Source organism: Lissotriton helveticus, chromosome 12 (assembly GCF_964261635.1).
Source record: "Lissotriton helveticus chromosome 12, aLisHel1.1, whole genome shotgun sequence".
Taxonomy (NCBI): Eukaryota; Metazoa; Chordata; class Amphibia; order Caudata; family Salamandridae; genus Lissotriton; species Lissotriton helveticus.
In genome coordinates this window covers 902,281,014-902,353,102 of record NC_136073.1, presented here as the reverse complement: position 1 = coordinate 902,353,102, position 72,089 = coordinate 902,281,014, and the positions used below count along the sequence as shown (strand labels likewise).

Here is a 72,089-nt window from a genome sequence, read left to right as displayed (position 1 = left end):
ATGGTGACAGTGGGAAATCTATTTTCAAAGCCTCACGTCATTCTTATTTTGTATGTGGTCAGACCGCATATGTTCGTCTGCCCCTAGATTGGGATGGAACATGTTACATTGCCTTCCTACTGCCACCAGTTTTCCTAGCCCCATCCGATTATCACAGAAACACACATCTAGTACACGTTAGACATAGAAGGGAGACTGAGTCCCCAATTGTCGATCAAACTGAAACTGCATTAGAACAGTATCAAGACTTCAATAAAGGTTTCTTTTTCTTCATAGGTCCTGTCCAGAATAGTAAGTTAATACGTAGGCTAACCAGAACTCTTGAAGCAGTAGTGAATGAGACTACTTCCGCTCTAGGTAACTTAACTGAAGAACAATCTGCTATGAGATTTGTCGTGCTCCAAAATCGTCTCGTCCTTGACGTCATACTGGCCGATAGGGGAGGAGCTTGTAGAGTCATCGGATCTAGTTGCTGCATTTTCATTCCTAATAACGCACCGTCTGTTTATTCAGCTATAACCAGACTTCATAAAATAGCCCATCAGTTACACCAGAATCCAGGCACCTGGACATGGTCCGGTTGGCTCTGGAGTATAATATCTGCCTGGGGATGGAAAGTATTGTCATTCCTGGGTATAGTAGTAATGGTCATATTCAGTTGTTGCCTATGTTTACAATGTGGCCCTGCGATTTGCGGCTTGTGCGCTACCTCTTGTATTCCAAGTCCAAAGTCCCGTTCCAAGACAATTCGAGACGAGCAAATGATGCTCTATGAACAGATAGATGGTATCATGAATATTGATGTTTCCTGATGGAAACGTAGGGCACAAGGAGGGAATGAGGAAAATTGAATTTTGCCTTGTCATATGTGCCTACGTGTTCCCCATTCTATGTTATATGTGCATGATCGATATGCATATATCCCCCTATGACCGATTAAAGACGCAATTATAGTTGTGTCCAACGTTAGTATGCCAGTTTCCAGTTCTCGTGAAAGCAACGAGTATAAGGCCTATGTTGCCAACGTTCTACATTGTGCACGTTAATTCATCGCATTGTCCCCGTTTCTAGGCCTCAAAAGGGCCTGAACACCAGATTCAAGCTCCAGTCTCCTGAATTCACTCCGAGGAGCAATGCAGCCCCCACCTGCATCCCTGACCCTTCACTTACTTCCTGCCGCGCAGCGCGGTGCCCGGCCTGGCTCTGCCTGCCTGTCTGCCAAGAATATGTTATGCCTCTAGTTATCAGTTCAGCTCTCCGTCTTCACATTCCTAAGCTAACGAACCGCATAAACAGCTTCAGCTATAGTCTAGTCTTCCTGTCTCCATGCAAGAGAATTACTGAATTAATATCCATAGAAGATTCATAGCACACGCAATACATGTAGAATATATGCATGCACTAGCCTTAGTGTCAAGTAGCCTTTGCCCTGATAACTTTTAGATTCTATCAACATGTACTCCAAACACCAGATACCAGATATGCTATAGGTACATGTCGTCCTGACATCGCAGACTTTCGTCTCCTCTTCTAGTGCAGAAGTCAGAGCCCCAGCTCTCCTAGTTACACGTCATGGTCCGTTTGCGCGCACCACTAGGTTAAAGGTTCCAGCTGCCCAGGTAGCCCCCTCCATGTATCCCCCCATTTATGACACTTCTGTGACGTTCTCATCACATGTCTTTGTACACACCTTCTTTTTACGCCCATGTATTCTTATCTTATGTTTGTCACTTGTTACGCCTACTGTATTCAATGCAATTATAATGTTTTCCTATATATACTATGTACTGTTAATGAGACGTTGCAGCTGCCACTCCGTGCCATCCAGGCCATTCTATTTCAGGCTGTCCCGATCCTGTCCCTTCCCTTATGCCTGATTAAAGCCTGTTAAACTCAGATATCCCGGATCCTGCCTCTTATTTATTGAGCTATCTGTTTTATTGAATGCATAGAAAAATAGTACCGGTAATTAATTATTTATTTACCACAGGTCAGTCCCTGTAAACCGTGACAAGTGTAATGTAGGGAGAGAATATAGGTGCAGGGTAATGAGATTACAAGGGTCTATATTATGATACCTATATGGAATATAATACCCAATCCTTTTCCGAATGGACGACATAGTTAATTTTCTAAACGTACTACTAGGCTGACTAGATATTGGTACGCAAATCGTTAAAAGGATTAGTTTTTTGTCTTAAACAATGTTTAAAAAGTTAAAAGATTTAAAAATATATATTTATATTCCAAAAAGAAAAAATGTAAATTGACGCTCAAGCTATAGCTCTAATGAGTCTGCAGGTATAGTTCGACCGAACTACTATAAACATTTGAAAGCCATTTATGCTCGAAAAGAATTTCAATTTTGATATGGAGTTCCAATTACCTATTTGTTTTCCAAAAAGTCAAATTTTTTCCCAGGACCCAACGGGCCAAATGAGTCAAATGTTTATGTGTCCTGGATGGTAGACACAACATTCTCGTTGCATGCCTCCGCAGTTGGCTGTCGCTGTAACACCTCGCATATTATGTCAATTGAGCACGAATTATCTTCCGTACTGTCCACAACTGGTGCTGGGTCGGCCTGTGCACCATCCAAGGCCTGGGTGTCAGAGGAGGAGCCGGTGTCCTTACCAACAGGAGCAGATACTACCTATGGTGGCTCTAGGAATGCCGCCATCAACATAGGAATACGCTGGGGACACTGCAGAACATGGGTCGTTATCGGGTTCAGTAAAGTATCAAGTCCAGTTGCGCACATGATGGGAGTGTCAGACAGAGATCCAACACACTTTCTTCTCCACAAAACAGGCACCAGAGGACAGGTAAGATGCAGTCCATCCAGACTGTTCTAAATGACAGCAACCACGGCGCACTTAGTTCTCTTAGGCAAGGTGTGCCTAGAAGTTGTATCATGCGATCACTGTATTTTCTCTCCAGGAGTACTGTTTCCATCTCCTTGGTGACTGGGATGTCCATTGCGTAGCAGAAAGACGACAATCAAACATACCTGCTATTAGAACAATCATTTGCAATGCAATAGGTCTCGCAGCATTCAAGTTTGAGTTACTGGCATTGTAAATGACAATGCTTTGCATTAAAAAAAAAATTAATTTGCAATTGGTATATAAACATTGTTTGTAAGTGTATATGTTCAAAAACCTATCACACCAACATAAACTAATCAACATTAAAGTTTGATACGATATATCATTTCACAACAAAATAAACATAGAGGTCCGGTGGAAATTGTATTTCATTTAATCTTTAAGGCTTTCCCCAAGTCCAGCCAACACGTGTTTCGTCGATTGGGCAGGAACCCACGACTTCATCAGGGCTGGGAAAAGATACAATACAGAATATTGGAGTTGCGTGATAACTTATCTCTTCTTTATCAAGCATACATCTAGTCCTAATATTTACATAACGGCAAGTGAGAGATAACATTTTACATGTGTATCCCTGAACATTAGATTTATACATTCAAAAGCGAATAACCAAGGAGGCGGGAGATTAGTAGTATACTCCCATAGGAAAAAAGGGTGAAATCTCTCAGTTGAAGAGAAGATAGAATGCCCCACAGTTCGTGATGTAGGTCAATTTATGGTAGCTTAACGCAAAATTATGGTGATCTTGTGCTCACCCCATAGACATTATCCCGTAATGTGCATCATTCAGTGATTATCCGTGCCGGGTATATAGAAAAATATATAATAAAAAAATAAAGTAAAAAAATCGAGATTGGTGTTTGTGAAAAAGTGATAGACCATTATTTATTATAGTGCTGAGTACGTATACTCAGGCTTACCTGATATTCAATGCTTATTAACTTTTGTGCCTGTAATGACCAAGTTATGACATATCATAACTTGGTCATTACAGGCACAAAAGTTAATAAGCATTGAATATCAGGTAAGCCTGAGTATACGTACTCAGCACTATAATAAATAATGGTCTATCACTTTTTCACAAACACCAATCTCGATTTTTTTACTTTATTTTTTTATTATATATTTTTCTATATACCCGGCACGGATAATCACTGAATGATGCACATTACGGGATAATGTCTATGGGGTGAGCACAAGATCACCATAATTTTGCGTTAAGCTACCATAAATTGACCTACATCACGAACTGTGGGGCATTCTATCTTCTCTTCAACTGAGAGATTTCACCCTTTTTTCCTATGGGAGTATACTACTAATCTCCCGCCTCCTTGGTTATTCGCTTTTGAATGTATAAATCTAATGTTCAGGGATACACATGTAAAATGTTATCTCTCACTTGCCGTTATGTAAATATTAGGACTAGATGTATGCTTGATAAAGAAGAGATAAGTTATCACGCAACTCCAATATTCTGTATTGTATCTTTTCCCAGCCCTGATGAAGTCGTGGGTTCCTGCCCAATCGACGAAACACGTGTTGGCTGGACTTGGGGAAAGCCTTAAAGATTAAATGAAATACAATTTCCACCGGACCTCTATGTTTATTTTGTTGTGAAATGATATATCGTATCAAACTTTAATGTTGATTAGTTTATGTTGGTGTGATAGGTTTTTGAACATATATACTGCAATCTTTTGATTACTGGTGGACCATGATGACAACCCATACCTAGGCACCCAACAACACAAATTATTACCAACGCAGGGGATTTAATCAGCCTATATACTGTTAAGCGCCATAACCACCGAGATTAGTCATCCCTCCTATCTTTAGAAATTGTTTGTAAGTGGTTAGCTGTTGCTTATGCTAAGCTAAGTTGGCAGTCATATAGAGTGCTAGTCTTGCTTGTTATAAGCATGCTGATTTAAAGCGCTCTGATACCTGCGGGTAAAGTTTGTGCTATTAAAAGTGAAAACTAATAAATAAATAAATAACAGCCTACCTGTACCACGTCCCTTCTTATGACAGAAGCATGCACAAAGAGAGAAGGGATAGAGGTGTGCACACACAAGGAAGCAGGGACGTGCACACATGAAACAATGGAAGCGCAGAGGTACGCATAAATGCGGGGCACGGGGAGGCAGAGCGATGCACACAAGAGAAGCTGAGAGGTGCAAGCGGGGATGGGGAGGCACATGGATGCGCACAGCACGAAGGAGACAGGGAGTGTACAGGTGCACAGAGGAATGCAAAGAAAGGCGCAGAGGTGCACAGAGCGGGAGGCAGAGAGGAGTGCACACAAGCGAGGCTAAGAGGTGCAGCAGGAGGGGCAGATTCTTGCACATATAGGTGAGGACACAGGGGTGTAAGGGTGGACGCTGGAGGGCATAGGGAGGCACAGAGATGCGCACAGCACCAGGAGTCAAACGTGCCTGTAGTAGAAGCTCGCTGGTCAGAGGGTAATCCTAGGGGCTGTTGCCAAAGACATTTGCATGATTACATTTGACATTGAAAATGCTCTCCCCTGCTGCATCGTGGAGCTCTTTTAAGGATGGACCTTCTCAGTTATCCAAGGGGGAAGAAGACTCTTTGGATCACTGTGCCAACCATAGGGGTTCTTCCAGGCGCACTTAAGACATGCTGCGCTGGTGGTGATACATAATAATTGGAGTGGATAGGTTGTCTAGCCTGGATCAGCAGAAAAGGATCAGCAGAAATGAATCGGCAGTAATGGAAAGAGACTGCCAGGTATGAGCCAAGACGGCAGACTCTGTATGTGACAGACGGGGAGCAGAGCAGTTATACTCAACAGCACAGTCGAGCAAGAGCCAGTCTGTGTGTGTTTCCATTTACATGGGTCATTTTATAGTTGCACATATGAAAACATGTGTCTGTCCAGGTCGGACCAGGACACTGAGCTCACATAAAGGGTCCTTGGAGCTACATGTCCTTATCCTGAAAGGATCGCCAGGGTCTAGGTCAAAACGTGCTTGCAAATGTAGCAGGAGCTCAGGGAAATAAGCACACGTTCTCCTTATGCAGGCCCTATATAATTTTAAGAAGTTCAATCTCTGAGTTTAGCACCAAAAAAAGTGAAACCATTTGGCGAAGGACCTTTCTGAAAGGAGGGTGCAAAAAACAAACAGAGGAAGTACTGTGAAAAACACCAATTGATACAAAACGGGAAGGGGACATATGGGATTGTGAGAATGAGCCCACCAGGCATCAAAATGCGAGACCGGGTTTTTTTTGCGGTTTTATAAAGTGCAAACTCAACCGAAAGGTATCGGAGGGCTTTACATGACCCCTTCTGTGTGCGCACTAGGACCTGCAACCCCTGTAGTCTCTATCCAGGACTTTTGTTTTCCTTTATAAATAATCCCAATCGTATGAGTCACAAAATGTACAGGTTGGTTAGTTCCTGTTTAAAATGCAACTATAAAAGGATAAACAATTAAACATGGGGCTCAAAGTACCTAACAATATGCTCCTGAAGCCGGATACAATCCTCGGTCCTAGGGGTTAGGGGGGTGGCCCTGCCCTGCCTCTTCCTGGCAAGGACTGGCTCGCCCTTGCCGTGTCCCACGCTGCGGGAGGTATGCGCAAGCTTTATGGCACCTCCGGGCGTGAGTGCAGTGTCACGCTGGTGCGAGGCTGCTGGGGGATGTGGTTTCAGCCGTTCCCCTCATGGAGCGTTAACGGTGGTGGTGATGGCCATTTACCTCGAGGCGGCGATTCCAGGTGGGAGCCGTTCCCCTCACAGCAGTGGATTGTGCAAAACCTGGGCCTGGCTGCAAGCACTTTCAAAAGTCCCCAATAGGTTACACAAAACTGCAAGTCCCAAAATGCAAAAAACAAAACAAAACATGGACCTGAAAAATCTTCATAGTGCGAGGGGGTATAGCTAATGTGCTAGGGTAGCTGTTGAAGAGCTATTCTACGGATAGGTGGCATAGTTTAAACAGGCTTGAGTGTGTGTGTGTGAACCAGATCGCAGCAGTTTCCTTACTTTCCAAGTTCCTCGAAGAGCTGGTACTCGTCTGTGGACGCCATGCCGACTCCTCCGGGTTGGTGATGCCGCCTGGGGCGAGGCATGGTGTGAGCTGTACCAGGTGCGGAGCTAAGCAGGAAACGGCACGGGAGAGCAGGCTCCCTCTCATCTCTCAGCAGCACCCCTGCACCACGGCTCCTTCCTGTTGCTGCTTTCACTCCCCCTCAGCCTGCTTTGTGATTCCAGGCACAATGTCTCTTCTGGCGTTATCTCAATTTCCACCACGCAATAAATGAAATAAAGTAGAGGCAGTCTCCAGGAATCCGGGCAGCCCGACAGCCACAAAAACAAGTAAAAGACACGCAAGAAGGCAGGGCCTGTTTCCTCTCCGCTGACTTCCGCCGCACACAATAACAAGGCGCGCAGCATTCAGAAGCATGGCAGAGAAAGATTCCGACGCGCGCCTTGGGATTGGGTCGCGCGCGTGAGCTGTCTACGCTACAAGCTCACATGCGCGACCCAACCCGAAGGCTCGCGTCGGAATCTGACTCTGCCATGCTTCTTAATGGTGCGCGTGGCCAGCTCTTGTCTCCACTCGTTGTCGGCTGAGCCGACGACTATAGTTCTCTCAGCAAGAGCGCGCTTTCGCGCACTTTTCGCAGACGAGACCTAAAAAGGATCAGTGGAAGTCCTCCAAATATGCTTCCAAATGTGGAGTGTAAAAAGTTTGGTATAACTCCTAGGACCGTCTGAAAGCTGCTTAACAGTCCAGAGCCTATGTTCTTGAATAGGTGGACAATGCCTGTCATATCAGACATGTTAAAGATACGATTTACCATTTCTGCAAAATGGAAAGGGGGATTTGTACATATAAGTGCCTGTATCTCTGCTGAAGACCTTGCTGCTTGAAGATCAAAAGTCTCTCGAACGGAGGTTAAGGGCACAAATTTCTGTATAAGCATGGCTTTCATTCTGCTTAGAGCATCAAACTGTATTAATGAAACATTTAGTGAAGGCCATAACAGCGCCTCCCTGACTGTATCTGATGGTGTAAACAATACTTGCAAACAGCAAGTAACCCTGGAGCTCACAACATGACATTGTGATGCTGTAAACGTGTCCTAGATAACTAGATGATTTATGGTGCTTTTCTCTGTAGCAGAATAGATGGGTGGGGGAAGTCCCTAAATCCCATGGATGTTGAGGTCTGGTTTGACAGTGCATTCATAAATCAGACCTAGTGGGCTTGCCAAAGCTTGTTTTTAAAGGAGATTTTAACCTTCCTGAAGTATAAAAGTGATTTAATGACTCTCTCGACCCCTGGTCATTGAGCAGTTAATTCGAAGAGCCTCGCCTATACGTCATGTATTCCTGTAGGACAGCATTTGATGTGTCAGCAGGAATTTGCAAATGTGAAGATTAGGGGGGTGGGGCGCCATCCACCTTGCTGCCACTTACAGAAGCATTGTACCCCTGCACTTGGGTGGAAAGACCTTGCTGCGGCCACCATTTTAACCACCAAGATCTTCACAAGGAAGGGCAAAAACATGGAGGGATGTTGACGTCACAACTTTTTAATTAATATGTAGTCAATTTGGCTCTCTTCATGGAAACGGCTAGAAATCCCTCCCCTCCTCCCCATGTCGGTATGAGGCCAGTATGATGACAACACCGTCTTTTATTTCAAACGAGGCCTGTCAGCGGAGGTCCCTCCATAATCTGAGTGGACGCTGTGCTATTAATAACAAGGCTATTAACACCGATAAGACACCACTGTGACCTTTGGCAAAGTCAGTAAAAGCGGCAGATAGCGCTTAGAAGCCTTTAGACTGGAGAGGGTGCACACACGAAAACAAGAGGAGCTCACCGTCTCCTGCTGACACCCGTGCAGGGGGTCCCGTCGGGAGTGTTGCCACATCTGTATGCCACCTGTTATATTTCTTTACTCCCAAAAGGCGAGTTTCATGTGTGTAGGAAGTATTTTAGCAAAAAGAACAATTGATGGACAGGATGCAGAACAATGTCATACATTCATCTCAGTGCAGAGATCTAGGCCTAAATCCATTGATTTTTTTGCTCACCATGCAATTCCAGTTTGAACCCAGCCATATGCACATCAGTCTTGACCCTGCGCCCAATGGGGGAACAGTCCAGCCTGAGCTGCCAGGCCAGGCCCTTTCATTTGATCTCACCAGAGGCAATACAGTGCGCCCCGAGTCGCCTCCTGATTCCCCTGTGTGGCAACCTAGAACAGGACGTGCAGTCCCTAGTGGGTTGGCTACAACTCCAGGCCCTTGAACTTGCTCCCCCCCTTCCAGAAGGGATGCTAAATCTACCCAAGTCTCTTCCCCCTGGTTTACAGAAGCCCTATGGGAAAGTAAAAGGGTGTGTAAGTGTTAGACCTGGCACCATTGGCGTGGGTCTCCCTTCCGTTTTTGCTGTTGCCTCATGTATTTTTGCTGGTGTTAGATGCTTTGGGAACTGTGCCACTGCTGTCCAGTGCCACAGTGCAAGTGCTCCCTACTGTAAATTGATGGATTACTCAGTGGTTCCATGTTTGGCTATTTGGTTTACTTGTCAGACCCTAGTACAGTGCACTGAGTGTGCCAAGGGCGTGTAAATCCAAATGCTGCTGGTGGGCTTGCAGCACTGGTTGTGCCACCCACAGAAGCAGCCGTGTAAAATGGTACTGTCATGCTGACTGGGCAAGTGCACCCACTTGTCAGTCCCTAAACCTTCCCTTTTCTTCATATCAGACACCCCTATGGTAGGCCCAAGGGCAGGGTGCATTGTAAGCATGTTAGTATACACGCCCTGGTGTGTGTGGCATGTCCTAATAGTGAATTACAGCCATTTTCGTTTTTCACTATTGCAAGGCTACCTGTTCTCCATAGGCAAGAATGGGCAATTATATTATTACATTTTATAATCCTAACTGACTCAGGGAACTAGGTAGAAATTTGAGTTTAGTATGCCTGAACTCAGAATGATAAAATGCATCTTTTAGTGAAGTTGGTTTTAACATTCTGTGTTTGCAAATACCACTTTTAGAAAAGAGTGCTTCAGAACTGGTTTGGACTGGGCAAAGGCCCCTCTCTCCTCAGAGAACAAAGGATTTTGGGGTATAAATACTGAGACCCTGATCCCATGAAATTAGATCACTTTGGACTACAAGAAGAAACCTTTACTGAGGAGAGGAACCTGAAGAAACTGAGGAGAGACTATTCCCAAGCTGAAGTGCTACTTGGGGGATTGGCCTGCAGTGGTTGCCTTACTGCCAAAGGAAGGAGAAAGGAACTTTGTGTACTTTGCTTTCAACTTGTGAAGGATCTCCAAGGGCTTGCAAAAGAGCTTGCCTCCTGCTGAAGTCTCAGGGACAACAGACTTCAAACCCCAGCTCCCCAGAGTTCTTGTGGAAGTGCCTGCTGCTGTTTTGGGCCTTCTGAGGAACTACGTGTTGCAAGGAGCTGGAAGCGCGACTCAACAAAGAGGAAGCATGTCGCCGTCGCTGCTGCCGTCTCAACTCCGAAGGAGGGTGTCACCGCTGTAGCTGTCGCATTGCACCGCATCGAGAGAAGAGTCTTGCAACAAGGTCGGACGTGTCACCGTCGCTGTGCCTGCCGTCGAAACTCCAAAGGAGGGTGTCGCCGCTGGAACTGTCGCAATGCACCGCATCGAATAAATGCATCTCACATCTCCGAGAAGCGCGCCGCCGTCAAAGCTGCTGCCGTCGCATCGTGGATGTCGCCGCTGTAGTTGTCGCATCGTGTGGAAGCTTCACGTATCGTGGGAGAAGAGTGTCGCAGGTGGAGCTGTTGCCGTCACACCGCGGAACAAGGGTGCCGCCGCTGCATTCCACGCATTGAACCGAGAACTTCTTGCATCCCCGGAGCAGCGTGCCGCATCTGGAAGATCTTCACTTCTTTATTTATTTGCACCTGAACTTTGCCGCATTTCCCTCGCTGCGACATTGCTTGTCGTCGAAGCGCAACGCAACCTCAGGTACATTGATGCAAAGCGTTGCATTTTAAGAACTGAACTAAACTAAGCTAAATTTACCGTCTTAAAGTAACAGTATTGTGTATTTTTGTCATTTATGGTCTTGTGGTGAATCTATATAAAGTATATTTATTTTTTATATAAAACCTTGTGTGGTGTCCATCTGTAGTGCTGTCATTATATTACTGTATGTGGTCACAAATGCTTCACACACTGCCTCGGAGATAAGCCTGTCTGCTCATGCCAAGCTACCAAGGGGGTGAGCAGGGGTTATTTTAGGAGTATAATCCCCTTATCCTGACTAGAGGAGAGGGTCCCTATTTGTCACAAGTACCTACCTGTGCCAACTAGAGACCCCCAAATCTAACAGTGAGCATCTCAACAGGGAGTGGTGGAGGAACTATAAACCCACTGACCAATCCATCTATAAACAAGCGTTGAAAGAACATTATAGGAAAGTACACAAGGGAAAGAAGCTCTTTCTCTCTACAAAAATGGAGCAGGCGGGCAATAAAAGTAGAGGGCTTTTCAATATTGTAAAAAGTTTCTCCTCTCCTACAACAATTAGTCGCCCATTTTTTCCCACAAGCGATTGGACCAGTCGCATGGCTTGTTTTTTCCATGATAAAATTAAAAACATTCAGGACTGTTCTGTTGCCAGAATTAGAGGTTGCTACTGGACCTCCCTTTGACGTGTGTCCCCGCCCTGACCCCTCCCTTATGAAGTTCCCTCCATTACCTTGGAGCAATCTCTAGCGCTTATGAAAGCTCTGAAATCTGGATCACCATCAGACCCATGTCCAGCAAAAGTTCTGTCTTCAATGGCAGAAGTGATTAACCCTGTAGTTAACCCGATTTTGAACACCGCCTTTCAGGAGAGGCTCATGCTGCAAACTTGGAAACACGCCAAAATTCTTCTGCTGCTAAAGAAACCTACGTGGTCGCCAGTAACTACAGGCCTACATCACCCCTGCCTTTCTTCTCCAAGGTTTTGGAAAAATATGTAAATGAAGTACGTGGAGGCCAATCATTTACTGCACCCTAGTCAGTCGGGTTTCAGAGCTAACTTCAGCACGGAAATGGCCCTGCTAGAAGTTGCAGAGACAATTAAAGCTTTGCTGGATAGAGGAGGTAATGCGGTCTAGGTATTGTTGGACCTCTCCGCAGCCTTCGATACCGTGCCCCACAACAGAGAGCGGTATTGAGGACACGGTATTGAGATGGTTCATGTCTTTCTTAGCTAACCGTTCACAAACTATCTGGTCTCCACCTTTTGCTGCTGCGATTCCTCCCATGAATGTCGGGGTTCATCAGGGCTCAATATTGAGCCCAACTTCGTTTAATTTGTATATGGCCCCTCTTGCTCTTCTTGCCGAGAAATACGGGGCCAAAATAGTGTCGTATGCGGACGACACCCAGCTGCTGTTCACGTGCGAGAAGGGCGTCGAATTCAACGGAAACTTAATTAACACCTGCCTCTCTCAAGTCTTCTCCTGGCTCAGACACAATCAATCAAAGTGTAACTCTGTAAAGTCAAAGATTATCTTCTTTGGTCCATGTCCGTATAAAGACTGGCATACCTAGTGGCCGTAGGACATGTACCCTCCCCCTTGTCTTCAGTCTCCATTGTGAAACATCTGGGGGTCAAATTGGATGCTGCCCTTTCTATGAAGGCCCAAGTCCAAACGGTGGCAGATGCCTGTTTTGGGGTGATGAGAATGTTGAGGAACTTTCCCCCCCTGCTCCCACTCTCTTACAGGAGAACAGTGGTCCAGGCCGTGGTGGTGTCGAGACTGGACTCTGTTAACTCCCTGTATCTGGGCCTCCTGTGGCACCTACTTGTCCGACTGCAGGTGATCCAGAATGTGGGGCCAGGGCCATCTTTCTGACTGGTCCCAAGACTTACACAACTCAGCTTCTGTTCTCCCTACACTGGCTTCCGGTGCGGAAAACAATCCATTTTAAAGCCTTCGTCCTGGCTTTCAAAGCATTCCATAAGATTGGAGCCCCCTAACTTAGGGAAAGATTTCAACTCTATATACCACAGCGTACCTTGAGATCTTCTACTCAGCTTCTGAACTCAACTCAATAGTCAGCTCGCCGCCTTCCTGGAATCCAACAATTCCCTCGACCCTTCACAATCCGGCTTCCGTGCCAAACACAGCACCGAAACCGCCCTCATCGCAGCTACAGGCGACATCCGAACGATACTGGACAACGGAGAAACAGTGGCCCTCATCCTACTTGACCTCTCCGCCGCCTTCAACACAGTATGTCATAGCACCCTCATACAACGCCTCAACAACGTCAGAATACAAGGAAAAGCTTTGGACTGGATCATCTCGTTCCTCGCCGGAAGAACCCAGAGAGTCCGCCTCCCCCCATTTAAATCAGAGGCCACCGAAGTCATCTGTGGTGTACCACAAGGATCTTCACTCAGCCCCACCCTCTTCAACGTATACATGAGTCCCCTCGCATCCATCGCGCGCCAACACAACCTCAACATTATCTCCTACGCAGACGACACCCAGCTGATCCTCTCCCTCACCAAAGACCCAAACACCGCCAAAACCAATCTACACGAAGGAATGAAAGAAGTAGCCGAATGGATGAAGAACAGCCGTTTAAAACTAAACTCGGACAAAACGGAAGTCCTCATCTTAGGATCATCCCCCTCTGCCTGGGACGACTCATGGTGGCCGCCGGCCCTGGGTACAGCACCCATACCTACAGATCATGCACGCAACCTGGGCTTCATCCTAGACTCCTCCCTCTCGATGACCAGACAAGTCAACGCTGTCTCATCCTCTTGCTTCAACATCCAACGCATGCTCAAAAAAATCTTCCGCTGGATCCCCACCGAAACAAGAAAGACAGTCACCCACGCACTGGTCACCAGCCGACTGGATTATGGAAACACCCTTTACGCCGGTACCACAGCCAAACTACAAAAAAAACTCCAACGCATCCAAAGCGCATCAGCCAGACTCATACTGGACATTCCCCGTCAGGCTCACATCTCCGGTCACCTGAAGGATCTCCACTGGCTCCCCGTCAACAAGAGAATAACGTTCCGTCTCCTCACCCACGCACACAAAGCCCTCTACGAACTAGGACCCGAATGCCTCAACACACGACTGTCCTTCTACACACCCACCCGCCAACTAAGATCATCCAATCAAGCCCTCGCCGCAATTCCACGCATTCACAGATCCACCATGGGAGGAAGATCCTTATCCTACTTAGCAGCCAAAACCTGGTATTCTCTCCCCACCCACCTCCGCCTTACACAGAACCACCTCTCCTTCAGAAAGCAACTAAAAACATGGCTATTCGATATGTAATGCACCCACCTTCCCTCAAGCGCTTTGAGACCCACTGGATGAGTAGTGCGCTATACAAATTCCTGAACTTGAACTTGAACTCCGAAGGTCCTGCTCTCCTGGGTAGCGGGTAGATCTTTCCAAGCAGGGGCCTCTCGGCTGTGGAATGGCCGACCCCTCTCTCTTAGACAGATACCAGACCTCCTTACCTTCAGGAGGAATCTGAAAACATGGCTCTTCCAGCTGTGAGTTCTGTTGTAGGGGAAAGTTCTGTATGATGTGATGTGGTCTCTGTTCCCAGCGCCGGGACACTCCTGGGAGTAGCCGCGCGCTCTATGAATATCTGATAACATAACATAACAACATAACATAACATCAATTTTAGCGTTTGGAAGGATTTTCGGTCAGAGATCTTCTGTCGGTGATGAGGATGTAAGACAGCCCTGCATATATGAGGTTTATGACCTGTTAGTGAAAGGCACATGTTTACGGAGAACAACTTTCAACAGGCCTGGCCTCGGAGATTGAAGAGAAGCCCTGGTTATGTGCCTGAGAGGGGGAAATGCGCATTTTACTGGCTGTACATCGCGAGTTATGAACTGTGAACCTCCTCTTATCTGTCTTTCCATGGGTGTTTAAGGGTCTCTCTCTGTGCGATCTGTGATTAACCGGCTCTGCGTCTCTGTGTGACGTCAGCAACCTCTTGACGTCTCCTTATCTTGTTAATTATTTATTGCTTTTGTACTGGTGTTAATTAACTGTGCAATAAACATATGAACTTGAACTCTGAACTTGACCAGCCAGGATCTGTAAGGCAGGTGCTGACATGTCCAGGATCACAGGCTGGGGGTTGAGATGCAGGACAGGTGAGTACCGACCATTACCGTCAACAGGTCAAGAGGGGTACAGGGTCTGAGAGTGAGGTACACACGGATACAGGAACACAACCAGTAATTACTGGCAAACACTGGACTCAGCATCATCCTGTAACATAAATCATATTATGCACAGTATCACATTAGGCGTGAAATATATTCTGCTCCAACCACATAAGCCTAAACATATTAGGCCATAACCTCCTAAGCATAACTCACATTAGGAAATAAACTCACTAGCGTAAACCACAGTAGAGGATAACTCAAACATAAATACAGTATGCAAAACCTCATAATCATAAACCACATTTAGAGGAATAAAACATGGTGCGTAAAACAGTACATGAATTACATTTCCTGCGCACCTACATAAATCACCTTAGGGCCTGGCGCCCTATAAACCTAACAGTCCCCCTGGCCAACTGGCCTTCTCAAAGGGGCTCAAATGCCCTGTGTCTAACACGTCAGGGCGCGCTGCCAATGCAGCAAAGTTCGCAAGTGCGCAATTGCACTGGGGCAGAGGAGTGCATCTCACTCCTATCTTACTCAAGAAGGCCCCCAAAGAATGAATGGACTAAACGTGCAGCTGCCCACTACTTGCTGGGCAGCTGTGAAGCTGAACGTGGGCCTGGGCACTACTGTGCCCTCCGACAAACATGCAAAGCGTTGCCCCTGCCCGCACTGGTGCGGTGCAGCTGAGAATCAGGTAACGGGGCCCTGGCACAACTGTGTCCTCGAGGCCCCACTGGGCCTCTTTAAACAAACTTGGCCCCCAAAATGTTGCAGCTGCCCTCTAGCATAATGAGGCAGCTGTAGAAAATGGCCAGAACTGAACGAAAGTACGGGCACCACTGGCCCTCGGGACCCCCCACTGGGGCACTTTAAAACAAATATGCCAATAACATAGGAGCGCCCTGCCACGGCGGGTCCACTCATGGAATATAGGTGCCAGCCATGTATCCCGCCCAGCCCTCACTCACCGGGGCTGAAGGGGAACTCCTCTGGTCACTGGCGATCTTCAGCGGGCCTGCCTCCCCTTCTGGCAGGTGGGGGCAGGCTGGACAGAAGCGGATGGGCCCCGGGAAGCTCTGTAGCCTCTTGCTCCTTTGTGGGCTCCGCTCTCTCTCTTTGGTGAGCCACGCTGCCATTGGCCGGCCCACTGCTTCCTGCATTGCACCAGCCTGGAGTCAGGCGGACTCTGCCTGGCTTCCGGGTCGGGAACATCGATCGGGCCGCGGTGGTGAATCACCGCAGCCAAACGCGAGTCTCCAATGCATTCCTACGGGAGGGCAGGCCAACCTTACAAATGTAACACAGAGAGCGCACGCACTTTACACTGGACCACAGTGCTAAAGTGCCCAGATGCCTAAAACCACCAGTACCATGTCGGAGAAAAGGCAAAAATGTCAAGGGGTGAACCTGCCAAAAAGGGCCAAGTCCAACAAGGTACTGACAGTTACAGGAGCAAACAGAGAGACACAGGCAGGTACACGTGCACAGAGCAGGTTCTCCTAGGTGGCAACAGGAAATAATGTACAGGTACAGACAGACAGGCACAGGTGGGTACGCTGGGGTACAGGTAGGTACTGACAGCTGCAGAGAGTTAAGGGATGACAGGTACAGAGTGGTACAGATGGTGATGGCAGACAGGTGCACAGAGCAGGTACTACTAGGTGGCTAAAGGGATGTGTGTACAGGACAGGTGCAGAAAGTTACAAGTGTAGAAAGACAGGCACAGGCGGGTACAGACGGGTACAAGTAGGTATTGACAGATGTAGAGAGTCAAGGAAACACAGGTTCAGAGAGGTACAGAAGGTGACAGTAGACAGGTACACAGAGCAGGTACTGCTAGACGGTTACAGGGATGTATGCACATGTGAGGACAAACAGGCACAGGCAGATGCAGAGAGTCTAGGGATGACAGGTATAGAGAGGTACAGAAGATGGTGGCAGACAGGTCAGTCAATCAGTCAGGTTACTTGTAAAGCGCAACTGCTCACACGTAAGGGTTTCAAGGCACTGGGGGTGGGAACAGTTGGTCCGCTGGAGGCGTGTGGTTCAGTCGAAGAGCAAGGTCTTAAGGTCCTTCCTGAATTGAGGCAGTGACAGTGATTGCCTGAGGTGGAGAGGCAAGGTGTTCCAGGTCTTTGCTGTGAGGTAGAGAAGGATCTTCCTCCGGCCGTGGTCTTGCAGATACGTGGGATGGTACCCAGGGCCACTTGGGTGGAGCGGAGGTCTCTGGTGGGTGCGTGGAATTCGAGGCAGTGGTTAAGATACGCAGGTCCCGCATCGTGTAGAGATTTGGGCATGTGTGAGGAGGTTGAAGGTGATTCTTTTGTTGACTAGGAGCCAGTGGAGGTCTCTCAGGTGGCCGGTGATGTAGCTGCAGAGGGGGATGTTGAGTATGAGTCTGGCCGAGGCGTAAGCCCTGTATAGCACATTTGTAAGTAATCCAGACCAAGCATTTATAATATGCTTGTGAATGTGTGCACGAGCGTCTTTGTATTTTGGGTTAATCGTTACCAGTTTAACAGTGCCAGCAACTCAATATTGTACTTTCTCCCTTTAGAAAGCATTGAGAAGTGAAACAGAGAAAAAGAACTAATAATAATATGGTTATAATGATTGTACTTTCAGAATAATATAAGGGCAGATTGGTTGGTTCTTATCTTTGGATGTATTTTTATATTGCAATATTGAATTGTTTTTATATATATTTTTATGTAGATAACATTGTTGGAACGGATTAGTAGCAAGCCTGAAGAAGGAGGTTGGACCTCTGTATGCCTCCGAAACGCGTCGCTTTTTGGCCTGCTTGTTTGAGAAGAAAAAAAAGTTCCTAGAATGCTCATAGGTTAATGTGTAATAATTGTAAAGGGCAATGAGATGAGATATTAACTGATTGTAATGTGATTGTTTTGTAATGAATGTTTTTTGTTCATGCTGTATGTGTGATTTTAAATTTTGCTGCATTTATGTGCATTTTGTGTGTATTTTAACGAGTATTGAAAATTCTAACGAATGAAATAGATGAATATATCTTTTTGAACCAACCTAATAAATAATTTTTAATACTTGATTTTCTGGCAACTGTTAAAGTTATTTGTTAACAATTAAATGTTGTTTGTGGTGTGAGAATCTGATTGGTATGCTGAATAAATAACCCAAAGGGAGTGCCTTTCTGAATTGAGGCAGTGACAGTGATTGCCTGAGGTGGAGAGGCAGGGTGTTCCAGGTCTTTGCTGTGAGGTAGGAGAAGGATCTTCCTCCGGCCGTGGTCTTGCAGATACGTGGTTTGGTAGCCATGGCCAGATGGGCAGAGCCGACGTCTCTGATGGGTGTGTGGAATGCGAGGCAGTGGTTAAGATCCGCAGGTCTCGCATCTTGTAGAGATTTGGGGGATGTATGACGTTACAACGCATACTTTTACCACGCATACCTTTACAACGCGGTTTTTACAACGCAAACCTTTACAACGCATAGCGCTTAGAGGTGCTGGATAGTGTTAAGTATAATTTTCTATTCCAACTCCAGTCCCCGTGGACACTAGGGAAGGTGTTGGATAGAAAATTAAACGTATTACCTATCCTAGAGCGCCCCCCAGGGCAATGCGTTGTAATGGTATGCGTGGTAATGCCTGCGTTGTAACGGTAGTGCGTTGTAAAAATTTCGTTGTAAACGTTACATACCAGATTTGGGCATGCATGAGGAGCTTGAAGATGATCCTTTTGTTGACTAGGAGCCAGTGGAGGTCTCTCATGTGGCCGTTGATGTAGCCGTAGAGGGGTATGTTGAGTATGAGTCTGGCTGAGGCGTTCTGAAAGTTCTGCAGTTTCTTGAGGAGTTTCTGGGTGATGCCGGCATAGAATGTGTTACCATAATGGATTCTGCTGCTGATAAGTGGGTCTTTCTGGACTCAGTGGGGTTCCACTTGAAAATCTTTGGGAGCAGGAGTAGCATGTGGAAGCAGGAAGCGACTGCGTCAATCTGGCGGTTCATGGTGAGCACGGAATCTAGGATGATGCCGAGGTTTTGTGTGTGGTCTGTGGGAATGGAGAGGTTCCAAGTGCTGCAGGCCACCAGGAGTCATCCCAGGCAGGGGTTGAGGTGGGTGAAGCCCATGATGAGGACTTGAGTCTTCTCTGAGTTGTGCTTGAGGCAGCTGTTCTTCATCCAGGTTGTGACGGCCTTCATCCCGTCGTGGAGGTTGGTCTTGGCAACTGTGGGTTCATTGGTGAAGGAGAGAATCAGCTGGATGTCATTGGCGTATGAGATGATGCTGGGTCCATGGTTCCTGATGATGATTGCGAGCGGGGCCAAGTAGATGTTGAAAAAAGTGGGACTCAGGAAAGAGCCCTAAGGCACACTGCAGCTGATCTCTGTGGGTTCGGAGAAGAACGTGTTAGTCTGACTCTGTGTGTTCGGCTGGTGAGAAAGGATCAGATCCATTCCAGGGCTTTTTCATGGATGCCGGCGTCATGGAGTCCTGCGCATAAGGTGCAGTGAGAGACGGTATTGAAGGTGGCCGAGAAGTCCAGGAGGATGAGCGCTGCAGTTCATTCTCAGTCGAGGAGGGTGCAAACATCGTCTGTGGCAACGAGGAGGGCAGTCTTGGTGCTGTGGTTGGTTCGGAAGCCGGATTGGGAGCGGTCCAGGATGTGATTCGGTTTGATGATCTTAGAGAGTTGGGCGTTGATGGCCTTCTCGATGACCTTGTCTGAGAAGGGGAGAAGAAAGATGGGTCTGAAGTTCATGAGGTCCGTCGGGTCGGCAGAGGGTTTCTTCAGCAAGGGGTTTATCTCTGCATATTTACAGTCTTCCAGTAAGGGGGAGGAGGTGATGGAGCAGTTGATGATGTAGCAGAGTACAGGGGCGATGGTGGTGCCGGCTCTGTTAAAGATGTGGTGCGTGCAGGGGTACTAGGGTGCTCCGGAGTGGATGTTCTTCATGATCTTGAGGGTGTTGTCCGTGGTGAGGAGAGTCCAGCTGAGGAGGGTCTGTTGGGGTCTGGTGTCATTGGGCGCATTGGTTGCGGGTGGGGCAGGATGGTCCTGGGTATCGAGGCTATCAAAGCTATTGTTGATCTCTTTAATCTTGCAGTGGAAGAAGGTGTCTAGGTTGTTGCAGAGGATTTGGGAGGGAGGGACGCTGCTGTCTCTGCTTGGTCTGGTGAATTCTTTAACCACGTCAAAGAGTTCTTTACCGTTGAATGCACTGACGTTGATCCTTTCTTGTAGGGTCACTTTCTTTGATGTTCTAATGAGGTGGTGGTGTGCGGTGATAGTAGTTTTGAAGGCTGAGTGGTCTTCTTGGGTCTTGCTGCTCGTCCATCTCTTCTCAAGCCGGCTATATGAATGGCGGGAGAGAACTAGCTGGCTTTCTTGGGGTGCTACTTGCCTGAGGCTTTCTTGAGGGAGCCAGAGTGTCGGCGCAGTTGGAGATCCATCAGCGGAGGCTCTGTGCTGAGGTGTTTGAGTCTGTGAATGTCAGTGGGGGAGTTTTGCTGAGGCAGGTGGTGAGCTGTTGTTCTGTGACCTTGTTCTAACATCTGTGAGGGTAGCTGTGGCCATGGTGGTGTACGGTGGGTTTGATGAAGGAGACGTGGACGCAGTGGGGTCAGTTCACTGGAGCTCGGTGGTGTGGCTCAAGGTGATGTTATTGCTGGTGGAGTAGATGGAGTCAGGCGTGTGTCTGGTGGAGTGGGTTGGGGAGGTGAATCGTTGTTTTGAGTCTGACAGTGGAGAGGTTCTCCAGCAGAGAGGAGGTGTTTTTGTTGTTGGCGTTGTCCAGGTGGAAGTTGAAGTCGCTGAGCAGGATGTAGTATGTGGAGGCGAGAGCATGGGGTGCAATGAAGTTGATGATGGAATCGCTGAAGGGTGGGCGGGGTCCAGGGAATCTGTAGATGAGGGTGCAGCAGAGGGTGGTGTTCAGTTTTGTTTGGACCTGGAAGGGGAGGTTCTCTATGTTAGTCAAGTGGTCATCCGCATGGGAGGTGACATGGTGGGTGCTTTTGTCTGTGATGGAATTGCCTCCCCTCAGTTTGTTGATGGGTCCTTGTGGATAATCTTGTAGTCGTCCGGGATGGCTGTGGCGATGTCCGGGGCTGAAGTGGAGTTCATCCAGGTTTCCGTGAGGAATGCAATGTCAGGGTCGACTGAGTCGGGCAGGTCCCAGATCTCTACGCCGTGTTTGTGGAAGGAGCGTGCGTTGAGCATGATGCATTGAAGCAGTTGGGTCCGTTATCTGGTCGTCTTGTGGGGAGGGGGGCTGGTATGCGGGACAATCAAAGCTGCAGCTGCAGTTTCAGCAGGAAAACAGGCCTTGGGTGTGGTTCAGCGACGCTTGGCAGCAGGCGGTGTGGTGTCCAGTGTTGAGGGTGTGGTAGGTGCTGGCATTGTCTCAGTGGATGTACCGAGAACCAGTGTCCGTGGCGCTGGCTGCGGTCCAGGCGCGGACGGGCACAGACGGGCTTGCCTTTGGAATGCCTTTGGTGCGCCAGCAGAACGGCTGTGGAGCGGCCGCCATTAAGTAGTGTGTGGGGGGGGCTGTACAGCTGGGAGGCGGGAAACACAGAGAGCAGGAAAGTGGCACTGGAGGGGGGTGCGGGCCAGGCAAATAAAAATAAATTGTAAATCTGGTATTTGTAAAGCGCAAACTACTCACCCCTATGGGTCTCAAGGCGCTGGGGGCCGTTGTGGAAATTAAGTGAGCTATTGCCCAGAGTCACATGATGCTGAGCTGAGCTGCAGCCGGGGATCGAACCGTGATCCCTGTGCTCTGAAGTCAGCTGCCCTGGCCGCTGCGCCACACCACTAGCGGGCGTGGACAGGCTTGCCTCTGGCACACCTTTGGTGCACCAGCAGCATGCCCACTGTGCGGTCATGCAGCAGCTGCCATAAGTAGTGTGAGGGGGAGGGCTGGAGAGCTGGGAGGCGGGAAAGCGGGAAGAGGGAATCAGCACTGGAGGGGGTGGAGCCACGGGGGCCGAGCAGGGTCATGGGGAAAAAGACGCAATATGAAGCAAGAGGGCAGAAGCAGGAAAAGAACAGTCAAAGTGAAAAAAGTGGACCACCAGGGGTGAGGCGCAGGAGGGTGCCTGTGCGGGGAGGAGGGCCTCGGACTCTGACCAGCAACTACCTCTGCGGAGCTGAGCGGGAAGGGAAGCACTTCACTGAATGCCATGTACCAGGCAGGCCAGGTTGATGCGAGGAGGTAAACACAGGTGCTGCAGGGCAGGTAGATACAGGCAGATATGATCGCTAGGTGCACGCTGGTTCATGCTCAGTCGATGCTCGTCGACTGCAGTGTTTGGATGGAGCCCCGTCACTTGTGATCCACGCACGCCACAATGCCTTAACGCCTGCTCGTCACACTCTTTGTTTCATCTAGTTGTGCACCTGTAACCACAACAGGTGTGATTTCATGAACACTGCCTGTGTGCAGGTCAGCCCTCTCAGTTTGAATCAAGGAGTGACAGGGCAGCACCCCCTCCCCCAACTCCCTCCCGGCTACATTGAAACTCGAACCACCCTTGTTGAAATTCCGCAGAGACCTTAAAACCTGGCTCTTTTCTCAATAACAACTGCGATGCGCAATCACTACTTCTATGGCACCGGGAGACCCCCTGTGGGTAGCTGCGCACCCTACAAATTTAACTACAATACAATACAAAGTCAGAGCTGGGACTCGGAGAAGCCACACATAGCGCCTTGAATGTAGACTGCTCTAAACCGAGCTTTGGATAGCGTCTAGGCGAAAGCGCTACTGGCCCCCAGGAGGGTCATCCTTGACTGACCCCTGCATGGGAAGACAAACAGAAGCAAGGACTGGGTCGTGCATGGATGGTGGACCAGAGGTGTGGACTGCACAGGTGAGTGACCCTACTCGTTGCTGCCCCTCGACCCCGGCGCCCGCCTCCAGTGACCGCAGCAAGAAGACAGAGAGCAGCTTGTGAAGCCAGGGCAGCCATGCACACCTCTCCTGCCCTGGATCAGATATGGAAACCTGGGGCTCTTCCAAAGGTACAACTCTAAAGATGACCCCAGACCCTGTTTTAAGGAAACTTTGGACACAATGAACCATGAAGTGTAGAGATGTGATGACCTTTCAAAGGCGCTAGCCAGCCTCTGGGCTTTGCTAATGGTCATTGCTAACCCTGACCAGCATCAGCAAAAAGAACAACAAATACTTGCTCTCAATGCTGGACAGCAAAGGGAAAATCCAGCTCCAGTGATGACGTATGCAGGGACAGAAACTGAAACCAAAAGTTGATACAGTGTTTATTGTGTCAAATGGAGCTGTAAAGTAACTGATCGTATGACCAGTAAAGACGGGTCTATAGAGCATCGCGCAGGCCATAGAGCATCGCGCAGGCCATAGAGCGTCGCGCAGGCCATAGAGCATCGCGCAGGCCATAGAGCGTCGCGCAGGCCATAGAGCATCGCGCAGGCCATAGAGCGTCGTGCAGGCCATAGAGCACCGTGCAGGCCATAGAGCATCGCGCAGGCCATAGAGCATCGTGCAGGCCATGGAGCATTGCTCAGGCCATGGAGCATCGTGCAGGCCATAGAGCATCGTGCAGGCCATAGAGCATCACGCAGGCCATAGAGCATCGCGCAGGCCATAGAGCGTCGCGCAGGCCATAGAGCATCGCGCAGGCCATGGAGCATCGCGCAGGACATGGAGCATCACGCAGGCCATAGAGCATCGCGCAGGCTATAGAGCGTCGCGCAGGCCAAAGAGCGTCGCGCAGGCCATGGAGCATCGTGCAGGCCATAGAGCATCGTGCAGGCCATAGAGCATCGTGCAGGCCATAGAGCATCGCGCAGGCCATAGAGCGTCGCGCAGGCCATAGAGAATCACAGGCCATAGAGCATCGCACAGGCCATAGAGCATCGCGCAGGCCATGGAGCATCGCAGGCCATAGAGCATCGCGCAGGCCATAGAGCATTGCGCAGGCCATAGAGCATCGCGCAGGCCATAGAGCATCGAGCAGGCCATGGAGCATCGCGCAGGTCATGGAGCATCGAGCAGGCCATAGAGCATCGAGCAGGCCATAGAGCATTGCGCAGGTCATGGAGCATCGAGCAGGCCATAGAGCATCGAGCAGGCCATGGAGCATCGCGCAGGTCATGGAGCATCGAGCAGGCCATAGAGCATCGAGCAGGCCATGGAGCATCGCGCAAGTCATGGAGCATCGAGCAGGCCATAGAGCATCGAGCAGGCCATAGAGCATCACGCAGGTCATAGAGCATCGTGCAGGCCATAGAGCATCGTGCAGGCCATGGAGCATCGTGCAGGCCATGGAGCATCGCGCAGGCCATAGAGCATCGCGCAGGCCATGGAGCATCGTGCAGGCCATAGAGCATCGCGCAGGCCATAGAGCATCGCGCAGGCCATAGAGCATTGTGCAGGCCATGGAGCATCGTGCAGGCCATGGAGCATCGCGCAGGCCTTAGAGCATCGTGCAGGCCATGGAGCATCGCGCAGACCAGGGAGCATCGCGCAGGTCATAGACCATTGTGCAGGCCATAGAGCATCGAGCAGGCCATAGAGCATTGTCAGGTCATAGAGCATCGCGCATGCCATGGAGCATCGCGCAGGCCATGGAGCATCGCGCAGGCCATAGAGCATCGCGCAGGCCATAGAGCATTGTGCAGGCCATGGAGCATCGTGCAGGCCATGGAGTATCACGCAGGTCATAGAGCATCACGCAGGCCATAGAGCATCGAGCAGGCCATAGAGCATCGTGCAGGCCATAGAGCATCGCGCGGCCATAGAGCATCGCGCAGGTCATAGAGCATCGCGCAGGCCATAGAGCATCGCGCAGGCCATAGAGCATCGTGCAGGCCATGGAGCATCGTGCAGGCCATGGAGCATCACGCAGGTCATAGAGCATCGCGCCGGCCATGGAGCATCGTGCAGGCCATGGAGCATCGTGCAGGCCATAGAGCATCGCGCAGGCCATAGAGCATCACGCAGGCCATAGAGCATCGCGCAGGCCATGGAGTATCGTGCAGGCCATGGAGCATCGTGCAGGCCATGGAGCATCGCGCAGGTCATAGAGCATCGCGCAGGCCATGGAGCATCGTGCAGGCCATGGAGCATCGCGCAGACCATGTGCCGGATGCCTTTAAAAAGAACCGTAGAAGAAGGGCCCATCAAGGTCAAAACATGTTGATAGAGCTCTGTTTAGCACCTCTAATTCCGAACCCACTTCAGGGAGCTCATGTTGGGTCATGCACACAAACCTGTTTAGAATATGATGCAAACAGGCAGATGGACCCTGTGGTTTAACACCTTGAAGCCCAACATAAGATCCTTTCAAGCACTAGATACAGCCCATGTTTCTTAGTCCAGACACCATTCTTCCCTTCCCCTTTGATCTTCAGAGGAGTGATACAGGACATCCCCCCTGAAGTGCGGATCAGACCTGGGACTCAGCTGCTGAACCCCTTCAGACCCCAAGGTGGGGCCAAGACTACATCACCTACGAGGAGTCTTAAAGTGTGGTGTCCACTGTCCAACAAAGAGAGGGAACCTCTGTGGTGACCACAGACCCTTCAGGCAGAGCTTGGCCAGTAAGATTGAGGGGTGTGAACTTCAGATGTTCTGACAATCAGGCTGAAATATAATGTTTAAATACAGTGTATGACAAGCAGGGTGCAGGAGAGGGACGTAAGGGACAGTGGAAAGGGAAAGGAATGCAGATTAGTAAGAGCATTTTGGAAGAGAAAACCCTATATTTTAGAAAAAAAACAATATTTTTAAGGACTTTCAAAACAGAGGAGGCGAGAGTGGGTGTGCATTTTTGTCTGTGTGTATGGAACAATTCCTGGTGAAATCCGACAGACAGCTCATCATACCGGAGTGGAAGAACCTGTACACACTATCTGTCAGATATGATCTCCAAAACAACACTACCTGTACTCTCCCTTCTCTATCCCTCCTTTATCCTGTACAATCAGACTAACAGACTCACATGTCCACCACTCCAATTTGTTATAAACCCCAATGTACTCCAATATAGGCCTAGGTAGTTACTCAACCTTTTATGACATGTGGTTTTCTCCGAAAACTAGCCTCATGTATTAGGCATAAGGATTCTCAGTATCACAGCAGGATTAACATCTTCTGCATAATAACTCTGTATGCGGGTCATCTCTATCGTCATCCTTGACCGACATGCCCATTGTACACTTCTAGGTAGCACCTCTGAGGGTACCTTTCAGGTATATAAGCACTACATCATCGCTGGGCTAAACAGAGGAGAAAAAAACTTCCATGCTGACACGCTGATGCAAGACTCTGAGGTTCCAGCACGCAGTGGTCTGACATCCTTCACGGGTTGTCCATCTCGTCACCACCTACATAAATGCTAGGTACTTTTTTGTACATCTAGTTAGGGTTTGCATTGTAGGAGTGTGCATTATTACTGTCATGTAACCATTAGGCCTGGGTGGTGAAATTTGCTCAGTTCGAGGAGTTTGCGGAGTTTGCTGCACTCCGCGGAGTGCAGAAAACTCAGCGGAGCGATGTACAGCGGAGTTTTTTCTCCGGTCGCGATTTCGCACGGTATGTTTGCGAACCGTAAGTTCGCGAGCGCAAGCTGCCGCTCGGGTAGAATGTCTACCCAAGCAGCAGGAATACAGGCACAAACTGCAGTTGGCACTGCACTCCGCCACTCGCGGAACTTCGCAGAGTTTTTTTGTAACTTTGCGGAGTTCCGCGTACGAAAACTCCGCAAATTATTCTCAGGCCTGGTATCCATATGACCATGCCATATCATTGTTTTAGCACTATCGTAGAATTCTACCTTTTTTTACTCTGCTGATGCTTATAACCGTATATATCTGTTTCTGTCTCATGGTTGTTGCAGCACACTCATCTATATATATAAAAACGAATGTATGTCTGTCTGTCTGTTTGTCCTTTATGCATTACCACACCATTCATCCGATCACCATGAAACTTTGGGAAGTTGTTGAGTACACTCCCTCAAAGATTTCTGGCATGAACATTTTTTAAATATCGAAGCAAGATTAGAAGCTGTTCGAATACAAACTGATCAAGCCCGTTGTTCTCAAACGAACGAGCATCGAGAATCGCCCTGAAGGTGAATTCCTCTAATGTAACTCGGCCCTCCTCGAGCGCAGATACGCGCGTTGAGGGGGCTGGAGAAGCTGCCAAACATGTCAAATCAGTCTTCGTTGTGCCGAGACGGAGTGTTAGCAAAACGGTGCGGGATCGGGAATGAACCCGAGTCGTGATGGGGGCGCAAGGTATGAGCGCGTAAGCGCTGTGCTCTCGCGCTCACATTCAAAAGTATACCAAATGCGATGAGTTGTAATCTGGTTCCAAATAGAACAGGAGGGGAAGTAGTCTAGGGTGAAAGTCACAGGGGCCAATATTGAGTGCGAGACACAAGTATCATTAGAAAGCGTACATAAACCAGAGAAAAAAGTTACAATTTCACCTTAAAAGGCCATTCTGAGGTATTCAGAAGATATAGGTCAATCCCAGAAAACATAGGTAACTCTTAATACTAAAGAACATCCTATTTACATATATAGAAACTGTTAATACTAAATAACATCCTATTTACATATATACAAGTATCAAATAAGCAAAGCAGAGTAAATCAATAACAAGGATGTCGGAGAGATACTTATCTTTCTGAGCAGCAGCATCCTTCCTTTCTTCTGAGATCGCAGCAACGGGCGACGGGTAAGCTAGTTTTATATAAATTTGGGCGGAGTTCTGCCACGCACAATTCTGCGTAGTGCAAAAAAAAAACTCTGTCAAGCTTCGCGGACCTCCGGAAGCGGCGGAGTGCGTTGGATAAATACTGTTCGTGGTGATATTCAGTGCCAGGTGCTAGTCTGCACTGTGCTATCACCACGAACTGCACTATGCACAGCCCAAGTGGGCGTTGCTTCCTTTCTGCCACTGGAGTAGATTTTGAGCTTTCTCAATGCGACCAAACTGTTTCTCAACGCAAACGGTCGCAAGCATACTCAACCACCCGCAATGGGAAATCTGGCTGCCTCCGTTGAGAAATCTCACTGGGAGGTTGATTTTTCACACTCATCAGCTTGATGTTGATGATTGCAAACAAGGAAAAATCTCGCCGGGAGTTGGATTTTCCTCTCTTGTGCTCGCCAACTTGATGTTGACGAACACGAGCGAGGAAAAAACCTCGGCACCGCTACGCCAAACTGAGTTTTTCGGAATTCCGCGAGCTCCGAGTAACACGGATTGAGGCAAGAGCCGCAAACTCCATGAGCAGAGTGGAGTTCACTGCCCATACTTATTCATAGTGGCACTGTTCGATAGCTCGCCTATAGACTAACATATCTTTTGGGGGTGTCTGGAATCAGTCTGGACACCAATCCCTTAGTTTATGTTGTCTAAACGTGCAGATTCTATATAGATTTGGTCAGTCTTCCAGCTAGTGCCAGGAAGCCGGGACACTTTGAGCCTTTTGTAAAGCACATGCTTCTCCCACACTTCGTCATAGAGTCTGTGAAATGCCCAGCAGTTACAGACCACCCGGGTCATCTCTTCTGCTCCTTTTGCGCCTGTCGTAGCACATGGGGCCCTTGTTCCTGTCTCCTGATTTACCCAGACTGCTCCTCGGCTCGTACAGAGCTCTGTGTGAATCCTCTTTCTTTCCGTCCCCCATGATTACATATTCCACTCTATTTACGAAGGGGGTTGCGTCGATTTTGCACCACCCAATGTGGTGCATGTGCGATGTAACCCCAAAATGCAATTTATCAAGCCACACAAGGCTACTTGCGTGGCCCTGAGTGGCTTCATGAATCAGGAACAACGAAATGCAGTGCAAATCGCTTTGTTGCGTTACTCTGTCCTGCGAAGGCGCTCCATGGGCGTTGCGTGAGTATTCCCACGCAGCATCCATGGATTTTGACGTATTCGCAGATTAACCAGAACTGGTAGGCCTGGAATTGCGCCATAAAGATACAGGGGAACCATAACGAGGAGATATATCTTTATTTCTCCTTGTTGCTTCCTCTTTCTATGCGCGCTTCATTCTGCAGCACACACTGAGGAATATGCCTCAGCGATTGCCCGTTCCTGCACCATGGTACGAGGGTGCCTGCGTTGGCGCTAGGCAGCCTATTGTGCGTGAACGCTTGGAAAGGGGCAGGAGTGTGCGCTATTGTGATAAATACGGTGCGTTCTTGACCTTTCCCTGTTACGCTGCAGGGTGACTCGCTACGCTGCATTCCTTTTAGATAAATACCCCCCAGTGGATGGACTTTCCTTCCGCCTCATGACCCTGGGGACCAAAGCTGAGCAGGTATTATCATTAATGGAATAATTTTTATGGGTCAGACTTCTTTTTATTGTTTTATGAGAAGTATTTGATTATATGCAATGCATCAGTATTTAAGTGTTGTATACATTTTTATCCGTTTTGTAAGATTTTAATTAATCAAACAAATAAATAAACATGAAACATGAAACAGTGGATGGACTTTCCTTCCGCCTCATGACCCTGGGGACCAAAGCTGAGCAGGTATTCCTGTCCGACACCTCTTCAGCAGAGGACTTCCAGGTCAAGGCCTGACCAGGACCACGTGTCGTGCCCAAGCTGGGCTAGTAACCTGCAAACAGGACCACTGAGAATAAGAAGGAACAGAAGTCTCAACAGCACATTTTATTTATTTCAATGAGGTATACAATCTTTACATTATTAAAGATTAATTTTAAACAAATACCATGACGATATATACGATGAGGATATACAAGCTGTTGACATGTACGATGAAACGTATGAAGCTGATATGTATGTATATAAGTAGAACACATATATGTAATGATAATTTATGTCATAAGGGCATATGTAGTGATGTTATAGACCCTGATATCATAGAGTAAGTCGATATTTGTGCTTTGATAGATACAACTGGAATTAAAGTCTGGAGTGTGTTTGGGCTGTTTGGGGAGCTGCTCTGCAGGTGGGGAAACATCCTTTACAACGAAACTTTCACAACGCGGTACCATTACCACGCAGGTTTTACAACGCAAGTCGTTACAACGACTTGCGCTGGAGGGCGCTGTAGGATAGGGAATAGTTTAATTTACTATCCAACACCTTCCCTACTATCCACGGGGACTGGAGTTGGAATAGTAAATTAAACTATTCACTATCGAGCGCCCTCCAAAGCAAGTCGTTGTAACGACTTGCGTTGTAAAACCTGCGTGATAACGGTACGCTTTGTGAAAGCACACGTTGTACCGTCATACATCCCTGCTGGTGGCACTCCCTAGGCATCTGTCTAGTATCTCCTAGCCCTGGGACTAGTCCTGGTGAGGAGGTCTTACCCAATGGGCAGAGGTTTAACCTCTGTCTTCGGATGGACACCGCAGATGGTACAGACTCTTCTCCTCCTAAGTCTGTTCCATCAGAGACAGAATCTGATCTTCATTTCACTTTAAATAAAGGGTCCTGGAATGTCCAGCTCTATAGGGGGAGTAAAAGACATCAGAAGTGAAGGTGCATTGGGCACCTGCCAATCAAAACAGTGTTTAAGGGGTATAAAGAGCCTCGCACCTTGGGCGAGGGAGCAAAGTGAGAGGCAAGTTCAGGAGTCTAGAGTAGGCGTGTGAGGGGAGGAGGGTCTGGGGGGTCTCATATTGTAGTGGGAGCGGTGGAGCGAGGGAGCCGGAGAGGAAGTCAGGGCAGATGAACCCAAGAGGACGCGTCAGGAGAGGGGTGCTAGGGCAGGAGTGTTCAGGCGGACATCTTTGGGGGACTGCATGCATTTTTATTTGTATATATTATACAAGAGTATGTATATGTGTATGCATGTACATTTGTGTGTATGTGCTTATGCAAGTACATATGTATGCATGTATATATGTATATATGTATGCTTGTATGTATGACGTCTGTGTTTTACTGTGTATATGTATTTCTGTATGTATATAAATCTATATGTTCTATATGTCTGTCTGCATGTATATGTGCTTGTACTAGTGCAGTAGACATCAAAGTGTAGGACATCTATAGATCAAGGCTGCATTTAAGCCCAAGTCCAGTATTCTGGAATGACTGAAGATGTGGTCCTCTTGATGATTCCAGGGGGCCAGGAGAAGCCGGGAGCGCCCTCTTGAGGATGGATGAAGAGCTCATTGAAGAGAAGCGCCTTCAGCTCTTTCCTGAGCCAAGCCAGTGAGGTGTTCAGCCTGATGTGGCCCAGATGTTGGTAAAGATCCTGGGTTCAAATCCAGTGGATGCAAGACCCTGGGTTGATGTCAAGTCCGCGAGGTGTGAGGAAGGAGCACCGAGACGATGCTGGGTAGACGTCTGGAGTATACCAAGCAGGGGGTAGAGGGCTGATCTACCAGGGAGGAAGTGCCAGGGCGGCGGTTTGGTCTGGAAGGACTAGGTGGGGTACCAGGGATCAGTGAAGCACTCGATGGCTCCAAAGTCCAAATCCTCACTGTGCGAATGAATAAGAGAATTGGCCACTGACCCCGAGTATGTGCGAGGACGCAGTCTGCGCTGGAGGGCCGGGAGCATCTGCAGGACGACCGCCAGGAACAATTGGTCCGAACCATTGAGCAGAACTCTCAGGTCCCAACAGAGGAATACAGACTCTAAAGAGTGAGACGTAGACAAGACCAGCAGCCAACGATGACGCCAAAGCAGCGTAAGACAGTCATGGAGGTACTGACTGTGCCAGGGCCAGCACTCATGAAAGAGTGGCTGTTCCAAGGGCTGTGTGGCAAAAGGGGGGACACCGATCACTGCCAGGGCTCCCTTGGACATTCAGAAGTTTCAAGGCTTGAGATAGAGCCACCCCCCCCCCCACCACCCATAACTTCACCTCCGTGGTGTCTCTGCGTGCAATGTAGCAACGGACATGTAATAGTGTCTAATGCGGTTTAGTGTGCCACCGGTAGAGAAGACCACAAGCCAGTTAAAAGGGCACTTTACGTGTTTTCTTGAGCTTTGACAGATAATCCTTAATAGTCGTCCCTCAGACCCCGATACGGTCACTCTTAGTACTTTTTGTACAGGTTATTTCATTGATGCCTTCTACCTGATGGTACAGAGTAGAACAGGGCTTGGATCCGGCCGGGATACAGCTGGGGCAGGGCTGATATAAGAAGAGGAGGATTGGGAAAGGGCTGGACCTGTGGCGCCTCAGGGAGGGATGGGAATACATGGCAGTATCTTATGTGAGGCTCTTCAAACTCTGTAGACCTCCAAGTAAATGGGAAAAGGGTGCTGGTGCTCTGGGGTCCTGATAGTAAGAGAGTCTTCAATCTTCTTGCCTTTGACCCAGGAACTCCTGAGGACTCAGCGCCAAATGCCACCATTCCTGTTCCGTTGGGAGCAGACGAGCTGGCGTCATCACTTCACATGGTCTGAGGGACGGGACAAAATGGCCGCCGCTCTGGGTAACTTTTGCAGTACTAGTCACGTTCTCTTTCCAAGTGCGCATGAAGACATTCCACGGCTTCGAAAGAACAGTCTCAGTGCAAAGAGTACATAAACTAGAGTATTGAGGAACATACAAAGAGAATGACAGACACTGACTCTAAGTTCCAATGATAGGATCCAGAGAGGGAAGGAAAAAGGAAGCGATGTGAAGACGCAGAGGAATCATTGTTGACAGGACGTTTTCGCCATTTGTTAGACATGGACTGCAAGTTCTTCTCTCACAAACCTTCATCCTGTGAAGAAAAGAAAAAAAAACACAAGTTCATTGTTGTTGTTTTTTTAGGTCTCGTCTATGAGAGAGCTATTGGCTTTCCCAATGTCGTTTAGTCATGTTGTACCGCAGCGTAAATGCTGTTCAGCACGGATAAAAGATGGTAGCAGGCCGTAGAGTGGTCCAAAGTAGAGAGGTATAGAGGAAACTGTGGTAAAGGAGAGTGTACTAGAGTTGCTTAGAGGAGAGTGCAGTAGAGTGGCGTAGAGTGGTATGGAGTGGAGTAGAGTGGAGTGGAGGGGCATAGAGTAAGGTGGCATAGAGCAGATTGGCAAACAGTAGAGTGGAGTGGAATAGAGTTGGAAAGAGTAGAGTGACATAGAGTGGAGTGGTGGGCAGTGGCATAGAGTAGTGGAGCGGCGTAGAGAGGCATAGAGTGGAGAGCAGTGGAATGGAGTGGCATAAAGTTTCGTGAAGTGCTGTTAATTTGAGTGACGTAGAGTGGCAGAGAATGGAGTGGTGTGGGGTAGATTACAGTGTAGAGGCATAGAGTGGAGTGACTTAGAGTGGTGGGGAGTGGCACAGCGTAGAGAGGAGTGGCATAGACTAGAGTGGAGTGGTATTAAGTAGAGTGGTGTGGCATGGAGTAGAGTGGCAAAGAGTGGAGTGGTGTGCACTAGGGGTGAGTGGAGAGTGGAGAGGCATAGAGTGGCGTTGAGTGAAGTAGCACATACAGTGGAAATGCTCAAAAAGGGCACAGCATGTGGATGCTCATAATGGGCACAGCATCTGGATAATCATAATGAGCTCACCATGTAGATGCTCATAACGGGCACACCATGTGGTAATCGAGCGCTATATAAGAACGCATAATAATAATAATAATAATAATAATGTGGAGGCTTGTAATGGGCATGCCATGTGGATGCTAGTAACGGGCACAGCATGTGGATGCTCATAATGCGCACAGCTAGTGGATGCTCGTAACTGCCACGGCATGTGGATGCTCGTAACGGGCAGAGCATGTGGATGCTCATAACGGGCTCAGTATGTGGAAACTCGTAATGGGCACAGCATGTGGATGCTAGTAACGGGCACAGCATGTTGATGCTCATAATGCGCACAGCAAGCGGATGCTAGTAACAGGCACAGCATGTGGATGCTCATAACGGGCACAGCATGTGGATGCTCATAACGGGCTCAGCATGTGGATGCTCATAACGGGCTCAGCATGTGGATGCTCGTAACGGGCACAGCATGTGGATGCTCATAATGCGCACAGCTAGTGGATGCTCGTAACTGCCACGGCATGTGGATGCTCGTAACGGGCAGAGCATGTGGATGCTCATAACGGGCTCAGTATGTGGAAACTCGTAATGGGCACAGCATGTGGATGCTAGTAACGGGCACAGCATGTTGATGCTCATAATGCGCACAGCAAGCGGATGCTAGTAACAGGCACAGCATGTGGATGCTCATAACGGGCACAGCATGTGGATGCTCATAACGGGCTCAGCATGTGGATGCTCATAACGGGCTCAGCATGTGGATGCTCGTAACGGGCACAGCATGTGGATGCTCGTAACGGGTACAGCATGTGGATGCTCGTAACGGGCACAGCATGTGGATGCTCGTAACGGGTACAGCATGTGGATGCTCGTAACGGGTACAGCATGTAGATGCTCATAACGGGCTCAGCATGTGGAAACTCGTAACGGGCTCAGCACCCTTGATGCTAGTAACGGGCTCAGCATGTGGAAACTCGTAACAGGCACAGCATGTGGATGCTCGTAATGAGCACAGCATGTGGATGCTCATAACGGGCACATCATGCGGATGCTCATAACGGGCTCAGCATGTGGAAACCTGTACCGGGCTCAGCGTGTGGATGCTCGTAATGGGCACAGCATGTGGATGCTAGTAACGGGCACAGCATGTGGATGCTAGTAACGGGCACAGCATGTGGATGCTCGTAATGGGCACAGAATGTGGAAACTCGTTACTGGCACACCGTGTGGATGCTCATAACGGGCTCAGCATGTGGAAACTCGTAACAGGTACGCCATATGAATGCTCGTAACGGGCACAGAAAGTGGAAACTCGTAATGGGCACGCCATGTGGATGCTCATAACGGGCTCAGCATGTGGAAACCTGTAACGGGCATGCCATGTGGGTGCTCGTAACGGGCACAGATTGTGGAAACTCATAACGGGCACGCCATGTGGATGCTCATAACGGTCTCAGCATGTGGAAACTCGCAATGGGCTCAGCATGTGGAAACTCCTAACGGGCATGCCATGTGGATGCTGGTAGAGGGCACAGCATGTGGATGCTCATAACGGGCTCAGCCTGTGGAAACTCGTAACAGGCACAGCATGTGGATGCTCATAACGGGCATTACATGTGGATGCTCATAAAGGGCAAACAGTAGAGATGCTCTTATCGTGCACACCATATAGATCCTCATAATGTGCACAATATGTGAATGCGCATAATGCGCACTCCATGTGGATGCTTGTAATGCGCACACAGTACAAATGCTTGTAGCAGGCACCTGGATGATGCTTATAATGGGCTCACAGTGAAGATGCTCAAAATGGATGCACCCTGAAATAGGAGTGGGCGGAATTGGAGTAATCACGTTACGCAAATCTCCGCAAAATGGTAAAAAATCTCCGCGAACAAGCAGAAATTCCACGAACACACGGAATTGCTTGCTCGCAATGCTTTTTTACTGTTTGCAATTGCTGTTTGCGTCCTCGGGGGGAAATATCTCGCGAACACGCATTTTGAGAAAGCGAACAAGCAGAAATTTCACGAAGTTGCGGAACGCAGAATTTTGGGCAATTTCACGTTCTCTGCGGAACGGGAAAATACCCAAATTTCACAAATTCCGGGAGCTGAACGGAATTTACCGCCCAGGCCTAATGATGATGCTCCTAATGAGCACACATTGGAGATTATCATAGGGAACACAGGGGTGATGCTCATAATGGACACACAGTGCAGATGCTCATACCAGACATACGGACGATCCTCATACCGGAAACACGGACAGTCTTCAGACTGGAGACAAAGGGATGATGACCTCAAGAGGCAGACAGTAGGGATGGTCATAATGGACATGGGTGAGTCTCACACTGGACACAAATGAACATATGTATGTGGTGATCCTATCGGATGTATGGACAATGTTCATATTGGACACCGAATGGTGATGCTCAAAATCAACACAAGGGTGATTCTCATAATGGACATAAGGCTGATGATTTGAATAGACATAGTGGAGATATTCATAATGAACACACAGGCATGATTCTCTAAATGTACACAGGGATGATGCATGATAATGGACATGGTGGAGATGTTCATAATGAACATTCAGGGGTGATTCTCATAATGTACAGACGGCTGATGATTGTAATGGACACACAGGCGTGATTCTCATAATTTATATAAGGCTGATGATCGTAATAGACATAGTGGAGATGTTCATAATGGACACACAGGCGTGATTCTCATAATGGACAAAGGCGTGATTCTCATAAAGGACACAGGCGTGATTCTCATAAAGGACACAGGGATGATGATCATAATAGACATGGTGGAGATGTTCATAATGGACACAGGCGTGATTCTCATAAAGGACACAGGGATGATGATCATAATAGACATGGTGGAGATGTTCATAACGGACACACAGGGGTGATTCTCATAATGGACACAGGGATGATGATCATAAAGGACACAGGGATGATGATCATAATAGACATGTTGGAGATGTTCATAATGGACACAGGCGTGATTCTCATAAAGGACACAGGGATGATGATCATAATAAACATGGTGGAGATGTTCATAATGGACACACAGGGGTGATTCTCATAATGGACACAGGGATGATGATCATAATAGACATGGTGGAGATGTTCATAATGGACACACAGGGGTGATTCTCATAATGGACACAGGGATGATGATCATAAAGGACACAGGGATGATGATAAAAATAGACATGGTGGAGATGTTCATACTGGACACACAGGGGTGATTCTCATAATGGACACAGGGATGATGATCATAAAGGACACCGGGATGATGATCATAATAGACATGGTGGAGATGTTCATAAAGGACACACAGGGGTGATTCTCATCATGGACACAGGGATGATTCTCATAAAGGACACAGGGATGATGATCATAATAGACATGGTGGAGATGTTCATAATGGACACAGGCGTGATTCTCATAAAGGACACAGGGATGATGATCATGATAGACATGGTGGAGATTTTCATAATGGACACACAGGGGTGATTCTCATAATGGACACAGGGATGATGATCATAAAGGACACAGGGATGATGATCATAATAGACATGGTGGAGATGTTCATAATGGACACAGGCGTGATTCTCATAAAGGACACAGGGATGATGATCATAATAGACATGGTGGAGATGTTCATAATGGACACAGGCGAGATTCTCATAAAGGACACAGGGATGATGATCATAAAGGACACAGGGATAATGATCATAATAGACATGGTGGAGATGTTCATAATGGACACAGGGATGATGATCATAAAGGACACAGGGATGATGATCATAATAGACATGGTGGAGATGTTCATAATGGACACACAGGGGTGATTCTCATAATGGACACAGGGATGATTCTCATAATGGACACAGGGATGATGATCATAATAGACATGGTGGAGATGTTCATAATGGACACACAGGGGTGATTCTCATAATGGACACAGGGATGATTCTCATAATGGACACAGGGATGATGATCATAATAGACATGGTGGAGATATTCATAATGGACACACAGGGGTGATTCTCATAAAGGACACGGGGATGAAGATCATAATAGACATGGTGGAGATGTTCATAATGGACACACAGGCGTGATTCTTATAAAGGACACAGGGATGATGATCATAATAGACATGGTGGAGATGTTCATAATGGACACAGGGATGATTCTCATAATGGACACAGGGCCGATGATCATAATAGACATGGTGGAGATGTTCATAATGGACACAGGGATGATTCTCATAATGGACACAGGGATGATGATCATAATAGACATGGTGGAGATGTTCATAATGGACACACAGGGGTGATTCTCATAAAGGACACAGGGATGATGATCATAATAGACATGGTGGATGTGTTCATAATGGACACACAGGCGTGATTCTTATAAAGGACACAGGGATGATGATCATAATAGACATGGTGGAGATGTTCATAATGGACACGGGGATGATTCTCATAATGGACACAGGGCCGATGATCATAATAGACATGGTGGAGATGTTCATAATGGACACAGGGATGATTCTCATAATGGACACATGGATGATGATCATAATAGACATGGTGGAGATGTTCATAATGGACACACAGGGGTGATTCTCATAAAGGACACAGGGATGATGATCATAATAGACATGGTGGAGATGTTCATAATGGACACAGGCGAGATTCTCATAAAGGACACAGGGATGCTCACATTCAACACAAAGGGAAGAGGTCATACTAGATATATGGACAATGCTTGCTATGACAGCACTTAACCGGCCATAATGGACACAGGGGTGATGATCACACTGGACATAAAATGCTGGTGCTCGTACTGGACACATGGACGATGCTTATAATGCTTGCAAGTGAGGATGCTGATAATGTACACAATGGAGATGGTCTTAATGGACACACAAGGGAGATGCTCACACCAGCCACAAGGAGGATGATCATAATAGACATGGTGGAGATGGTCATAATGGACACACAAGGGAGATGCTCACACCTCACACAGGGATGATGCTCACACAGGACACAACAATGGTACTCGACAGATACAGCGCACGTGTTATCAATACTTACACTATTGTTGCCTTTCTTCCGACAGTCTCCACAGATGACCCCGATGAGCCCGTTCACGACTTGAATAGCACAGAGCACCAGCTCCAAGGCGCTGAATCCCAACATGATGGAGAACAGCACTATGTTCCAGAGGACAATCTTTTCCGGCTCCTTACAGGTCGTCCATAGAGCTTCATTCTTCAAGTACGTTTCACTGCAGGAGACAGGGGTTAGGCATGAGGTCACTTATATTCATCATGCATGCTGGTCAGGAGACCAAAACGCGTGACCTTTGCAAAACAAGCAGATTTGCTATTGGCTCTTTATACAAGTGCTACCTGCACCGGGAAGTGCATCGTTGGCATACAAGGGAAAGATTCATTACCAACTTCTAGGATAGCAGCATGGGAGAACAGTCCTGTGAGTCTAGATAGGCATCGTTCACAATGTTAGAGGTCACCCTGAGGCCTTCGTGGATTAACACTGGACACCCATGCACTGCAGGGCAGAAGTAGAGAACCATGTATTAAGCGTGCCTCTTTAGTTGTCTGCAGTGCTTATTTGTGCCAGTGTTTGCCGGTGCTCGGCACTTATTGTTAAACACTGGCATCTAGTTATGAGAGTCCAACACATGGTGGCGCTGTGCTTCTATTTTTTTAAGCTAAGCACATCAGCGAAGCATTTTACTATTTCAGATGCTTTTTACGAAATGATAAAGCTGCCACAGCTATATTCTATCAAGTACGTAGGACATAAAGAGGCAGGCGGATCTTGGACCACGAGACGGAGTGACATTTCAGGGCTGGAGATTCCAATATATAAACTGTATCGATCTACAAAGCAATCGATTATTGGTATGTCTGGGATATAAATCCCCCTAGTAAATTTAAATAAAATTATATTTAAGTTCTCTGTAGGTGCAAATCAGGGTTGTACTGCAATTATATAATGTTAAACAATATTGTTTTCTATTTTCTTTGCTTTTTGGGTCAAGCAGGCTGTGCCTGAGTATCTGTGGGTGCGCTACTTGTAGACTTAATACAACATGGTGCTGTTACAAACTCCGAAGGAGTCTTATCTGCTATATCGACAAAGCGGGAATTTTTATAAACAACGCTCCATGTATGAAAGATGCTAAAAATAAAATGAATAAAAGTTATGCATTCAAAAAACAAAAGTAAAATGAGATATAAGACAGAGGAAGGTGTTTCTAAACCGAAAGTAGTTCAGATGGGCCCTTTAAAGCTACCACGCCACATCCTGTGTGTACGCGCACCCAGGCTAACAGAAGAGGAGGAGCTCCAGAGCACGTGAGCAGCGCGTGCACCTACTTCCTGTCCTTGAAGGGGTATTCCCACTTAGCCGCTTGCCCAGCCTCCGCGGTGTTGCACAGCGGTCCATCCACAAGACCTGTGGCTGAAACCACCAGGCAGTAGAAACTCCCTAATGCACCGAACAGTGAGGAGAAGACGGAGCGCAGCATCTGTGGAGGGAGCAAGAGCAGTGTCAACATTTAGAAACATCACTGAATCAAAGGAGAGAGGGAGGACTAGGTAAGCTAGTCCAAATCCCCGCTATTATATATCAAAAATCAAGAAGGACTAGCTAGGTTTTTACAGGAAAGACTCAATGGAGTACGTATGTCAAGGAAAACCAGTAGGTTTTTGAAAAGCCCTCACCCACCAACCTAGTTGGTGGCATGCTTCATCATCGGGCCCACCACAGTGGCACCTAGCGTGCCCCGGGTGTGCTTCGACGCCAGATTACTGCGGAGCTGGTATACTTACTGAGTGTGCAGTGTGGTGAGTGTGAAGGTGAAGATTAAAAAACCATACAGAAAATCCCAGCACCCGAGGGTAAAAACACTATTTTAATTAACTGGGTCTCTGTTGGCATATTAAAAGGCATATTAAAAGGCAGACGGACACGGTGGAGTATGGATTATGACAGGCTTTCCTCAGGACCAAGTGAGTATGTGTGGAGTTGAAAAAGTTAATTTACAGTGAGTGTTTTTTTGTTTTTATGTGTAGCACTCCCTAAGGTGCTATATGGGTGAGAAGGGGGTTCCCTCTCGCTTTGACAGTATTTTGCTGTTCAAAGCCTCCTTGGGTCGCCTGGCAGAGAAAAAGACCGAAAATGTCGGTCTGGTTCCTCCTTGGACCTGTCGTCCTTCTGCGGCGCCCGGTTTTTCAACTCCACACATACTCACTTGGTCCTGAGGAAAGCCTGTTTTAAATTAAGAAAGGCCAGGCTGAAACATGTAGACCACACAGGACACTGGAGGTCATAATCCATACTCCACCGTGTCCGTCTGCCTTTTAATATGCCAACAGAGACCCAGTTAATTAAAATAGTGTTTTTACCCTCGGGTGCTGGGATTTTCTGTATGGTTTTTTAATCTTCACCTTCACACTCACCACACTGCACACTCAGTAAGTATACCAGCTCCGCAGTAATCTGGCGTCGAAGCACACCCGGGGCACGCTAGGTGCCACTGTGGTGGGCCAGATGATGAAGCATGCCACCAACTAGGTTGGTGGGTGAGGGCTTTTCAAAAACCTACTGGTTTTCCTTGACATACGTACTCCATTGAGTCTTTCCTGTAAAAACCTAGCTAGTCCTTCTTGATTTTGGAACATTTAGAAACAAGCATGTGCAATGCAATATGTCTCGCATTTGCGAGAGTTTAAGCTATTGGCATTGTAAATGACAATGCCTACTATTTATCTGTTTTTATAATAAACATATAAATAAGAGGCATTATCATTAACAATGCCAATAGGTCAAACTCTTGTAAATGCGAGACCCATTTCCTTTCAAAGAAACAGCAGCTATTCTCCCGGGCAGATTGCAAAGTGAAAGCGTGCATGGCACGCTGAATGTTGCAGGAAAATATGTTGTGACTGAAGTAGGAGAAACTCTTTAAAAAAATAGTGCTTACAGACTAAATAAGACGTACTGTGTAACAACCAATTAAAAGGGCCAGTCCTCATGGGAGGTTCCAAATGAAGACAAGGCAGTACTAAGGAGGACTAACAAGTATATTAACGAATCAGAAGCCAGCATTTAGGAAGGACAATGACACAAGCCAATGACAAATATGGGCAAACAGTGCGCGGGGCTTCAAGTCCATACCTGAGTACAGCATGCTTCGCAGAGCAGCGCATGCGCTGCCCAGGCTTGACCTAAAATCAGTAGCACGAGACTGTGGATAAAGGAGGGTGAGATGATGGGTTTATGAATGAGTCCAGTTCTTAGCTGTCTTCACAGCTGCAATCACAAGTAATCTTTAATACAGTTGTTCCCTCCGCCCGCTCTCTCTTTCCTAAAACCATGATATAAGTTGGACCACTGAAATGTTTAGTTTGACAAACAATTAGGTGAAAACAATATTTTTTTAAAAACTTTCATTTCAAAATCTAAGTGACCTAGAGAAAATAAAAACAGTTTGAAAACATAAAAAATGTAAACCCATATCCATTAATTTTTTTATGTCTTTTATTCATCAGCAGTTCACAAGCACTTGAATTTGAGTTATGTTTCACTTGCTTCCAATCTCTTATATCAGGACACCTTTATCATGATAAACCCAAATGGATGGAAAACATCCTGCGTTGTGAAACTTTATTGAATGTAGTTTGCGTGACAACACCGGTCACCTCGCATACGTAGCAAACAACCATATGAAAGAGAATTCAAGGCTGATGAGAAAAAAAGGGAAAAGAAGAAAGATAAATGGGTAAATAAAATAAATAATACTATATCATATAATTTGCCACCAATTAAATAAAGGCAGGAGGGTTGGGGGCATGGCTTGGGGTCCATTATCCATGAGCATGAAAGGACATATTGTCCAGATATGAACATACGTGTGTTATCTCTTCTAGATGCCACATGGACCCTTGCTGGTTGCAGCCCAGATTCAACTTCCAAGGAAGAAGGACGAACACAGCAGGGGACAGCAGCAACGGAGGGGCGGTGTCCAGTCTCAGGAGGCAGTCATCGAGAGGGAACGTCAAAGGTGTGGTGAAGAGATCCCCCCCACGAGAAAAGATTACCAGTGACCACAACATGTGTAAACTCTGCCCTTGGTCTGTCCCCATCTCCAACACTTGGAGTTCGGAATCAGGGTGAATCGGGGGAACATTCTGGAGTCCAGACCCGTTCATGAAGTACTTAAAAGGAGCTAATTTTCCCTTCCAAAGCCCCTCCCTCCCCCTGACGGTTCACTGACAGAATATCAAGGTCAAAAATATAGATGTAAAAAATATCGATGTCAAGAATATAGATGTAAAAAATATTGATGTAAAAATATAGAATGCAAAAGTATCAACTCCCTATACTTAAACAGGTAAGTACAAAAATATTGAGAAAAAAATATTGATGTCAAAAACATAGCTGTACAAAATATCAATGTTTATATATATATATTTATAGAAATAAAATAATAAATATAAAATAAATTAAATAATAAAATTAATTTAAAAAAATTAAGTAGATTTGTTTTTTAAATATTCTTTATTGATTTTCAACAGATTCTATAACTAATATTCGTACATCAGTAATCATATGCTTAGCATTACAATGAAAGTTGCTTGAGAAACTTAGGCAGAATGTAAGGGTATAACTGATACAATACAATTAACGCAATGTTGAAATTAATTGCCTACTGTTTCGGAGGAGGATATTAAGAACATTCAAATATAAATTTGTATTGTATTACAAAACATTTAAACTGTTAATTGTATAAAATAATGGAAAAAGGCCGATCTCGTCTGACTGGTCCGAGTGAATCCTCTTCACTAATAGGTCGGGCTTGGGACCACGTATGCTGTTGAGTGAGTGTGAATCGTGGGCGCAAGGGGAGGAACAGCGGGGACGGAGACAGGCTCCACCCCACTTGGCATAGACATGTGTTGCGGTTACATATAGAGGTGGGTGTGGCCTGTTAAAGGCATCCAGCAGATTTGCAAACTATGGGCCCCATTAGGATGGCAGGGGGGCCCCAAAGCAGACTCTGCATGCCTTTCCGTGGTGGCAATGCGGCCACAGAAAGGCATTCACAATAGCACATTCTAATATGGCTGGCTGTGTCTGAAAGACACCGCCACCATATAGAACCCTTTTCCGCCTGGTTGACATGTCGACCGGGCGGAAAAGCGGCGGGCGGTCTTTCCTTCTGCCGCAGACCCCCCGGCCATTATAATATGGCGGGGGGTCATTCCTGCATGGATAGCAGGCGGATCGCCCCCGTCAGGCCGGCGGTGGCTACCGCCGGCCTGGCGGGGGCGATCCGCCCGCCATCCTAATGGGGCTCTATGTCGGGATGGCTGCGTCTCGATTAATTTGGTCTATATAGACGACAAGTAACTTTGCCATTGAGTGGAGTTGGCCCGTGCGTGTGAGCATGAGGCATTGGACAGCTACACTGTGTGTTCTGGGACTAGTGCCCTACGAAGGTCTAGCAGCCAGGACTGTGTGTTGGGACCTATTTGCGGCTTCCAGTCCATTGCTATTTTTCGTTTTGCGAGGCCCAGAGCTAAATCCAAGAATTTATTGAGACCTTTGCGAGAGGCGCTATGCTTCGTAATTACCACTAAGAAATGAGTGGCCTGGGTCATCACCGGGACACCTGCTGCCTCCGTGAGCACCGCCGCAATATCGCTCCAGTATAAATTAATGTGAGGACACGTCCATACGATGTGTGTAAGTGTTGCCTCTGGGCCCAGACAGCTGGGCGCACGTTGGTGGAGGCTGGGTACATCCATGCCAACCTGTGCGTTGTTAAATTTGTGTGGTACAAATAGCTGAATTGTGTATATTTCAATATGGCGGATGGTTTTGGGGTGACTGATGCATTGTGCCCACTGTTTATCAGTGATGGTGATCGATAATTCCGTGTCCCAGTATGTACGCAATGATATCAAAGGGGCGCGCCACCTAGTCTAATGGAAGTGTAGATTACTGTTATTGAGTGCTTGCAACGACCGCGTGTCAGTACATAAGAGTTGTGATGTAACAGGTTCAGTGCGATGGTTGTTCCATGTCTGGAGGAATCGACGCGTTAGCAATGCATAGAGTAGGAACGGCCCGCGTGGTATCCCAAAGGCAGTCATCAGAGCTTCAAAGGTTTGTAATTGCGAGTCTGAGTACATGTTGCCCCAAGTATCCAACCCTTCCACTCTCCAGAATTCAAATTCTAGGTGGCCGTGGCAAGTGAATGTGCCCGGTAAGACCTCCAGTGGCAGGCTAGGAGCGTATGGTGTAGCCTGGTTTTTGGGCACCACATATTTAGACCAGTTGCGTCTCGCTATCGTAATTAAGATGTTGCCTTGCTTTTTTCTGGAGCACAGTGGTGGAGCCCGAGAGCCACTCCAATATCCCTGGCTTCCCCCAGTGCAGTGCCCCGGTAGCCAGCTCAGTAAGGTTGCTATTCGCTAGCCATCGTATCGGCCACTACAATTGTGCTGCGGCATAGTAATGTACATACTTTGGCACACTCATGCCTCCGCCGACAGCGGTATGTACATTTTACGGAGAGCCACCATAGATCTAGAGTTCCCCCATATCATAGAGACAAGGAATGATAAGGGAGTCTGGAGAAAAAGTCCAAAAGTCGGGGAAGTACAAGCATCTTAAAGATGGCCACTTGCCCCATAGGGGACAGAGGTAAACTCAGCCAGAACAGAAGGGCTGCACGTCCAAAGTTTCCGTCTATCGTGTCAGCGCTGGAGTGATAGACCTGGACCCCCAAGTATTTAGAGGTATCAAACGCCCATTCCAGTGATGTATGAGGCATGGCATATCTCTGATCCGCTGAGAGCATCTTCATTGGGAACACTACTGACTTTGATCAGTTAACAAAAAAAAGAAAGTAGGTGTAATATACATTTTAACAAATATAGAAAATAAACCTAATTAAAAAAAAGTGGAACACACATACATAATAATTAATATATATATATTTCCTTTAAAACAATTAATAAACTATTAATTTTAATTTATTCTATAATTTTTAAAAGTATTAAAATTTACAAATATATATGTATATATACCAATAACATAAAATATAATTAAAAAAAATCTATTATACATTAAACTATTTAAAAATCTTTAAACTTAAATTTCCCACTCCAGTCAGTGCAACAGTAGGGAAAGTGTTAGATAGTGGAGGGGAAAAAAAATATTCCTACTCCAGTCAGTGAAACAGTAGGGAAAATGTGTGAGCGGAGGGGAAAAAAGACTATTCCCACTCCAGTGAGTGCAACATTAGAGAAAGTATTGAATAGCGAGGGGTAAACAATAATATTTCCACTCCAATAAGTGTAACAGTAGGGAAAGTGTTGGGTAGTGGAGTTGTAAAAATTGCTATTCCCTACCCAGTGAGTACAACAGTAGGGAAAGTGTTAGATAGTAGAGGGGAAAACATAATATTCCTACTCCAGTGAGTGGAACAGTAGGGAAATGTTAGCGGAGGGGAAAAAATTACTATTCCCACTCCAGTCAGTGCAACAGTAGGGAAAGTGTTGGATTGCGGATAGCTAAAAATTATTATTCCCACTCCAATAAGTGTTACAGAAGTGAAAGTGTTGGATAGCGAAGGGGTTAAAATTACTATTACGACTCCAGTACAAGCAACAGTAGGGAAAGTGTTGGATAGTGACGGAAAAATGTTTTACTATTCCCACTTCACTCACTGCAACAGTAGGGAAAGTGTTGGATTGCGGAGGGGTAATAATTAATATTCTCACTCCAGTCAGTTTAAAATTAAAAACAAACAAAATATTAACAACAAAAATATTTAAAAAAACAAAATATATCAATATGTTGAAAATTAAAATACTAGTATATTTAATGTAATAAATGTAAAGAAAACATATTATACTGTTAAATACATATGACAAATACCTACAAATATTATATTAAATAAATTACAAAATATTTTAGAACAAATAAATATTTTTAATTAGAAATTATTTAGATAACAACATATTAATTATTACATAAATGTACGTCTTTTCCATTTCCCACCCTATAACACCACACAATTCACAACCCACATCAACATTTTTAAAAAACTTACTTCCATAATTAAAAAAGTATTACCAATTAAACAAATATTATGAATTAAAAAAATATTAAAACTGATTAAATGCATTACCTTCCCACACTTTACCAATATAATCCCCACAAACCACAACTAAAATTAAACTGTCAAAAAATTAATTACACAGTTAAAACATATGTTCAATGAAAAAATTAATAGTATTTAATAACTAATTATAAAGTAAGTACAATTAATTTACTCCCCACACTTTAACCCAATAAAAGTAAAACCCACGCACTCAAAAATGGACAATTACCCTAATTAAATATTAATTCCTTAATTTATATTGATATCAACTAATTATGAATTAATTAAACATAAATTACTTCCCACCCTTTACCCCCATAAATCCCGCAAACCACACCATAAATTAATTACACAATTTCCATTTTTAATTATCAGGTAATTAATGAATATTGATTAACAACCAATTATTAATTAACTAAACATAAATTACCTCTCACCCTATACTCCTACCAACCCACAGCCCGACCTAAAATAAATTATACAATTTACATAATTCATTGGCAATCAATTAATTAATATAAATTAACAGCTAAATATTAATTAATCAAAAATAAACTAGTTCCAACCCTTTACCCCTATTAACCCCACAATCCACACCTAAAATTAACTACACAATGTCCATATTTAATATTTAATAATTAATTATTATTAATTAACAACGTATTATTAATTAATTTAAAATAAATTACTTCCCACCCTATACCCCTATAAACCCTACAAGCCACACCTAAAACAAATGAAACAATTACCATAATTAATTACCAATTATTTAATTAATTTTAATTAACAACCAAATAATAATTCATTACAATTACATTTCTTCCCACAGTTAACAATATCAAATTTCAATTGAATAAATATTGATAAATAAAAAATATTCATTAATGTATTATAATTAAATTACTTCCATCCTTATTCCTCTATAAACCCACAACCCGCTACAGACTAAAAAAAGCAAAATTGATAACTACTAAAAATGTAACACATATATTGAAAACATAAACAATTCTTATTAAAAAAATACATCACATACATTTAAAATATAAACTAAAAAACATAACACTAATTACAAAATCAATATTTAAACAACTGTATTTTTGCAAACGATATTAATTACTTCTATATTTTTTAACAACATTTCTTAACTTAAATTCGATATTCTTGGCCACGATATTCTTGCTGTCAATATTTCTGTCACGATATTTCCAACTCGATATTTGTGTAAGTCAACATTTCCAACTCAATATTCTGTCTGAATACCCCTGTGACCCAGGACAGCAGGCCGCCCCTCACTTGTGGGCATCGCCCCTGCCTGGTAGCCTGAGTGATGTGACTGAGCGAACCTACAACAGTGAATGAATAGTGTCCCTTGTCAACCAGAGACCACCCTCAGAATCATCCCCAAGGGTTCAGATTTTCTCACATAAGAGAGAGAGTGGGTCAGGGGGTGCAGGTCCCTATGGTAAATGTATGCATCACCCCTCATGTAACGCCTACCTGGCACAAAGTAACGCAAGTCAGTCCTATGCACTGCATCTCTTTGTATTTACCCCACCACGCAGAGCGACGTAAAGAAACACAAGCCACGCTATGCACTGCGTCTCTCTGTATTTACTCCACCATGCAGAGCGACGTAAAGTAACGCAAGCCACGACACGCACTGCGTCTCTTTGTATTTACCCCAGCATGCAGAGCGACGTAAAGTAACACAAGCCACACTATGCACTGCGTCTCTCTGTATTGACTCCACCATGCAGAGCGACGTAAAGTAACGCAAGCCACGCCATGCACTGCGTCTCTCTGTATTTACCCCACCAAGCAGAGCGACGTAAAGAAACACAAGCCACGACACGCACTGCGTCTCTTTTTATTTACCCCAGCATGCAGAGCGACGTAAAGTAACACAAGCCACGCTATGCACTGCGTCTCTCTGTATTTACTCCACCATGCAGAGCGACGTAAAGTAACGCAAGTCAGTACTATGCACTGAATCTCTTTCTATTTACCCCAGCATGCAGAGCGACGTAAAGTAACACAAGCCACGCCATGCACTGCGTCTCTTTGTATTTACTCCACCACTCAGAGCGACGTAAAGTAACACAAGCCACGCCATGCACTGCGTCTCTTTCTATTTACCCCAGCATGCAGAGCAACGTAAAGAAACACAAGCCACGCCATGCACTGCGCCTCTTTGTATTTACCCTAGCATGCAGAGCAACGTAAAGTAATTCAACCCACGCCATGCACTGCGTCTCTTTCTATTTACCCCAGCATGCAGAGCAACGTAAAGAAACACAAGCCACGCCATGCACTGCGTCTCTTTGTATTTACCCCACCATGCAGAGCGACGTAAAGTAACACTAGCCACGACACGCACTGTGTCTCTTTGTATTTACCCCACCAAGCAGAGCGACGTAAAGTAACACAAGCCACGACACGCACTGTGTCTCTTTGTATTTACCCCACCAAGCAGAGCGACGTAAAGTAACACAAGCCACGCCATGCACTGCTCTCTTTGTATTTACCCCACCAAGCAGAGCGACGTAAAGTAACACTAGCCACGCCATGCACTGCTCTCTTTGTATTTACCCCACCAAGCAGAGCGACGTAAAGTAACACAAGCCACGACACGCACTGTGTCTCTTTGTATTTACCCCACCAAGCAGAGCGACGTAAAGTAACACAAGCCACGACACGCACTGCGTCTCTTTGTATTTAACCCACCATGAAGAGCAACGTAAAGTAACACAAGCCACGACACGCACTGCGTCTCTTTGTATTTACCCCGCCATGCAGAGCAACGTAAGTAATGCAAGCCAGGCCATGCACTGCTCTCTTTGTATTTACCCCACCATGCAGAGTGACGTAAAGTAAAGCAAGCCACGCCATGCACTGCGTCTCTTTGTATTTACCTCACCATGCAGAGTGACGTAAAGTAAAGCAAGCCACGCCATGCACTGCCTCTCTTTATTGTTACCCCGCCATGCAGAGCGACGTAAGTAATGCAAGCCAGGCTATGCACTGCGTCTCTTTGTATCTACCCCACCATGCAGAGTGACGTAAAGTAAAGCAAGCCACGCCATGCACTGCGTCTCTTTGTATTTACCCCACCATGCAGAGTGACGTAAAGTAAAGCAAGCCACGCCATGCACTGCCTCTCTTTATTGTTACCCCGCCATGCAGAGCGACGTAAGTAATGCAAGCCAGGCTATGCACTGCGTCTCTTTGTATTTACTCCACCATGCAGAGCGATGTAAAGTAACGCAAGCCACGCCATGCACTGCATCTCTTTGTATTTACTCCACCACGCAGATAGACGTAAAGTAACACAAGCCAGGCTGTGCACTGCTTCTCTTTGTATTTACCCCACCGCGCAGATAGACGTAAAGTAACACAAGCCACGCCATGCACTGCGTCTCTTTGTATTCACCCTACCATGCAGTATGACGTAAAGAAACGCAAGCCACGCCATGCACTGCGTCTCTCTGTATTTACCCCACCGCGCAGAGCGACGTAAAGTAACGCAAGCCACGCCATGCATTGCGTCTCTTTGTATTTACTCCACCATGCAGTGACGTAAAGAAACGCAAGCCACTCCATGCACTGCGTCTCTTTGTATTTACCCCACCATGCAGAGCGACGTAAAGTAACACTAGCCATGACACGCACTGTGTCTCTTTGCATTTACCCCACCAAGCAGAGCGACGTAAAGTAACACAAGCCACGACACGCACTGTGTCTCTTTGTATTTACCCCACCAAGCAGAGCGACGTAAAGTAACACAAGCCACGCCATGCACTGCTCTCTTTGTATTTACCCCACCAAGCAGAGCGACGTAAAGTAACACTAACCACGCCATGCACTGCTCTCTTTGTATTTACCCCACCAAGCAGAGCGACGTAAAGTAACACAAGCCACGACACGCACTGTGTCTCTTTGTATTTACCCCACCAAGCAGAGCGACGTAAAGTAACACAAGCCACGACACGCACTGCGTCTCTTTGTATTTAACCCACCATGAAGAGCAACGTAAAGTAACACAAGCCACGACACGCACTGCGTCTCTTTGTATTTACCCCGCCATGCAGAGCAACGTAAGTAATGCAAGCCAGGCCATGCACTGCTCTCTTTGTATTTACCCCACCATGCAGAGTGACGTAAAGTAAAGCAAGCCACGCCATGCAGTGCGTCTCTTTGTATTTACCCCACCATGCAGAGTGACGTAAAGTAAAGCAAGCCACGCCATGCACTGCCTCTCTTTATTGTTACCCCGCCATGCAGAGCGACGTAAGTAATGCAAGCCAGGCTATGCACTGCGTCTCTTTGTATTTACCCCACCATGCAGAGTGACGTAAAGTAAAGCAAGCCACGCCATGCACTGCGTCTCTTTGTATTTACCCCACCATGCAGAGTGACGTAAAGTAAAGCAAGCCACGCCATGCACTGCCTCTCTTTATTGTTACCCCGCCATGCAGAGCGACGTAAGTAATGCAAGCCAGGCTATGCACTGCGTCTCTTTGTATTTACTCCACCATGCAGAGCGACGTAAAGTAACGCAAGCCACGCCATGCACTGCATCTCTTTGTATTTACTCCACCACGCAGATAGACGTAAAGTAACACAAGCCAGGCTGTGCACTGCTTCTCTTTGTATTTACCCCACCGCGCAGATAGACGTAAAGTAACACAAGCCACGCCATGCACTGCGTCTCTTTGTATTCACCCTACCATGCAGTATGACGTAAAGAAACGCAAGCCACGCCATGCACTGCGTCTCTCTGTATTTACCCCACCGCGCAGAGCGACGTAAAGTAACGCAAGCCACGCCATGCATTGCGTCTCTTTGTATTTACTCCACCATGCAGTGACGTAAAGAAACGCAAGCCACTCCATGCACAGTGTCTCTTTGTATTTACCCCACCATGCAGGGTGACGTAAAGAAACACAAGCCACGCCCTGCACTGCGTCTCTTTGTATTTACCCCACCATGCAGAGCGACGAAGTAATGCAAGCCAGGCTATGCACTGCGTCTCTTTGTATTTACCCCACCATGCAGAGTGACGTAAAGAAACGCAAGCCACGTATTGCACTGTGTCTCTTTGTATTTACCCCACCATGCAGAGCGACGTAAGTAATGCAAGCCACGCCATGCACTGCTCTCTTTGTATTTACCCCGCCATGCAGAGCGACGTAAAGTAACGCAAGCCAGGCTATGCACTGTGTATCTCTTTATTTACCCCACCATGCAGAGCGGCGTAAAGTAACACAGCCACGCCATGCACTGCCTCTCTTTGTATTTACCCCACCATGCAGAGCGACGTAAGTAATGCAAGCGACGCCATGCACTGCGTCTCTTTGTATTTACCCCACCATGCAGAGCGACGTAAGTAATGCAAGCCAGGCTATGCAAGGCCTCTCTTTGTATTTACCCCACCGTGGAGAGGAAAGGAAAGCAAGCCACGCCATGCACTGCCTCTCTTTATTGTTACCCCGCCATGCAGAGCGGCGTAAAGTAACGCAAGCCAGGCTATGCACTGCGTCTCTCTGTATTTACCCCACCATGCAGAGTGACGTAAAGTAAAGCAAGCCACGCCATGCACTGCTCTCTTTGTATTTACCTCACCATGCAGAGCGACGTAAAGTAACACAACCACGCCATGCACTGCTCTCTTTGTATTTACCCCACCATGCAGAGCGACGTAAGTAATGCAAGCCAGGCTATGCACTGCGTCTCTCTGTATTTACCCCACCATGCAGAGTGACGTAAAGTAACGCAAGCCACGCCATGCACTGCTCTCTTTGTATTTACCCCACCATGCAGAGCGACGTAAAGTAACACAACCACGCCATGCACTGATCTCTTTGTATTTACCCCACCATGCAGAGTGACGTAAAGTAACACAAGCCACGCCATGCACTGCTCTCTTTGTATTTACCCCACCATGCAGAGCGACGTAAAGTAACACAACCACACCATGCACTGCTCTCTTTGTATTTACCCCACCATGCAGAGTGACGTAAAGTAAAGCAAGCCACGCCATGCACTGCTCTCTTTGTATTTACCCCACCATGCAGAGCGACCTAAAGTAACACAACCACGCCATGCACTGAGATAGACGTAAAGTAACACAAGCCAGGCTGTGCACTGCTTCTCTTTGTATTTACCCCACCGCGCAGATAGACATAAAGTAACACAAGCCACGCCATGCACTGCGTCTCTTTGTATTTATTCCACCATGCAGAGTGACGTAAAGTAACACAAGCCACGCCATGCACGCTCTCTTTGTATTTACCCCACCATGCAGAGCGACGTAAAGTAACACAACCACGCCATGCACTGCTCTCTTTGTATTTACCCCACCATGCAGAGTGACGAAAAGTAAAGCAAGCCACGCCATGCACTGCCTCTCTTTATTGTTACCCCGCCATGCAGAGCGACCTAAGTAATGCAAGCCAGGCTATGCACTGCGTCTCTTTGTATTTACCCCACCATGCAGAGTGACGTAAAGTAAAGCAAGCCACGCCATGCACTGCCTCTCTTTATTGTTACCCCGCCATGCAGAGCGACGTAAGTAATGCAAGCCAGGCTATGCACTGCATCTCTTTGTATTTACCCCACCATGCAGAGCGACGTAAAGTAACACAAGCCACGACACGCACTGCGTCTCTTTGTATTTATCCCACCAAGCAGAGCGACGTAAAGTAATGCAAGCCAGGCTATGCACTGCTTCTCTTTGTATTTATCCCACCAAGCAGAGCGACGTAAAGTAACGCAAGCCAGGCTATGCACTGCGTCTCTTTGTATTTATCCCACCAAGCAGAGCGACGTAAAGTAACGCAAGCCAGGCTATGCAAGGCCTCTCTTTGTATTTACCCCACCGTGGAGAGGAAAGGAAAGCAAGCCACTCCATGCACTGCCTCTCTTTATTGTTACCCCGCCATGCAGAGCGGCGTAAAGTAACGCAAGCCAGGCTATGCACTGCGTCTCTCTGTATTTACCCCACCATGCAGAGTGACGTAAAGTAACACAAGCCACGCCATGCACTGCTCTCTTTGTATTTACCCCACCATGCAGAGCGACGTAAGTAATGCAAGCCAGGCTATGCACTGCGTCTCTCTGTATTTACCCCACCATGCAGAGTGACGTAAAGTAACGCAAGCCACGCCATGCACTGCTCTCTTTGTATTTACCCCACCATGCAGAGCGACGTAAAGTAACACAACCACGCCATGCACTAATCTCTTTGTATTTACCCCACCATGCAGAGTGACGTAAAGTAACGCAAGCCACGCCATGCACTGCTCTCTTTGTATTTACCCCACCATGCAGAGCGACGTAAAGTAACACAACCACGCCATGCACTGCTCTCTTTGTATTTACCCCACCATGCAGAGTGACGTAAAGTAAAGCAAGCCACGCCATGCACTGCTCTCTTTGTATTTACCCCACCATGCAGAGCGACGTAAAGTAACACAACCACGCCATGCACTGCTCTCTTTGTATTTACCCCACCATGCAGAGTGACGTAAAGTAAAGCAAGCCACGCCATGCACTGCTCTCTTTGTATTTACCCCACCATGCAGAGCGACGTAAAGTAACACAACCACGCCATGCACTGCTCTCTTTGTATTTACCCCACCATGCAGAGCGACGTAAAGTAACACAACCACGCCATGCACTGCTCTCTTTGTATTTACCCCACCATGCAAAGTGACGTAAAGTAAAGCAAGCCACGCCATGCACTGCCTCTCTTTATTGTTACCCCGCCATGCAGAGTGACGTAAGTAATGCAAGCCAGGCTATGCACTGCGTCTCTTTGTATTTACCCCACCATGCAGAGTGACGTAAAATAAAGCAAGCCACGCCATGCACTGCCTCTCTTTATTGTTACCCCGCCATGCAGAGCGACGTAAGTAATGCAAGCCAGGCAATGCACTGCGTCTCTTTGTATTTACCCCACCATGCAGAGCGACGTAAGTAATGCAAGCCACGCTATGCAAGGCCTCTCTTTGTATTTACCCCACCGTGGAGAGGAAAGGAAAGCAAGCCACGCCATGCACTGCCTCTCTTTATTGTTACCCCGCCATGCAGAGCGGCGTAAAGTAACGCAAGCCACGCCATGCACTGCTCTCTTTGTATTTACCCACCATGCAGAGCGACGTAAGTAATGCAAGCCAGGCTATGCACTGCGTCTCTCTGTATTTACCCCACCATGCAGAGTGACGTAAAGTAACACAAGCCACGCCATGCACTGCTCTCTTTGTATTTACCCCACCATGCAGAGCGACGTAAAGTAACACAACCACGCCATGCACTGCGTCTCTCTGTATTTACCCCACCACGCAGATAGACGTAAAGTAACACAAGCCAGGCTGTGCACTGCTTCTCTTTGTATTTACCCCACCGCGCAGATAGACGTAAAGTAACACAAGCCACGCCATGCACTGCGTCTCTTTGTATTTATTCCACCACGCAGATAGACGTAAAGTAACACAAGCCAGGCTGTGCACTGCTTCTCTTTGTATTTACCCCACCGCGCAGATAGACGTAAAGTAACACAAGCCACGCCATGCACTGCGTCTCTTTGTATTCACCCTACCATGCAGTATGACGTAAAGAAACGCAAGCCACGCCATGCACTGCGTCTCTCTGTATTTAGCCCACCATGCAGAGCGACGTAAAGTAACGCAAGCCACGCCATGCATTGCGTCTCTTTGTATTTACTCCACCATGCAGAGCGACGTAAAGAAACGCAAGCCACGCCATGCACTGCGTCTCTCTGTATTTAACCCACCATGCAGAGCGACGTAAAGTAACGCAAGCCACGCCATGCATTGCGTCTCTCTCTTTGTATTTACTCCACCATGCAGTGATGTAAAGAAACGCAAGCCACTCCATGCACTGCGTCTCTTTGTATTTACCCCACCATGCAGGGTGACGTAAAGAAACACAAGCCACGCCCTGCACTGCATCTCTTTGTATTTACCCCACCATGCAGTATGACGTAAAGAAACGCAAGCCACGCCATGCACTGCGTCTCTTTGTATTTACCCCAGCATGCAGAGCGACGTAAGTAATGCAAGCCAGGCTATGCAAGGCCTTTCTTTGTATTTACCCCACCATGCAGAGCGACGTAAAGTAACACAACCACGCCATGCACTGCTCTCTTTGTATTTACCCCACCATGCAGAGTGACGTAAAGTAACGCAAGCCACGCCATGCACTGCTCTCTTTGTATTTACCCCACCATGCAGAGCGACGTAAAGTAACACAACCACGCCATGCACTGCGGCTCTTTGTATTTACCCCACCAAGCAGAGCGGCATAAAGTAACGCAAGCCACGCCATGCACTGTATCTCTCTGTATTTACTCCACCAAGCACAGTGACGTAAAGTAACTCAAGCCAGGCTATGCAAGGCCTCTCTTTGTATTTACCCCACCATGGAGAGCGACGTAAAGTAACGCAAGCCACGCCATGCACTGCTCTCTTTGTATTTACCCCACCATGCAGAGCGACGTAAGTATTGCAAGCCAGGCTATGCACTGCGTCTCTTTGTATTTACCCCGCCATGCAGAGCGAGGTAAGTAATGCAAGCCAGGCTATGCACTGCGTCTCTTTGTATTTACCCCACCGTGGAGAGGAAAGGAAAGCGAGCCGCGCCATGCACTGTCTTTCTTTAGTGTTACCGCGCCATGCAGAGCAACGTAAAGTAACGCAAGGCGCGTCATGCACTGCATCTCTTTATTATTACCCCGCCATGCAGAGCGGCGTAAAGTAACGCAACCACGCCATGCACTGCTTCTCTTTATTGTTACCCCGCCATGCAGAGCAACGGAAATAATGCAAGCCGCGCCATGCACTGCGTCTCTTTATTGTTACCCCGCCATGGGGGGTACCATAGGTACCCCCCATGTGCACCCCCACCCCCCCAGAGTCCCTGGGGTCCCGCAACGGGCCACCCAAGCGCTCTCCGCAAGCCTTTCCGTGGGCAGAAAGGCATTCCTCAAAGCACATTGTAATATGGCTGGCGGTGTCAAACAGACACCGCCACCATATTGCAGCCTTTTCCGCCCGGTCGCAAGTCGACCGGGGCGGAAATGCGTCGGACGGTCGTTCCGTCCATCGCGGACCCCCCAGCCATAGTAATATGGTGGGGGGTCATTTCTGCACGGATGGCGGGCGGATTGCCCCTGCCGGGCCGGCGGTGACTACCACCGGCCCGGCGGGGGCAATCCGCCCGCCATCCTAATGGGGCCCAAAGTGTCTTTGCGTGGCTTGGTAAATGCCTAAAAGGGTTTTATATTGATGCTACACACAAAAGTGACTCAACCCCGTAGTAAACCTGCCCTTAATGTTTAGAGTGTGGCGTGGAGGCAGACACCACTCAAGGTGCATTTATTCTGCTATATCTAATTTAATCCCAAACAATTATCCCTTCATAAAACACATTATATGAGAAGCAGAACTTGAGGGGGATTAAGGGGCAGTGGAAGAGAGCGGAGGGCAGATTGTTAGGGGCACTTAAAACACAACACTTTTCAAACTAAACAAAATTTTTAAGGCCTTCAAAACTGACACAAGAGAGAGTGTGTCCATAATTTTGTCAGTGTGGACATGTGAAAATCCCAGGTGAAATCTGAGAGACACTTCATCATACCCAATTTTTTCCTATAGAATATATTTCTAGGGGGTGTGGCATCCCAATCACCCCCTTTATGCCTCACCCCCCCTCTGAAGCTATGCCTCTGGTGCCACACCTGCAGTCAGGGCTTTAAGTGGGCCGGGTCTCACCGGGTCTGAGCACCAGCAGTTTTTTGAAGAAGGCCTCGAAACGGGTCTCTATCGGGCTCTGTTTTGTGCCCTGGCACAGGCGGTCTGTTTTTTTCCAGACGGCAAAGACAGCAGGCATATGGATGTGCCTTGCCCACACTGCTCACTTCTCACTAGTGTTCCCTGCTCACACTGCTCACTTCTCACTAGTGTTCGCTGCTCACACTGCTCCCTTCTCACTAGTGTGCGCTGCTCACACTGCTCACTTCTCATTAGTGTGCGCTGCTCACACTGCTCACTTCTCACTAGTGTGCGCTGCGCACACTGCTCACTTCTCACTAGTGTTCGCTGCTCACACTGCTCACTTCTCACTAGTGTGCGCTGCTCACACTGCTCACTTCTCACTAGTGTGCACTGCTCACACTGCTCACTTCTCACTAGTGTGCGCTGCGCACACTGCTCACTTCTCACTAGTGTGCGCTGCTCACACTGCTCACTTCTCACTAGTGTTCGCTGCTCACACTTCCCCCTTCTCACTAGTGTTCGCTGCTCACACTGCTCCCTTCTCACTAGTGTGCACTGCTCACACTGCTCACTTCTCACTAGTGTGCGCTGCTCACACTGCTCACTTCTCACTAGTGTGCGCTGCGCACACTGCTCACTTCTCACTAGTGTGCGCTGCTCACACTGCTCACTTCTCACTAGTGTGCGCTGCGCACACTGCTCACTTCTCACTAGTGTTCGCTGCTCACACTGCTCATTTCTCACTAGTGTTCGCTGCTCACACTGCTCCCTTCTCACTAGTGTTGGCTGCTCACACTGCTCCCTTCTCACTAGTGTGCACTGCTCACACTGCTCACTTCTCACTAGTGTGCGCTGCTCACACTGCTCACTTCTCACTAGTGTGCGCTGCGCACACTGCTCACTTCTCACTAGTGTTCGCTGCTCAAACTGCTCACTTCTCACTAGTGTTCGCTGCTCACACTGCTCCCTTCTCACTAGTGTTCGCTGCTCACACTGCTCCCTTCTCACTAGTGTGCACTGCTCACACTGCTCACTTCTCACTAGTGTGCGCTGCTCACACTGCTCCCTTCTCACTAGTGTGCACTGCTCACACTGCTCACTTCTCACTAGTGTTTGCTGCTCACACTGCTCCCTTCTCACTAGTGTTCGCTGCTCACACTGCTCCCTTCTCACTAGTGTGCGCTGCTCACACTGGTCACTTCTCACTAGTGTTCGCTGCTCACACTGCTCCCTTCTCACTAGTGTTCGCTGCTCACACTGCTCCCTTCTCACTAGTGTGCACTGCTTACACTGCTCACTTCTCACTAGTGTGCACTGCTCACACTGCTCCCTTCTCACTAGTGTGCACTGCTCACACTGCTCACTTCTCACTAGTGTGCGCAGTGCACAATGCTCATTTCTCACTAGTGTTTGCTGCTCACACTGCTCACTTCTCACTAGTGGAAAGTTACGGCATGACGTCATGCCAGGTGAGCGTTGTAGGGGAAGGGAAATCCTTTAAAGAGCGTCATTTTCTCTCTGGAATTCTCTTCTCTTTTTGAAACTAAGGAGAAGAAACATCGTCGTGGTGTCACCAGGGCTTTAAGTGGAAGCTTTTTCAATATTATATACAAGCCATAGTTGCTGTTTATGTATCTAATGCAACTAACAACCATTGACAAAGCCAATAGTCCTGACTTGTTGTAGGTATGATGTTACTTGGGGTATCATATATCTGGATGCAGTGACAGAAACAGCAAAATACAACTCGGGCGGCACACTATGCTACGCACAGATTGTTAGCTTAAGTTTGTACGCCACTCCCCTAATTACATTAGCCACGCCCATTTGAGAGACCCCAGTTTTTTCATCCCACTTAAAGCCCAGCCTCCAGTATTCAGCATACTCGAGCAAACACTGCAGCAGTTTACGTCAATTGGGGGGGGGGGCAGTTTTGGACACAACATACAAATCTCTGGTCAGCTCTGAGTTCATCTGTGCAATGGGAGCTGTCAGAGGGGTTGGGTTGAAAGGGGCCTTCCAGGGCACAAGACCTGTCTGTGCAGAGAGGACTTTGACCCCAATGACGTCAGCCACCAGGAGCACGTGCTGCACACCTGACATCTGAGGAATAACGCGCCACACTTCCTGCCAGAGAGTGGTGCACGGTGGCACCGTGACGCGCGGGGACACCGTCCCTTGTAAATCGGGTTAATGTGTGACGAGTCCTTGACCCTCCCCCCCACCCCTCAGGAGCGAACTTACCCGGCACCGGTTCCCACAGCAGCCGGCTCCGCAGCAGCCTTTCCCTCCGGCTCTGACGGCGGCGCACCCGGGGCAGAGGACCTGCAACAAGCGAGAGAAGATGTCAGCGGCGAGCGTTGAAGCAGAGGCTGGTTAGCGGGACCCAAGCACAAGCGTGCAAACCAGTTAAACCTCAAAAACTGAAAACAGGATTTAAAAGAGGGACACGCTTTAATCCAACATTTCACAAACTATTTTACTCTGGAAGGCAGTAGATGATGTTTATATATATATATATATTCACTGAAAAAACCATAGGTTTCAGACATGTTATCAAGCCTCTGGAGAGAGGCGAAACGCGTCATGGCGGACATGCTGGCAACTTTATGCACGAAATAAAAGCACTGAAATAATTTGCACCAGACCTGGGTTTTGCTCATCGTCATTGTTTTCCTGCGGTAACATTTGCTGGATACGTGTTGGCGTGTGGCTAGAAATTCTTATATATATATATATGTGTGTATATTTATTTATATATATATATATATATATATATATATATATATATATATATATATATATATATATATAAATATATATACATACATATACATATATATATATATATATACATATATATATATATATATATATATATATTCACTGAAAAAACCATAGGTTTCAGACATGTTATAGTTAGGAATTAGCACTTAAAAAACCTTCGAAATTCACTGAAAAAACCATAGGTCTCAGACATGTTATAGTTAGGAATTGGCATTTAAAAAAACCTTAGAAATTCACTGAAAAAAACATAGGTTTTAGGGGTGCTATAGTTAGCTGAACATTTCACTCGTACAAAACCATTGAAATTCCTCCGTTATAGTTAGTTCTGCTAACTATAACTTGCGCGCCCGCAATCCACTGATGACACATATTACATCATTGATGATGTCACATATTACATCATTCATGACATGGTCAGTGACATCACTGATGACATCTCAAATGACATCACTGATGACATCACTGATGACAACATCCAGTGAATGTGGTTTGGTTCGTTATTTAAATATGCATTATATATATAGCAATCTGCATTGAAGAATGAGTGGATATATGAATATCAATATCTGGATGGAGGATTCAGTAGTAGTGTGATTGACTGTTTACTTGACTAATTTATAGTGTCTCACTAAATATATTGGATAGTGACTAAACTGTGTGAATATCTGTATCACTTTGTTAGTTGTTGTGTAAACTGCTGCACCAGTTGGTTACTAGCTACGTGAAAGTCTATATTAGTTATTGATTAATTAACTGAGTATTTGTATGGGAGAGTGAATGTGTGTGTGGTTCGGTGGGGGGTGTGTGACTCCCCAAAGATGTGTGAATAGTTGATTCAGTAGGTATATGAGGTTAAGACTACATGTTATAACAGTTGTTTGGGTGAGTGAATATCTTTTTGGGTGTGGTGATGAGCAAATATTTCTCAATGGTACATGTCCAACATAGTAGAAAAATAAAAGGCAGTGTATGTGACAGTTGTATATAAATAATTAGAACATTGGAATGTTGGGAGCTCCATTGAAAACAATGGAGTGCTCCGGGCTTATAATGGCTGGTATAAGCCCGGAGCTCCAATATTCCAATGATTCTTTGTTCACAGCTCTGGCTGTGAGCAAAGGCTTCAAGGAACCTGAGGGGATTCCAATCCTCTCACGCTCCCATAAGGCTTTGTTCTTTTTTGTTAGAACATTCTGCCCTCTAGTGGCAGAATGTTCTAATAGCCTTATAGCCCTTCGTAGCTGGACTATACCGGCTCTTGAAGTCCCTCTCCCTTGTTAAAGGCCCTCGCCTTCGGCTCGGGCCTTTAACGCTGGAGAGGGCCTTTAATAGCCGGTATAGCCCTCTACGGCGGGCTATAAGGCTATAGTATACCTAAGACTCAGAGGTTGGATGTGTGACTGTATGGATAACTGTTTACTTGCAATAGTGATTTTATAACACACTAAGTATGAGTTACTATCTATATGAATAAATGAAGTGGTGTTTGTATAAGTGTGTAGCTGAGTAAATGTGAGTATCATCCATTGTTTGCATAAGTGAATAGGATGACTGCGTAAGTGAATAGGATGTGTGCTGGTGTGTAATGTCGATATAGGTGTATAAGTATATTTGATAGTGTTCTATTGATCATTGACAGCATGTATGAGTGAATCTATGGGTAAGTGATTAGATGTGTGTGAAGATCTAGGAATCACTGAGTGGGTTTTTAGAAACTTGTATTGGTGTGTCAATGGTTTCAAATATGGTACTCTGTATTTTACAGTGAGTGATGAAAGGTTATACTAGTGTATGATGAGATGCATCAGATTGTCACGTGGATGATGTCATCAGTAATGTCATCAGTGATATCATTTGAGATGTCATCAGTGATGTCACTGACCATGTCATGAATGATGTAATATGTGACATCATCAGCAGTGGATTGCAGGCGCGCGAGTTATAGTTAGCAGAACTAACTATAACGGAGGAATTTCAAAGGTTTTGTACACATGAAATGTCCAGCTAACTATAACACCCCTAAAACCTATGTTTTTTTCAGTGAATTTCTAAGGTTTTTTAAATGCTAATTCCTAACTATAACATGTCTGAAACCTATGGTTTTTTCAGAGAATTGCAAATGTTTTGTAATTGACAATTTTTAAATGTATTAATTGTTATATTTATTTTTTGATACTGATTTACTACATTTTTTAACTATTTATTTTTAGATATTTTGTTAATTACATTATAATTACATTATACATTGCATTACAAAATATACTTTCTCAGAATGAATTACTTTTGTTTAAATACTTTGCAAATAGGCAATAGACTTTTAACTACAGTAGTTACAGTTGTTGCAATGGGCAACACAATTTCAAACACAAGGCAACATTGAGCTCAATGGGGATTTCTAGATAAATGCAATTAGTTACTTTATGGATTACTTTTCTAACCACAGGACTGGATCCTTGATTCAGTCCTGGGATATCTCCTGTAAACAGTTGAGTAAAAGCGTTTTGGTTACAATAGTGATTTTTAAGGAATATTATTGTATTTTAAAAGTTGACACACTTTTTCACATAGAATCACCATTGTTATCCTATGGGAGGAAATTCACTTAGCAGGTAAGCAGTGTTATCGTTACTTTTTATTACTCAGTGGTGGATCCTGGATCCAGTACGGGTGCATCTCCTGTAAACGGTTGAAAGAATTTGTTTAAGTCATACAGGCGATTTTTAAGGAATATTTGTAGTTTGTGAAAATCAACACTTACAAACTTTTCTGGTGAAAACCAGACAATGGATTCCTATGGAAGAAAATAAATAAAAAATAATAATTAATTAATATGAATATTAATTTTAAGCTCTGTACTTTGTTCAGCGGGCCTAACTTGGTCTCTGCATCCGACCCGTGCTCCATTGCAGTTGGTCTGAACTTGCGACTTTGTCCCAGTCCTGCGCAACCAGATAACCACAGTTGGTTCTTAATGGTTCTAGACACTACTTTCACTTAAAACTTAAGAACTGAATCGCTCTGGTTCAACTGATTTGATTTTTGGTTTTTTTGGGGTAAAATTATTTATTACAGTTTCCTCTATTTGTCTAAAGTGGTGTGGAAGTTTTGTTGTGGTATGTTCTCACGTGATTACTGATTGAAGTGCTGCATATATACTTTACATATTGCCTCTAAGATAAGCTACCTCACCCACTTTACTACTTACTCGTGGCCTATATGGAGTCACCTGCACCTTCCAACACTCACTCACCCTTCTACCCACTCATGATCCATACATCCTCACTGTACCTTTGAATGGTCACTCACTCTTCGACACACTCACAATGTATACACATTGACAGAGACCTTGCTGACCTCATCCACTTTTGTACTCATTTACAGCTCATACACACAAACCTTACTGACTTCACATGCTTCACTTGCAGATAAACGAAGACAGAAAACAATGTGTTTTATGCATGTATTTATTTCTAAAAGCAGAAAAATACTGAAAATGGTTCTTCCCGTGAGAGACCCCCCCATGCTGTCCATCATGAATTACAGGCAACAGCTGAGCAGACAGACAGACAGGGGAGTTAACAAACAGGATCAGAGTCCCTTAAATACAGGCACATGTTAATATGTGTTTGTATATAATGTACATATTTACCTGCCGTGTACTGTTTTATTATTTTTGGCTACCTCAGTTGCTAAAACATAACAGGCATCAAAGTATAAGCGCATCTTCATCAGTTAAATAAATGTGGAAATATGTCATTTTACAACTCCATTTGTTCTCAAAACACAAAATAAATATGGATAAATACAGGTAACAATGTTATAAAAATGATACCATTAAACCGGGAGCCAGTTGCGATGTGTTTCGGCCACACCTTCCTTAAACATGGCCATACCCAGGACCACCTTGGATCAAGTTAAGCCGCACAGGCCCCTCGACAGTGACGGCTGGTTGTGCAGAGTTTAAGTTACATTCACTCTGTCCCATCCATCCCAGCAGTGATCACCAGTTGTGATCGAGATAATTCAAGCCCCCCAAATGTCCATTATGGTGCCAGGGTCTGGTGAGGCTAAGTAACATATGCCTTTGGCCATGCTTAAAGTAGTGAGCAGGTTTGTTGGGGTTAAGTCGCCCACCTCATGCTGCTACAACATCAAAGGCAGTGTTGTACTCTCATCTGTGTCTTAAAGGGGTCACCTGGCCAATGATGTCATAATAAACCCCAAAACCCCCTGCTGACGTCATCAGACAAAGGAACATTCTGGAACGCCCATAGGTTGGTGATTGTTAGCGATGGAGGACTAGTTAAAGAAAGAGTTACTTGTAAGATTTCTTAAGGCGGGGTGTGGGGGTGTCACAGTCATAAAATCAGCTCCCAGATGCTGCTCCTCAATCACCATGGCTGGCTCATGAACTCCCAGCTCTCCTCTCTCTGCCCCCCCCCCCCCCCTCAGCCTCGGTGACCCCGCCCACAGGTAGGCCTCTCCGCCTCACCTGTGCCATGGAAGGGATTTGGAAAGAGGAAGTCATTCTGTGGTTAATGTTCACCTGGCCCTGGGCTCATCTTGATAGCACGCGCCACCAGGAAGTGCAGGGGGAGCAGAGGGGGGAAGGACCCGCCTTAAGCAAATGTTATTCCACAGGCTCGGGCCAACCTTTCATCCGGGCTATCGAGTTTACAGAAGTGAATCGAAGGCGCGCAGGTGTTCAGAGAGGCGTATGTGGGTCTTACGCACCCTTGGAGCAGGAGTGTTCACTGCCTTCTAAGAGCTCCTTCGGGCACTCAAACCCCCAAACTGATTCCCCAGACCCTTCAGATGCAACCCCTCCTTCTCCTGTTTCAAAAGGGACCTCAAACTCCATCTCCTCAACAAATACTTTCCTGACCAACGTCAACTAACCTAGACCTCAATATCCGAGTTGACTCCTCTCTCTTGACATTCAAGGATAGTTGGTGACCGGACTGTGTTAACCACCTGATTTTTCATGCTGTTTTTTATCCCTGGTTTGCTTCCTTACTGCCTGCCTACTATGCAATGCAATTTCCGTCTGTTTTTACAGTGTGTATGTAAAGCGCTCTGATACCTATGGGTCAAGATAGCAGTATATAAAGCTTTAAAAATAAAAAATAAATGATATTTTTATCACTTGGACTACTCTGATATCCCCCCCCCCCCTCCTGCTCACTGTAAGATTTCTTATGGCGGGGTGTGGGGGTGTCACAATCATAAACTCAGCTCCCAGATGCTTCAAAGTTGCCCACTCCACAGGAAACATAAGTGCCAGGACCCTCGTTAGGATGGGACTTCGGCTTTCCGGCACCCGTCGCGCCTGCTATCGCAGCCTATGACCCTATCACAACAACTACTACCCAGCACACCCTACAACAGGGACAATTCAGACTATTCCAGGCCCCTCAACCTGATAGAATGGCTTGGGCGGTGGGTGTCAGTCATTTTTAATGTATATTGATTCGATAAACAACTGTTGAGTTCAACTCTAAATAAAATAAACTGCGCCGTCATGAGGCAGACTGTCTCGAGAATTATGGGGCAGATGTACGACCGTTTTTTGATGCCGCAAAGGGGAATTTGGCTCCTTTGCGACCGCAAAAAACGACTGCCCAATGTACTGACACTATTTTGTGAGTCGCTGACCAACTAGCAACTCGCAAAATATTGTTAGCGACTCGCTATTAGGAAGGGGCATGATTGTTTTGCAACCGCAATTGCGGTCGCGGGAAAACTTGCAGTTTACCACTCTTCTCAGAAGGGTGGAAAGGCACACGCAAACAGAAAGGGGTACCCAGGGGACCCCTTTTTGAATGGGTGCACAAATATTTTTTAAGAGCAGGCAGTGGTCCCAGGGACCGCTACCTGCCCTTAAAAAATTAAACTTCAAAGTTTCATTTTTCTTTTTTAAATACATCCTGTTTCCTTTAAGGAAAACGGGATGCATTAAAAAAAACTGCTTTATTTAAAAAGCAGTCCCAGACATGGAGGTCTGTTGACCCCAGCAGGCCACCATTCTTGGGAGTGCTAGCCATTCCCAATGTTGTCCCAAATTGTGACAGTCTCATTAATATTCATATGGCATGCAATTTGCAACCCCATTGGAAATTGCAAACAATGTCTGAGCCATTGTTGTACATTAACTTTAGCGAGTCGCAAATTGCGAGTCGCAATTTTGCGCAATTTGAGACTCGCTAAACTTAAAGGTTGTACATCTGGCCTTAAGTGCAGTGCACTGGAAAACACCGGCTCAAATTAAGCACTGGTTGAGGGTGTCTACACCCAAGTGGGTGGAGCTTCATTGTCGCCAGTTCCTGATCCAAGGCTGTGGCTTTTGGCCGCTTGAAACAGCTACAGTGAATGAAACCTGTTAGTGTGAATAAAATTGTAATGAAGTTGTGTTTCTCTTAATCGCAGTTTCATCAAGGCAACAAGCAGGCTAAAGAAAGTTTTGTTTCATTACGAAGGTAGTGGTCGCAAGCAACTGTCCAGGGGTCACAAGCTGCAGTCTAGGGGTCGCAGCAGCCACCCCTTAATGGCGTCCATGGGCTGGCTTTAGGAACCAAAAGCATTTCTGGCTAAACCCCTCAAACAAGCCCCACCCCCTTCATCACCCCACGCAATCGCTCTTTCCCTCCATCCATTGTCTCTCTCTGTACCCTCCCCCTCCCCCGCTCTCTATTCTAAAGCCTCCCCCGCCCATGTCTGCCGCAGCTCACCGTGGAGGGCAGGGTCAAAGGACAGGCGCCGGGAGTGGCCATGGGCTTGCAAAGCCAGTCTCAAGGGCTCCGGCCCACCAGGGAAATGCCCGGTGGAATAAAAGGACTCTCTGGCCAGGACCCTCCCCCTCTGCTGACCACCCATAGTCCACATAAATATCCTGCTCTGGTCTTTGGCTGTTCATTCCGCCTCTGACACGTGCTGCCTAGAAGAACCATAGAAATAAAATAAATAAACGGTGGTACTTACAAAGAGTCCCCCTCCGACGATGCCCCCCATCAGCCAGACCTGCAGGGTGATGTTGTCGGTCCACTTGGTCTGGGCGTTGGGGAACATGAGCAGCAGGTTGGCCCCGATGCACAGGAAGGCCATGGGCAGGAGCATCAGGCCCACCAGCCGCGAGCACTTCCCCGTGCACATCTTGGCGCGAGCACTGCGCCTTGGCGTGAGGGCTCTTGGGGGGCAGTAGATCCTCAGTGAGGACTTTGGGGGTCCGCTGTGGCTCCTGAACCAGGATCTTGGGGTCAGCAGTGACTCCTACTCTGGATCTTGGGTGCAGGAGAAGCCGGCTTCCTGTCCCTCTGAAGCCCTGTCCCCTAGTGCCAGCTTGAGCCGACACGGCATCGATTGATGTTTGCTCATAGATAAGTTGGGAGCAAGGTTCACCAGGGCCGTCTGCTCCGCAGGCACCTGGTGGGGCAGGTTTGTAACCCTTGGAGTTTGGAAGAACTCACATCACTAACAATAGTGCAGCGGTCGTAAATATTATTATTAGAAAGCGAGATACTGTCAATGTGGAAAGAGTCTTGTTAGCCAATGCGGTAAGTGGATCTGCATATAGTATGTCTCGCTGACTAACAGCTTTAACTATCTCCTATCGAAGACCTGTTGTCTCTAGTTCATTAAAATATATACATACTGAGGGCTTTAGTTCAGCTGCTCTTTCTTGATTGGATGGCTTTCTTATCCATCTCATTTCCTTGCTTCTTATTGGACGGTCTTCGTTTGTCCCGCCTCTGGAGCATGTCTCTTTACTGTGTGTGCTTGGATGACATGGAAGCTTGCATTCAGGGACCCTTTATATCTGTTTCTCTGCAGTCTACGCGAGTGCATGCGTTCTCTCCCTCTCTCCCTCGTGTTGCGTTTCCCCTTCCCATGACCTGCATCTTCAGCGTTATTCCCCCACACGGAGCAACCGTTTTTTTTATGTTAAGGAGGCCCGGCAGCTGCAAACATTGCTGTCAGGCCGCTCCTTTTTTAAAGCACACTTTCACCCATATGTATCTTTTTATTTACCACTTCAAGACTGCGTCTGCCAATCGTGAACGGTGAATAAAAGAAAAGCAAACGGGCCATCACGCCGGGCTGCCTGAGCGTCATGACGCACATGCGTGTGTGCGTGTGTGTGATAATGCACACACACACATACAAGTCATTGTGCATACTTGTTTCACATGTGAAGAGGAAACAAGCAGTGGCAAAGTCAGATGTATTGTTTGCTGCCAGCTTCCCGGCTTTGCCAATGCTTGCTTTTTTTAAATCATGGTTAATAGGTGTTACTAAAAACAAAAAAAATCTACAAGTAAAAACAATTTTTAGGTCTCACAAAAGCACATATTGCTATGGTTTCCCTAGCACCGAAGGGAACTACTTTGTGTGTTGATGCGCTCCCTGAGAAAGGGAAGAAAGGGCAGAATGTCACTCACGGTGAAGTTAGCCAATGGCTGAATAGGGCTGATCACTTTCCCCATGATGTATACTACAGTGGGAGGGATAACAAGGTGAATGACTCAACAACAAACCAATGGATGAAGATGGTTGTCTGAAACCCTTTTAGTTCTGTTATATATATAATTTAGTACAATTATGCATTCTTGGTTAATCTCAAACCTAGTAGTGTGTGTCTGTTTTCTTCCAACCAAACTGCGAATCGCGATTCAGGCGCAAACTCCTCTATAAGGCGCGTCTAAGCGTGAGCTCTGAGAGGCTTCCTGTTAAAGGGGCTCGCCTCGGACTTCTTTGTCCTTCACCCTGGGGGCAACGGTATGAAATCACCCCATCTGTTGAGGGGGCCCCTATTTAGAATGGGGCCATGAGTTAAAGGGGGGCCCTGGGATGGACATGCTAAACTGACATGAATCATTAGATACAATAATATGCAATTTAGAAATAAGTCGACTTTTATTATAACAAGCAAATGTCGCCCACACATCCACCCCCCTCTTTTGTCGATATTTACAGATAGTGGATAATAACTCCTACATATTTATTTATAGTTGTGTATACTGCAGACTAACCTATTTGGGTTTCAGAATAGTGTCCATTTAGGGAACAGTAGACACATCTAATGAGGGCAGGAACTTAAAGTCTAGATTCCTCAATGAACAATCGCGCTCTGGGGGGGGAACATCCTTTTCAACGCAGATGTTACCCCGCAGTGCTTTTACGACGCATCCTTTACAACGCAAGTCGTAACCACGACTTGCGCTGGAGGGCGCTAAAGGATAAAGAATAGTGTATTTACTATTCCAACACCTTCCCTACTATCCACGGGGACTGGTGTTAGAATAGTAAATTATACTATTCACTATCCGCGCCCCCCAACGCAAGTCGTGGTTACGACTTGCGTTCTTAAAGACCCGTCGTAAAAGCACGCGTTGAAACGGTACGCGTTGTACCGTCATACATCCTCTGGGGGTCATGGCGGGTGAGGAGTTTAGACAGGAAACAAAAGATATTGAATCAAGAATATCCAAGAGAAAAATATTGTGAAGGTAGGTTTCTATGGGTAAGCAAACTTTTCCTAGATATAACTCCACATACACATACCTTGACGATATATGTCTTCAAGGTACATACATGTGATGTTAACATTAGTAAATCTGTACTTACCTATTTGCACCTACCTTCTCAGGAGCAGATTTACAAGCCCCTTGCGTCACTTTTGCGCCATCGTTGCGTCACTTTTGTGATGCAGCGGCAGCGTAAAAGTTGCGGCCCATTTACAACGTGATGCATCCAGGGAGATGCGTCACTTTGTAAAGCCCTGCATGACATTATACCTGCATCAGGTATAATGTATGCAGAGTGGGCATTCCCACGCAGGAAAGCCTCGTAAAAGTGACGCAGTGAAATCTACAAGATTTCACTGCGTGACTTTTAGGACGCCACTGCGTAATAACTTTATGCCTGCTTGAAGCAGGCGTAAGGAGTGACGCAGTGTATTGGGAGTAGGACGCAACACGCATTGCTGGAGTTGCGTTGTGCTTGCGACACGACTCCAACAATGCATGACTTTTCCATCAACAGATGTGTCTGAATTTCGGACGCATCTGGCAATCCTTGCGCCATGGTGCGCCGTAATGTAAATACAACACTCAAAAAATTGCCCCCTTCTCAGTTTACTTGTAATTGGGAACCAAATAAACAATTTCATTAAAACTGGTCCGGTATATTTATTTATACCTTTTAGTCATGTTATTTCATACAAAAAATTATTTCAAATGGCAGAAAGAGAATACACAATACAAAAAATTACTGACAGTCTTACTCAATCGACAATTAACACAAAACACATTACGAAAATATCCAAACGAATAACATCAATATTACATCCAACAAACAATACAAATTGCAATGCAACAATTTTGCAATATATCAAACTATTTCAATGATCAAAATTATTTTCCTGAAAACAGCTAATTCATTACAAGGGCTAATTCATTACAAGAGCAAAAAAAGGAATGTATCACTTTTATCCTAAACACACTAAATGTCACAAGTAGCTCTTGCTGAATATACCTGTGCAGTCTGCCCGTAATCTTGGCTTTTTATTTGACAGTACCCTTTCCTGTAAAGCCCAGGTTAATAAAGTATCAACGGCCTGTTTCAACAAACTTCGCATGATAAGGAAGATCTTTCCCTATCTTCCTCAGTCCTCCCGCAAAACGATTGTTCAATCACTCATTATGGCACATCTCGACTACGCCAATAGCTTATATGCAGGTGCCCCTCTATATCTTATAGAAAGATTGCAAATCGTTCAGAACGCAGCAGCAAGGCTTATCGGTAACATCCCCGCTCGCAACTCAGTCAGAAGTTACCGAGATGAGCTACACTGGCTGCCTATAGCTAGACGGATTGACTTTAAGATTCTGATCCTTGCCTTTCGGGCAATCCATGGCACTTGCCCGGCCTACCTGAGCTCAAGATATCTTCTTCAGTGAGGCATTTGAGATCCAATAGCCTCCGATTATTGAATGTCCCCCGATTCAGGCTGGCCCGTAGTGGTGGTAGAACTTTCACCGTTATTGCAGCCAGGCTCTGGAACAGTCTTCCTCTGGACCTCAGGTTCATCGAATCGGAACAAGTCTTTCGACGCAAACTAAAAACCCTGCTGTTTCCCAAACGTTAACTTAATTAAAGCTTCCCTGCTGGTCTTTTGGATGGCTCTGAACCTGGTAACCTCTCTTGCGATTTGACCTGTAATCTTAGCGCCGGGACACCTCCGCTGGAGGTAGCCGCGCGCTTTACAAGCTTCTAAAATAAATAAATAAATAAATAAATTTGCCGTAATGTAAATACGGCGCATCCACGGTGACGCAAAGGGTTTTGCACGGTGGTGCAGGGAAAGTGACGCATCTCTACAGATGCGTCACTTTCTTGTAAATCTGCCCCTGTGTTTTGGTCCTAGATATTTTTGACACAATATTCTGTCTGCGTGGTATTTTTGGTTCCAATATTCTGTCACTGACTCGGTGTGGGGATTACTGTTTCAAAATACTGAAGCGCTTCACAGTTTTGTCCTATTTCAAACAACTGCTACATAAAGCCCCCGTTGCCAGACTCTGTGCAGGCTGCCGAAAGCACTTCCTATATCCTTGCCTTGTGCATCTTCAGTATTTGCTGTAACCATTTGGTTCATTTAAAGTGCAATTTCCATTGACAACAATCTTTTCTCTCAGTGGCAAGGATGCCTTC

General features: G+C 46.5%; 1 protein-coding gene across 1 annotated transcript; it reads right to left on the bottom strand.

Moving 5' to 3' along the window:
• Positions 1 to 32,123: 32,123 nt before the first annotated feature.
• TM4SF5 (transmembrane 4 L six family member 5) lies at positions 32,124 to 67,842 on the bottom strand. Its single transcript, XM_078670803.1, has 5 exons — positions 67,359 to 67,842; positions 59,838 to 59,918; positions 39,995 to 40,146; positions 38,685 to 38,877; positions 32,124 to 32,794 (listed from the first exon to the last, which is right to left on the bottom strand). The coding sequence occupies exons 1-5, from the start codon at positions 67,527 to 67,529 to the stop codon at positions 32,780 to 32,782; spliced, it is 612 nt and encodes a 203-aa protein (XP_078526929.1). The 5' UTR covers positions 67,530 to 67,842; the 3' UTR covers positions 32,124 to 32,779.
• Positions 67,843 to 72,089: the final 4,247 nt, after the last annotated feature.

Coding starts and splice junctions, on each gene's coding strand:
- TM4SF5 (XM_078670803.1), bottom strand. CDS start 67,529: ATGTGCACGGGGAAGTGCTCGCGGCTGGTGGGCCTGATGCTCCTGCCC. Junction 59,919..67,358: donor TCGTCGGAGGGGGACTCTTT/GTAAGTACCACC, acceptor CGCTTGTTGCAG/GTCCTCTGCCCCGGGTGCGC. Junction 40,147..59,837: donor GCTGTGGGAACCGGTGCCGG/GTAAGTTCGCTC, acceptor CTCCCTCCACAG/ATGCTGCGCTCCGTCTTCTC.